This window comes from Giraffa tippelskirchi, chromosome 6 (genome assembly GCF_054371585.1).
Source record: "Giraffa tippelskirchi isolate mGirTip1 chromosome 6, T2T-mGirTip1v1.2.pri, whole genome shotgun sequence".
NCBI classification, from domain to species: Eukaryota; Metazoa; Chordata; class Mammalia; order Artiodactyla; family Giraffidae; genus Giraffa; species Giraffa tippelskirchi.
In genome coordinates this window covers 6460686-6532774 of record NC_137280.1, presented here as the reverse complement: position 1 = coordinate 6532774, position 72089 = coordinate 6460686, and the positions used below count along the sequence as shown (strand labels likewise).

At 36.6% G+C, this 72089-nt stretch overlaps 1 pseudogene across 1 annotated transcript; it reads left to right on the top strand.

Annotated features, from left to right (window-relative positions):
- Positions 1-38028: 38028 nt before the first annotated feature.
- Positions 38029-65381, top strand: LOC145509426 (nucleolar RNA helicase 2-like; annotated as a pseudogene). The gene is made up of 7 exons (XR_014056078.1): positions 38029-38491; positions 50535-52645; positions 53175-53365; positions 61484-62559; positions 63848-64253; positions 64417-65110; positions 65310-65381. The product of XR_014056078.1 is annotated as a nucleolar RNA helicase 2-like (transcript).
- The last annotated feature ends 6708 nt before the right edge of the window (positions 65382-72089 follow it).

Genomic DNA, 72089 nt, shown 5'->3' with positions numbered 1-72089 from the left:
TCAACAAAGGGTTGCTAAATTTTTACTTTGCAAAGTGAAGGTATTAACACCAAGTAAAACACAAGTAACAGACCATTCACCACAATCATATAATTTCAGTTAAAACAAAACAAAACATTTTAACACCAAAAAGGAAGAATGTGATTAAACACAGTACAAATAATAAATTAGCCTTTTGGAATTATCAGCCTATGTTTCTTGTTTATCTCATTTTCTTCTGGACTCATAAAACTTCACTAGGCAGAGTCTATTCTACAAAGCACTATTTTAGAAAATTTCCTTGTCAGAGTGAAATAGGGCCAATTGTTTTTGACTTTAGGTGATAGTTATAATTAGTGCTCTTTACTGTAGGTATTTTCTTTATGCTGTTTCCAGTCCTTTCTAGAATGTAAATTATTAATGACATGAACCAAGTTTTATTCATCCTAGTATCATCTGCACCTAGAAGAAGGCCTAGCATGTAATGTGAGCACAATGTTAGCTGAATGAATGGAAGATTTAATAAATGAAGATGATACAACCCATGCTGGACAGTTTTTGGTATTGGAAGCTTTCTTATGTTAAATTAAAATTCCTCTCTAAGTCTCCCAGATCTGTTGCAAAGAATAACTCTATTCCTACTCCCAAATACCAAACTTTCAAGTATTCAAGTTGATAGTTTCTTTTTAGGCCATAATCTTCAATTCCTTAAGATATTCCTGGTAGGGAAATGTTCAGACACTTTTCAATTCACTGTTCCTGCTTTATCAGCTCAACCAGGCTTGTTTTCATCCTTTTCAAATGATGGAAATACTTTGGAGACATCGTGTAAATAGATTTGAATCAAGAAATATCTTGTTTCTAGTCCTTAGCCATTAACTAGTTGGAAGTAATCTGAAACGATTAATTAAAATATTATGAAATATGAGGAACAAGATGGTGGAGGAGTAGGTGGACATGGGATACATCTCTCTCCACAGATACATCAGGAATACGCCTTCAGACAGGAAAGTGCATACAGAACACCAGCTGAGAGCAGACAGGAGGACCTGAGCAGTGGAAAAGAATACACAGACGCATGCAAAACTCGGTAAGATGAAGGAACTAGGAAGAAAAACCGGAGTATTAGTAGGACTGGACTTGCCCTCTGCAGGTGAGGGAACTGAAGCAGGGGTCCGATCCCCACATCGGGGCAATTGTCTGAGTCAGAGGAGAAGCATTTAAGGCTGAGAGAGAAACAGCTGATCTGTGGTAGCCTAAATGGAATGAGAATCTGACAGTCCTTGCCGCAGCCATACATATGCTAGATGGCGCAGTTGGGAGTTTAGGGATTGTGGAGCAATCCCAGGATGAGGGGATTGCTGTTGACTGAGGCTCATTTTCGGTTATGTGTTTTAATCTCACCTAATGCCATAACAAACCACTTGTGGAATCTTCGTTCCGACCAGAGATCAAGCCCTGAGCCTTTGGAATGGGAGCACTGACTCCAAGACCCTAGACTGCCAGAGAACTAACCCTAAGGAGTATCAAATAGTGAGAACTCACACAAACGAAACCACTGAAATACAAGACCTGGCATCACCCAACCACCAGTAGCCCCCTGTGCAGGACGCCTCATCCAAACAACAAACAAAAATACAAACCCAGTCATCAGCAGACAGGATTACTGCCTCACTCAGCCTTGCCCATCAGAGGAAAAACAAATAAACAAAAACTCAGCACAAATCTCACCCTATAAGAAATCTACACAAACCACTTGACCAACCACAGAGGCCAGAAACCAAAAGGAAGAAAGAATTCAACCTGGAGGCCTGGGAAAAGGAGACTTCAAACACAATAAGTTAAAAAAATAATAATAATGAAAAGGCTGAGAAATGCTACACAAATGAAGGAACAAACTAGAAGCACAGAAGTTCGAATAAATGAAGAGGAAATAGGCAAACTACCTGAAAAAGAATTCAGAATAATGTTAGCATGTTTAATGCTGCCCTCTCTCTGCCTTTTAATGTTGCCCTCCTCTCCTTCCACCTTCAATCTTTCCCAGCATCAGGGGCTTTTCCAATGAGTCAGTTCTTCGCATCAGGTGGCCAGAGTATTGGAGTTTCAGCTTCAGCATCAGTCCTTCTAAAGAATATTTAGGGTTGATTTCCTCTAGGATGGACTGGTTTGATCTCCTTGCTTTCCAAGGGACTCTCAAGAGTCTTCTCCAGCACTACAGTTCAAAAGTATCAATTCTTCAGCATTCTGCTTTCTTTACTGTCCAGCTCTAACATCCATACATGATTATTGGAAAGACCATAGCCTTGACTATGTGGACCTTTGTGGGCAAAGTGATGTTTTTGCTTTTTAACACACTGTCTAGGTTTGTCATAGCTTTCCTGAAAATAAACAATTGTCTTCTAATTTCATGACTGCAGGTCACCATTCACAGTGATTTTAAAGCCCAAGAATAGGAAATCTGACACTGCTTGAACTTTTTCCCCTTTTATTTGTCATGAAGTGATGTGACTGGATGCCATGATCTTAGTTTTTTGAATGTTGAGTTTTAAGCTGGTTCTTTCACTCTCTTCCTTCACCTTCATCAAGAGGCTCTGTAGTTCCTCTTCACTTTCTGCCATTAGAGTGGTATCATCTGCATTACTGAGGCTGTTGATATTTCTCCTGACAATGTTGGTTCCATCTTGTGACTCATCCAGCCAAGCATTTTGCATGATGTGCTCTGCATAGAAGTTAAATAAACAGAGTGACAATAAACAGCCTTGCTGTACTCGTTTCTCAATCCTGAACCAGTCAGTTGTTCCATACAGGGTTCTAACTGTTGCTTCTTGACCCACATACAGGTTCTCAGGAGACAAGTAAGATGGCCTGATATTCCTATCTCTTTAGACTTTTCCACAGTTTGTTGTGATTCACACAGTCAAAGACTTTAGCACAGTCAGTGAAACAGAGGTAGATGTTTTTCTGGAATTCCCTGGCTTTTCCTAAAAGCCAGCAAATGTTGACAGTCTGATCTCTGGTTCTTCTGCCTTTTTTAAACCCAGCTGGAACATCTGGTAATTCTTGATTCATATAATACTGAAGCCTAGCTTGGAGGTTTTTTAGCATAACCTTACTAGCATGGGGTGTGGGGGCGGTGAGGGCAATTGTTTGGTGGTTTGAACAATCTTTATTACTGCCCTTTTTGGGAATTGGGATGAGGATTGACCTTTTCCAGTCCTGCAACCACTGCTGGGTTTTCCAAATTTGGTGACATATTGGGTGCAGCACTTTGATACCATTATCTTTTTAAACATCTCTGCTGGAATTCCATCACCTCCACTAGCTTTATTGACAGCAGTGCTTCCTCAGGCCCACTTGACTTCAAACCTCAAAATATCTGGCTCTGAGGGAGAGACCACACCATTGTGGTTATCTGAGTTATCTGGCAAGATTTTATTTTATTTTTTCACAGTTCTTCTGTGTATTCTTTCCATCTCTTCCATCTCTTCTGTATCCTCTTCTGCTTCCATCAGGGCTTTAGAGTTTTTGTCCTTTATTGTGCCCATCTTTGGATGAAATTTTCCTTTGATATCTCCAATTTTCTTGAAGAAGTCTCTAGCTTTCTCATTCTATTGCTTTCCTCTATTTTTAAGCCTTGTTCGTTGATGAAGGCCTTCTTGTCTCTCCTTGCTATTCTCTGGAACTTTGTATATAGTTGGGAGTACCTTTCCCTTTCTCTGTCGCTTTTCACTTCTTTTCTCTCTTTTGCTATTTGTAAAGCCTCATTGGACAACTGTTTTGCCTCTCTGCATTTCTTTTTCCCTGGGATGGGTTTGTTTCCTGCCTCCTGTATAATATTACAGACCTCTGTCCATAGCTCTTCAGGCACTCTGTTTAATAGCGCTAATCCTTTGAGTCTCTTCATCACCTCTGCTGTGTAGTCACAGAGGATTTGATTTAAGTCATACCTGACTGGCCTGGTGGTTTTCCCTGCTTTCTTTAAGCTTGAATTTTGCTATGAGGAGCTGATGATCTGATCCACAGTCAGCTCCAGGTCTTGCTCTTGCTGACTGCATACGGCTCTCCATCTTCAGCTACAAAGAACGCCCAGTTTACCTGGATTCATGGACCTAATATTCCAGGTTCCTATGCAGTACTGTTCTTTACAGCTTTTACTGTTTATCCCAGACACAGAGTTTACTTTTATCCCAGACACATTCGCAATTGAGCGCTGTTTCCACTTTGTTCCAGCTCCTTCATTCTTTCTGGATCTCCCAGTAGGTGTCCCCTCGTTCCCAGTAGCATATTGGACACCCTCTGACCTGTGGGGCTCATCTTTCGGTGTCATATCTTTTTGCCTTTTTATACAGCTCTTGATGTTCTCAAAGCTAGTATACTGCAGTGGTTTGCCATTTCCTCCTTCAGTATAATTGTGAGATAATAAATTTATGTCATTTTCAACCTGGATGATTGTATTGGATGGTAGGTGGGATGGAGGTTCAAAAGCCAGGGGATATTTATATATACCTATGGTTGATTCTTGTTGATGTATGGCAGAAATTAACACAATATTGCAAAACAACTATGCTTCAATTAAAAAATTGTGTCATTTCTAACCACTAGATTTATGGCAATTTCTTACAGAGGCAATAGGGAAATAATACAAGCATGATGAAAGGATCAGGATTCAAATAAGATATTGACAAGTAAGTATAAGAATGATTAAGATCTTATAGCTATTAAGGTCTTCCCAGGTGGTGCTAGTGGTAAAGACCTGCCTGCCAATGCAGGAGACATAAGAGACACAGATTGGGAATTTAATTTAACACAGTCTGGTTCTAAAACTTCTATTCTTAGTATGCTATTCTTAAAGAGGAAATCCATTTATTCTGTGTGATTTCAAAGGAAAAACTGGTATCTGAGAGGTGGAAATTACAGTGATTTACATTAGAGCTGTCAATATTTAAGTTAGTTGAGACTTGCAAAGTGATTTGGTTGAGAAATGGTAGGGACGTGCTTGAGCAAAGGCAGAGATTTATTGCTAGAGAAAGAATCAACTGTGTCCTGCATGAGAAAATCAGGTGAAAATAAAGACATTAAGTAGTTGCTTAATTCCCTTAAGGAAGTAGAAATGTAATAGGGAAGGATCTGCGACAACGTAGTTCCTGGTGTTGGCCACAAAATAACACAGTATCCCAGACCTGGGAGAACTTAATCACGTGCAGGAAGATGGAAAGGGAAAAAGCTGTACAGAACTGGTTACTAGCATAAACATACACATATTACCCATATTAACTCAAGGAATAATTCCATCATAGATTCTAAATTGAAGGCTTCCCTGGTGGCTCAGCAGTAAAGAATCTGCCTGCAATGCAGAAGATGCAGGAGATGAGGGTTCCATCCGTGAGTTGGGAAGATCCCCTGGAGAGGAAGTGGCAACCCATTCCAATATTCTTTTTTTTTTAAATTAATTAATTTATTTTAATTAGAGGCTAATTCCTTTACAATATTGTGGTGGTTTTTGCCGTACATTGACATGAATCAGCCATGGGTGTACATGTGACCCCCACCCTGAACCCCCCCCACCTCCCTTCCCATCCCATCCTTCAGGGTCATCCCAGTATTCTTGCCTGGAGAAATCCATGGACAGAAGAGACTTGCAGGTTACCGTCCATAAGGTCACAAATAGTCAGACATGACTGAAGCGACTTAGCAGCAGTATATTCTAAATTGAAACATGAAGATAAATGAAGTTGCATATATGTATAGGACAAATACTTAGTTTACACTAATCTTCATCCTGAAAGTAGCTTTAGGCCAAAGGAGCTGATTTTTATCTTGAATGCTTAATATCGATCCTGTAATTTGCAGTACTTATATCTGAAAATGCAGCTGTAAATAGAGAATAAGAAATGATCCTTTAAACAACAAAATCGATTACTTCCATCCTATAACATTTATAGGCTACATGAAACATAGACAAATCTTACTGACATTAGAAATTAGAAATTGGCATCTTCCTGGATTTAGAGCTAAGCAAATGATCTTTCTGTTTCAGAATCTTCTTTCATTTTGATTAGAATATCCGCTAAGATTTCCTTTCTCTTTATTTGAAAACCCTAGAAGGGCTAACTATTACGCAAGAGTAATATTTTCTGTCACATGCAATCCAAATGCTATATTGACCATATTTACAAGATTTTACTTTTTTGTTCTTGCATCAAGTAATAAATTTTCTCAATAGTAGTTGGCTCAATATTCTGGTTAAAATATTATTTCACTTGGAGAATTATCCACACGTTTAAAAATATTTTCTATCTAAAACCAAACAGCCAAATGCAGGGCCTGTGGAACACGGAAGAAAGATCTGTTTCTTTAAAATAAAGGGACAAAATGTGAAACTAATTTTACATGCGGCTACAAATGATCTGGACTTTTCCCTTTAGTTTGTTTTTAAGAACTTGCATTATTTTTTTAATCAGTCTTTGAAAAGTCTTAAGACATATTGACATCTATTTATCACATCTTTGAAGACACTGGGTAGGTGTGTGTAAGTGGTAAGGAAGGTACAAGATGTGGGCGATTGACCGGGGAAAGAGAAGTAATAAACCTTCTTAACTAAAATTTGTCTTAGTGCCTTGAGTTGCTAAATTCTGTACTAAAATATGGATTGTAGAATTAGCTCTGAGACTGTTGGGACCAATAGATTTTTACCTATATGTAAATCAGTCTTCCGAGAAGGATTGTCTTTTCGCTCTCACTATTACTAGTTCAATAACTTGAAAGTTAAATGAAAAAGAAATGAAAGTCACATATGTTTTATAATTGATCTCCCCCTCCTTCCGCATCTACTGTACGTGGGTTCCCTCTTTGCTCAAATGGCACCTTCTGAGATTTCCCCCGTAGCCAGTATTCAAAGTCCACTGTCTGTATGTTAAGTCTATCCTTGAGATAAGAATCTTTTCTTTTTTCCCAGGAGGGCAAACAGGGCTCAGCGGTGGCCCACAGGCTGTGCTTTGTGCTTCGGTATGTATGAGGCCAGTGCAGGCCAGACTGCAGAGCTGCAGCGGGCGGTCAGGATGCACTGAGCACGGGGACAGCTCAGAAGATCGGGTCCGGTGGCGCTGCCCTGAGCGCTCTTCGCAGGGGGAGCCAGATCTCATGAGATCTCAGTTCTACTGGGGCCAGCGGGGGAGTCTCAGGAAGAGAAACACCTGGGTGCCCCCGGGCTCAGACTTGACCAGGAAGAGTTTGGCACATGTCACCTATCACACAAACCCCAGTCCTGATGAACACCTCACGCTGTCCCCCACAGCTGAGAGTCACAATTCAGTTCAGCTGCTCAGTCGTGTCCGACTCTTTGAGACCCCATGGACTGCAGCACACCAGGCCTCCCTGTCCATCACCAACTCCTGGAGCTTGCTCAGACTCATGTCCATTGAGTCGGTGATGCCATCCAACCATCTCATCCTCTGTTGTCCCCTTCTTCTCCCTCCTTCAACCTTTCCCAGCATCAGGGTCTTTTCCAATGAGTCAGCTCTTTGCATCAGGTGCCAAAGTACTGAGAGTCACAGTACACCCAGTGAAATGGCACCTCCCCCAGGGACCTTGTCAGGAGTGACTTTGTGATTAAGAATGGCCTTAATCATGTAAACCCATCATGTAACATATATCTGGAACATGAAGGATGCTCAATAAATGCTTATTAAATGAAGGCGAGAAAAAATTGATTTTTGTAAGCTAATCTGCAGTCTCATTGTCTGTAAGGGCATTTCCAGTGACCTTATTATCTATCAAGCAATGCTTTCTGATAGAATTTTAGATTTAGTTTTATCATTGAATGGTTGATTTTCTGTGCTATTTCTACTATTTTTGCTATTACATATAGTTAGTAGCTAGTCTCTGAAGATGACCTTTAACAATTTCTTCCCTCCTTTTATGTATATATCTCTGCTTACATCAAAAAGTAGAACTTAACCTTCCCACTTCCCCTAATCCCCTTTCGACCTTTGCTTTGGGAAGGCCTTGTGATTGGTTTTAACCAAAGAATGTGCAGAAATGATGTTCTGGGATTTCTGAGTGAAGGCTTGAAGAGAATTACTATCAGCTTTATTTTCCTGACTCTTGGAACCTGACTGCTTGGAACCTAGCTTGCGTGCTGGGAGGAGCCCACACATGTGAAGTGGTCCTTGGAGAATATTAAGTCTCTGATGAGCAGCCTCCATCTTGACATACCAATATAGTTGAGTCTCCAAATCACTGCAGCCTCTGAAAACATCATATGGAACAGAACTGCCCAGGTAAGTTCGGGATGCTCACAGTATTATAAGAGATAATAAAACAGTTGTTATTTTAATTTACTACATTTGGGGATCATTTGTGACAAAGCAGAAGATAACTGAAACAATAGAATCTTTTTTTTTTCTAGCATATAAACACAGCTTCATTTTCTAGTAACATATGACTTATAGCTCAGAAAAGATCTTTGAGCTCAAGCATGGCTCTGCAAAAATAATAGTATTAAGTTGTCTAATTAGTATAATATGCAGTAACTGATTTCCTGCAATTATATGCACAGATGTTTTCTCCATTTTTGGTGCTATATAGTCACAGCATTTATATATACTTTTTTCTATATGTACATGCCATACCTTGTATTAGAGATCACCCTTTGCCCTGAAATATTTGATCTCCTCTGATTTCATAATGATAGAACACCTGATTTTTGTCTGGATATACAGCAGCTCAGGATGGAGACTGCATTTCTGACTTGCTGAGCAGCTGGTCAAAGAGATAGAAGCAGGAACATGCTGTGCAAGCTCGTGGAGACCGCGTGCCTCTTCATCTCTTCTTCCTGTGAATGGAAGATGGATAATATAGTTAAAACATATCTTAGATGAAGAGTGAAAGATCATACTGATGAAAAGGGACCTAAGTCTAACAGTGTGAGGTATCTGATTCACCTTGGGCTTCTCCCATGGTTGAGAAACCACTTCTTATTTATTTAACCCATTATTATCAGCATTCGCTGATACTTGTAGCCAAACCTTATCCTCCGTAAACTGGCAAGCAAATCAGGTTATAGGCTGAAGTCATTTGCTAGTGGTCCATATTCTATATCTTTCAAACTATAGATTGCTACAGAACATTTTATTCCTTTGCAATTCAGTTTCCTTTATATATATACATATATATATGTATATATATATAAAATCATAACCAACTGCAACTAATTTTCTTCTTAAAATGACATTAGGAAGTATGAAGACCATTTAAGTATCAAATTAACCCAGAATCTTTCTATTAACAAAACATTTCAACAGTATTTAATCTATAGTAATACATTTGATGCAAAGCATAAACTATAAGAAAAGAAAAGAAATTGGTTGGGGGAAAGAAGATGTACATTGATGTAAGTTATGCCAAATGAAGCTTTCAGAGTAGAATGTGGGCAAGTTGAATGATAATGTACCATATATATCCACTAATAATGTACCATATATATCCACTAATACAGAAGTTTTATTTAAAGGGTGGGCCTGATAGGGCAGCCCTAATTAATTAATCGTCACAGCAGTTAGTTTAGCATTAGGATGCCTGTGGAGGATGTTACTTTAAGGTACTAGTGTAGCGTTTTAATATATAATTAAAGTCGTGTTGTTAGTGGCAGTGTTTGATAGTGTGTTTCTAGCAAAAAATGACAGAGCCATAGGAGAGAATTAGAGTTAATATTATCTTTCAGTTCAGTTCAGTTGCTCAGTCGTGTCTGACTCTTTGTGACCCCATGGACTGCAGCACGCCAGGAATTAGTGAAAATCATGTTAGTTTTCATTCTCCTTAAGAGTAGGTAAAGCATGAGAAGTCTACGGGAGTGTTTTGGCACCAATGCTCAAGATCCCAATGGAATTGCCACCCCCCGCTTTCTTTACCCATGTCTCTACTGGGAAATACCTTTTCCAACTATAATCTTCCAAATACCATTATCTCATCTGTTATTAAGCTTTGTTTGAGTGATGACTGATAAATACTTGTTTCCTGGATTGTTAACTGTGTCCCAAAGCCATGATGATAGTCAGGAAGAAAATACAGAAAGGTACATTTTACATTATTTTTTAATATCCAAGGATACTTTTTTATCACAAAATCCACGAAAAATTAAATTACCATAATATTCTCTACAAACACACAGATAGATGTACACATACACACATGTGTGCCTGTGTGTGCTCAGTCATGTCCAACTCTTTGTGACCCCACAGGCTATAGCCTGCCAGGCTCCTCTGTCCATGGGATTATCCCAGCAAGAATACTTGAGTGGGTTGCCATTTTGTGCTTTACGGCTGAGCCACCAGGGAAGCCCATACACACACACACACACACACACACACACACACACACACACACAAATTATATTCTATGAATTATATTCTATAAAATACCCAGCAGTGCTCTTCATAAAATGAAGAGGAATGTCTCCCTCATGAACACGTTAACTTTATTTCACAGAGCACAAGCCTACATATTTTTGGTCACCTTTGTCTATTTAATGTTCTAACAAATGCCACCTGTATTTATATATTTATGTAAAATCTTTTTAATTTTTCAAAAATCTTATTGATTTCCTGTAGAAATGAATTTCAGGGTTTGATTATATGCTGCTAAGTCGCTTCAGTCGTGTCCGACTCTGTGCGACCCCATAGACGGCAGCCCAGCAGGCTCCCCCGTCCCTGGGATTCTCCAGGCAAGAACACTGGAGTGGGTTGCCATTTCCTTCTCCAATGAAGGAAAGTGAAAAGTGAAAGTGAAGTTGCTCAGTCATGTCCGACTCTTAGCGACCCCATGGACTGCAGCCCACCAGGCCCCTCCGTCCATGGGATTTTCCAGGCAAGAGGACTGGAGTGGGGTGCCGTTGCCTTCTGAGACATGCAGTTTGGGATTTCCTCTTTTGTTGTGTATCAGTAAGTTTCCTGCTCCCCAACTCCCACTCTGATATTAGCTGATGTCTGAGTTCCTTTAAAAATGACAAGCTAATGAGGATGCCTTTATAGTTCCACTGTTCTTTTTTTTTTTTAACAGTCATAAATTTTACCGCTAAGACAATTTTGTATGCGGAAGGGAGTCTATAAAAGTTTTATATGTGAATAAGGCAGAAGTATCAGAAGGTTTATAACTCTACCAGCACCCTGATTGAAATCTGAACTTGGTTCTATGTTCCAATCTTGTTTTCATAAGCTCACATCTTGATCTGTTTCCCTGCTACAGGGCACCAAAGTAAGAGCAAGACTAGCCTGCAAAGTGAGAATTTGTAAATTTATTTCTTTCAAAGAAACCACAGAAAATATCTTTCATGCAGTTAATTATTTAAGTCATTCCAGTGGCAAGAAGGTTTTTCAGAAATAACTGCGATGTTAGTACTGGATTTCTCTGTAAAAATAACATAAGCAAAACTTTTCATCAAAAAAAAAGTATCATAATAGTCAGATTCACTTCATAGTACCTGTTGATTAGCAATGAGGAAAAAATGGAGCCGTTTCCATGGTCATCCCCTTGTTTAGTGATGCCAACTGATGGTTTTCTTTTGAGAACTTTCCGCCAGGTTGGAATTTTTCACTAGCACTCTTGTTTCCTGGCAGGTTTTGGCCTCCACAGTGCCAAACTGAAAAAGATTCATTATTCTCCTGGGCATTACTAATTCAAGCAGCAGGCAACAATGCCAGAAATCTCATGAGCAAAATACAATCAATCTCATATGGTATTTCTAAAATCTGGTTTCCAGACTCTAGAGATTTAGATAAACAATGTAATTTTGAGGTTTGCCCCCTCTAAACTGAATCCAATTTAAACTCAGAAATTTTGAAGCAAAATTTTCCCCTTGTTTTGTGTATGTATTTTAAATTTTAAAATTAAATTTTGTCTGCTCTTATGTAGCTTAAAATGATTGCCTATTTTCTTCCTTTAAGCTTTTGTCAGTATAGTGAGAGACAAAGTGGTATTTGAGTAATAACATGTTTTAATTCATGAAATAGATGGGCCAGAACGGATAACTCACATTGACAAGTGCAGTTTTGGGTTTCAGATGGAATAGAATCAAGCAATATGGGTGTGCATGTCTGAAGGCATTTGAGGCACTTGGGCACCGGTGCAGTTTCCCTTTTACATGTGGGGATACGTGGGAAGGGGCAGGACAGGGTGAGCAGAAAGAAAGACTTCACTTTACCAGAGTCCTTAGGTTAGTTCCGTTTATAGTGAAGAAACAAAATTTATTTGCTGGCCTCCTGAAAGGTGTATCCCTTTTATTGTGGAAATTAGTTCTTTGATAACTAAAATGTATACAACTTGAACATATTCTTGAGTGTGGTCGTGTATTTTGGATTCATAAAGACCATCAACAGTTAAGTATCACCTGGAATCCCTATAGTAATTCAGTGTATTGAGTACAGTATACCTTTTCTGTGAACCTGCAGGATAGAAAAAACTTAGCCCTTATTTTCCATTGAACTGATAGCACTTTGAAGGATAATGAACTATAAAAGAAGTAGATAGCTACTATAGGCTTTATTTAGGTAGCTTGGACTGGATTGTTGTTATTGTATAAAAAATACAGTGTTGTAAATCCTACTGTAAAAAAAACCAACACACTGATTTCTGATAAATAAAAAGAATGGACTCAAACATTATTATAACACAAACAATAGAACTATCACTGATTCATATACTTCTAGTCTTTCCTAGAAACTCCAAAACCTGTTTTCTATTATTTGCATTCTGTCATTTCCCAGTTCCTCAATGAACTTTATATAAAACTTAATTTGGACTACAGATTTTATAGCAAATATGTATATATGTACATTTATGTATTTTCTAAAGTTGAAGTCATTTATCTGGACAGATGGTCATGCTAGATGAACACAGTGTGCATAAATGCTATGTAGTATGGCCAAAGTATAGAATGTTCTCTTTTATTAAAAGAGTTTTGTTAAGGAAAAGTCACCACATATTATGGAGAAAAAAAAAGCATCCTTTGCCCATGTGTTACTAATTTTTCAAAAAATTATTGAACACATATCAGTGCGATAATGATCTTTTTTCTTTGACTACAAGACGAATCATTATACATAGTTGAATTTCAGTTAGCATTTTATTTTAGTAATTTTTCACTCAAATTTGCAAGTAGGGAAATACTATTTATTGAATCCGCATTTATGTTAGGAATCTGACGTGCTAAATCATTTTAACCTCATCTCTTTCATAGAGTTATGATATTTTACAGTTGAGGAAGCAGTCTCAGAGGCATAAAATGCTTTGCACAAAGATGGTGAGTGGGAAGGCTGGTGTAGTGATCATTCTTAAAGTACACCACCCACAGAGTTCTTCTTAGAACCTTTGGTGGCACCTCATTATGCACAGAATAAAATGCAGATCTCTAGGAGATATCTCCGTAAATGGATTTCATTCTATGTTTTTCTTTACATTATAGCCTCTAAATTTGGTGCTGCAGCTGCACACTGGACAACTCGGCTTTCTCTGAAAATATTCTGAGATTTTCTATCTTTGTTCTTGGTTCACGCACCCCCCCACCCCACCCCACCACCCATATGGAATGCTCCTTTTCTTTATCTCTCCAAGTGTGGAATAATTATTATACCCTCTTAAGATCACAAAACAATGTACCTTTACTACTAAAAACCCTTTATTCAGTATATCAGTTATGTATATGTCTGCTTCATTGCTTCTAATGTTATAAATCCTTTGAGAGAAAAGTTGCATTTTATTTAAAAGCATCCTTTGTTTTACCCATTACAATATCTTGCATAAATAGTAAACATCCAATAAATAGGTTTAAATGGCTTTCTAGTTGGAAAAAAAATTATAAATTAGCCTTTGCGTACTCAGACAGTGTACATTAGTTCAGTTCAGTCTTTCAGTCATGTCCAACTCTTTGCGACCCCATGGACTGCAGCACACCAGGCCTCCCTGTCCATCACCAACGCCCAGAGTTTACTCAAGCTCGTGTCCATTGAGTCGGTGATACCATCCAACCATCTCATCTTCTGTTGATCCCTTCTTCTCCCACCTTCAATCTTTCCCAGCATTAGGGTCTTTTCCAATGAGTCAACTCTTCACATGAGGTGGTCAAAGTATTGGAGTTTCAGCTTCAGCATCAGTCCTTCCAATGAATATTCAGGACTGATTTCTTTAAGATGGACTGGTTGGATCTCTTTGCAGTTCAAGGGACTCTCAAGAGTCTTCTCCAACACCACAGTTCAAAGCATCAATTCATCGGCGCTCAGATTTCTTTATAGTCCAACTCTCACATCCATACATGACTACTGGAAAAACCATAGCTTTGACTAGATGGATCTTTGACTAGACGGACAAATGACTGATGAATTTAATAAGGGTAACCTAGTGGTATATAATGCACATATTCTAGAGACATCTCTAAATATTCATTGGAAGGACTGATGCTGAGGCTGAAACTCTGATACTTTGGCCACCTGATGCTAAAAACAGACTCATTGGAAAAGACCCTGATTCTGGGAAAGATTGAAGGTGAGAGGAGAAGGGGACGACAGAGGATGAGGTGATTGGATGGCATCAATGACTCAGTGGACATAAGTTTGAGTAAACTCCGGGAGTTGGTGATGGACAGGGAGGCCTGGTGTGCTGCAGTCCATGGGGTTGCAAAGTCAGATATGACTGAGCAACTGAACTGAAAATATTCAGCATGTATTTAACAATTTTCTATAATCTATTTTATAATATTTTTATTAATTTCTAGAAAGCTGTTCCTCACTCAATATCAGTTACAAATGCTGAAAAAATTAATATTATGAACGAAACTTTTAAAATTTATACTAAGGAACTATAATCTATCTTTTGTTCTTTATGTCATTCTTGTAAAACTAGCAAAATTACTAATTTTTGTTATCCCAGATGTACCTTTGACATTTTAACCCTAATGTTTAATCATTTAGTCATAGTAACAACTGCCAGATATGGAAATAATTTTTATTATCACTACTGGTGATGATTTAGTGTTTCAAGGATTTATTAGATCAGATCTACATCTGGCTCAGAATTTTTGTTTTATTTAGAGAAGCAGATGATTCATCTCAATTTATATGAAAAATGTATCTACTTGTTCCACCACTCTGTTACAACTTTCTCCCTATTCTTGAATACAGCATTGTGATTTCTTAAAATGTTAATGGCCACTGAAATCACCCCACTAAATCTACAATCAGTCTCAGAGGGATGAAAAGACAAAACATATGTCACTGACATGCTGAAATCAGAGCCCTGTTCTTCCAAATTTATGCACAGCAATTTTCCTGGACATCATGCTAACTGGAGTCATACCAGATTCATAACAGAATGATAAACACAGAAAATGATATATTAAGTGATGAAAATAATAATCAAGCTTGACACTCATTTTCATTTGTCTTTTTAATAACTAAATTAATTCCAGAAACAGAATGTAGCCCAATATATGTAGTAAAAAATAACATATGTTTAGCCTTTTTTTCTGTTTATTTATTTCAAGTTGTAAGTTTTCTCTGAAGTAGAAGCTCAGCATTTTGTGACAAGTCTCTAAAGTACAGAGGGAATTGAGAGTCTGCCCAAACACCTCTGATGAAGCAAGCAATCATTTGAACTGTTTTTCTGTGTAGGTGAAAAATAAATGATTATAATTTTGATTTGAACAAAATTCAGCATGTTTCATTGTTTTACTTTCTAGTGATGCATTCTTTACAATACAGAAAACAAAGAGCAAAGTCAAAACAGAGAAATAATAAACCAAAACTGGTGTGGTAAATGTTAAGAACCTTACTTATGTTCTGCATTAAAAGGTGGAAATATTTGCTGCTGATCCATAGTAAGGTTACAATACATTTTAGCAATTAAAATACTAAACCAATACCTGTTACTTTATTCTATTATTATTATAGCAAACTAGAGCTAACATTCAGATTAAAAATCTGATTTCTATGTATATATATATTATAAAATGAATACTATATAATATATACAATAACAATGTATAATATAATATATGATTGGATAATGCCTAATTGCATTAACATATAATTAATTATATGTGCATATCCATGATCATGTATATATGATGATATGTATATATCATAAACATGTAAGGATATATAATATAATTAAAATATATTATTTTAATTCATTATGTATAATATATTTATATGTATGTGTATAGTTATATGTATACATCTATGATATATATCATGGATATATAATATAACCATAACATAAATTAGATCATATATAATGGATATATAATATAACCATAGCATAAATTAGATCATATATATGTCATATAATTATATGAAATATGATAATTATATTATATTAATATTATATTTGTTAATATGTATTTAGAGTTATATTACAAATATAATTAATATAATATATGGGCTTCCCTGTTGGCCCAGATGGCAAAGAATCTGCCTGAAATACAGGAGACCCAGGTTTGATCCCTCGGTTGGGAAGATCCCCTGGAGAAGGGAATGTCTGCTTACTTCAGTTTTCTTGCCTGGGGAATTTCCATGGACAGAGGAGCCAGGCAGGCTACAGTTCTTGAAGGCACAAAGAGCTGGACACGACTGAGCCACTTTCATCTTTTTCATACATAATATATAATTACGTATGTGTAGTTATATGTGACATCTATGATATATATATAATGATAAAAATATATAATATACCATATTATAGTAATATACAATATAATTCATTATAGATGTGTATACGTGTAGCTAATATATATGATTTCATACCTGTATATGTGTGTAGAGATACGTATATATACACACACCACAGCTTCCTTATCTATTCGTCTGCTGGTGGACACTTAGATTGCTTCCGTGTCTTGGCAGTTGCAAATAATGCTGCCATGAATACATGCATTGCAGTACATGTATTCTTTGGAATTAGTGGTTTTGATTTTTTGGGATATATCGCCATGAGTGGACCTGCTATTTCACATAGCAACTCTTTTTTTTTAGTTTTTTGAGGAAACTCCATACCGTTTTCCATAGTGATTGCATCAATTTACTTTCGAATTAACAAATTAGGAGAGTTCCCTTATCCCCATATCCTTGCCAAAATTTTTATCAATGTTCTTTTTGATGATAGTCATTGTGACATGTGTAAGTTTTGATTTCCACTTACCTGACGATTTTCACTTACCTGATCATTTCAGATGATGAGCATTTTTGTCATGTGCTTTTTGGCCATCTGCATTTCCTCTTTGGAAACATATCTATTCAGTTTTCCTGCACATTTTTTAATCAAGTTGTTTGCTTCATGTTGAGTTGTATGAGCTGTTTCTATATATTGGACATTAAGCCCTTATTGGTCATATTATGTGCAAATATTTTCTCTCATTCAGTTGGTTGTCTAATCATTTTGTCCATGGTTCCTTTGCTATCCAAAAGCTTTGAAGTTTAATTAGGCCCTATAAATAAATTCAAAATTTATATGGAAGTAGAAAAGCCCTCAAGTAGCCAAAACAATTTAGAAAGGACAGAGGAAAATGCTCTCTGACTTTATGCTATAGTACAAAGCTATAGTAATCAAAACTTGGACAAATCAAAGTTTAGTACCATTACAAAAACAGGTACATAGATCAATGGAACAGAAAGGAAAGTCTAAGAATAAACCCACACACTTATGGTCAATTAATCTGTGACAAAGGAGGCAAGAATATATAATAAAATAATTATTGTATATTTATTTATTTAATGGCAAACAGATGGGGAAAAAATGTAAACATTTATAGACTGTATCTTCTTAGGCTCCAAAATCACTGCAGATGGTGACTGCAGCCATGAAATTAAAAGACACTTGCTTCTTGGAAGAAAAGCTATGACCAACCTGGACAGTATATTAAAAAGCAGAGACATTATTTTATCAACAAGGGTCAATCTAGTCAAAGCTTTTTTTTTCCAGTAGTCATGCATGGATGTGATGGTTGGGCCATAAGAAAGGCTGAGCACTGAAGAAGTGATGCTTTTGAACGACTCTTGAGGGTTGGAAACGACTCTTGAGAGTTCCTTGAACTGCAAGGAGATTAAACCAGTCAATCCTAAAGGAAATCACCCTGAATATTCATTGGAAGGACTGATGCTGAGGCTGAAGCTCCAATACTTTAGCCACCTAATGCAAAGACCTGATTCATTTGAAGAGACCCTGGTGCTGGGAAGGATTGAAGGTGGGAGGAGAAAGGGACAACAGAGGATGAGATGGTTGGATGGCATCACCAACTCAGTGGACATGAGTTTCAGCAAGCACCGGGAGTTGGTGATGGACAGGGAAGCCTGGCATGCTGCAGTCCATGGGGTCACAAAGAGTTGGGAATGACTGAGAAACTGAACTGAACTGATTTATTTAAAAAATACAGTCTCTTCAATAAGTGATGCTGGGAAAACTGGACAGCCTCTTATAAAAGAATGAAACTAAAACACTCTTTAACACCATAGGCAAAATAAACTCAAAATGGATCAAAGACCTAAATGTAAGATCAGTTACTATAAAGATGTAAGATGTCAGACACTGCCTTTAGATCATATCTCACTCTCTATCTTGGGTATAAACATTAAGTTGAAAAAATAAATTAATAATGAATATAAAAATGTATTAATTACTTCATAAATAAATAATCAGGAGCAAAATTTATATACTTCTGATAAAACATTGACTGACACATCAAAATGCCTAGTATTTTAAAAGCTATTATTAAGAAGAGAAAATGTCATGTAGTTTTGATTCTCATATTGGGAATAGAGTATTTATATCTCCATGAAATTGTTTTATGGAAAGTGTTTGCAAGTGGCAGTTTAGAACCTTCCACATCACCTCATCATTTAGAATCAAATCACAAAAAATTTTAAATTAAGCTTTCTGTACTTGAAAACTACAAAATATGAATTTTAAATATTAGCTAAAGAAAAAAAAGTTTTTTTTCTATTTGACTAACATGAATTTTAATTTCAATACATACTTTGCTACATTACTATATATACCTTTGGCTTCTACACCAAATACAAATATTATATTTAAAAAGTTACCAACCAATTATGTGTGTACATACATAATTAATTCAAAGCAAATAATATTCACCACCTTTAAAATGAGAAATGTTAAATTTTGTCTTATAGTATCAGTTCAGTTCAATTCAGTTGCTCCATTGTGTCTGACACTTTGAGACCCTATGGACTGCAGCATGCCAGACTTCCCTGTTCATCACCAACTCCCAGAGCTTGCTCAAACTCACGTCCATTGAGTCAGTGATGCCATCCAGCCATCTCATTCTCTGTCGTCCCCTTCTCCTCCCACCTTCAATCCTTCCCAACGTCAGGATCATTTCCAGTGAGTCAGTTCTTTGCATCAGGTGGCCAAAGGATTTGAGCTTCAGCTTCAGCATCAGTCCTTCCAATGAATATTCAGGACTGATTTCCTTTAGGATGGACTGGTTGGTTCTGATTGCAGACCAAGGGATTCTCAAGAGTCTTCTCCAACACCACAGTTCAAAAGCATCAATTCTTCAACACTCAGCTTTCTTTATGGTTTAACTCTCACATCCATACATGACTACTGGAAAACCATAGCCTTGACTAGATGGATGTTTGTAGGCAAAGTAATGTCTCTGCTTTTTAATATGCTGTCTAGGTTCATCATAGCTTTTCTTCCAAGAAGCAAGTGTCTTAATTTCATGGCTGCAGTCACCATCTGCAGTGATTTTGGAGCCCAAGAAAACAAAGTCTGTTACTGCTTCCATTGTTTCCCCATCTATTTGCCATGAAGTGATGGGACCGGATGCCATGATTTTACTTTTGGAATACTGAGTTTTAAGCCAGCTTTTTCACTCTCCTCCTTCACTTTCATCTAGAGGCTCTTTGCTTTCTGCCATAAGTGTGGTGTCATCTGCGTATCTGAGGTTATTGATATTTCTCCCGGCAATCTTGATTCCAGCTTGTCTTTCATCAAGCCCAGCATTTCGCATGATGTACTCTGCATATAAGTTAAATAAGCAGGATGACAATATACAGCCTCATACTATTTACAATATACAGTCTTATACTAGGGATTTTAGTAATTAATTTAAAAATATAACTGTAAGAAAGTATTAATTTGAATATTTAAACTTTTAATTACATTTGTCAAATGCACTATTAAAATGATAAAATTATATTTTAAATTCCTGTTTGTGTTCAGTGACTCTGCAGAAAAAATCTTGGCATGCATACAAAACTGAGAAAAGACAAGTGTATATGGAGCATAGTGGTTGAATATGAATGCTTTTAAACAAAACACTAACCCTGAATATGACAACAATTTTGACTACAAAATACCTTATCTTCAACTATTATTAAATTAAATCCTTTGTATGGTGGGCTGGGTGTGTTTTGTTTGTCCCTCAGAAGCGCACTTCCTCTTTCTTTTCATGCTTTCTGCCCTAGGCAACTGTCCTATGTGATGACATCCTAAATGCTATTCAGTGATGTTAGTTTCAGCCATGTTGAGACTGTTTACCCCATGGAAACTCAAATATGCCATGATTCAGAGGTTTCCCACTCCCCCCTTTTAGCCCAAAAGCTGTGGTTAGACAATTATTAGCAAAAAGCACTTATACCTATGATCAAGGCTCTTAATTATATCAGTTCAGGTCAGTCACTGAGTCATGTCTGCGTCTCTGTGACCCCATGGACTGCAGAACGCCAGGCTTCCCTGTCCATCACCAACTCCCAGAGTGAACTCAAACTCCTGTCCATCTAATCGGTGGTGCCATCCAACCATCTCATCCTCTGCCATCCCTTTCTCCTCCTGCCTTTAGTATTTCCCAGCATTCAGGGTATTTTCCAATGAGTCAGTTCTTTGCATAAGGTGGCCAATAATTATATAAATCATCATAATTAATATAATCAAAATAATCATCATAATTATATAAACCATCATAAATTTAAGCTGAGAATCAGCATTTTAAGTGTGTGTGTGTATAGAAAATTAAAAGGGAGTCATGGGAATTATCTGCTAATGGTAATTCTTACCACTCTTCTCTGAATGGGAAAAACACAAGTTAGATTGGATAGAATTTATGATGAGGCTCAATAAAATGGGAGTTTTCTCTAAAAAATGAGATAACTTATTGTTATCTGGTAGTCTATTAACTCAAGTGAATTATAGGACAATCTAAACACTGTTTAAAGGAAGGAAATTTTACTTAATTTTTACAATAGGAAAAATATAACATGATATTCATGTCATCCTTACTATTTTATCAAAATTTAGTTATTCAAATCCAGTTTCCTCTCCCTTTTGGAATTGAATAGTTAGAGCACAATTATTTGAAGGACTATGTACAGTTATTGAACTGTTGGACAAGAAAACAAATATTAATCAAAACTCTTAGTACTAATGCTTACTGCTGAAAACAACTCATTCATAGAACAAAAAGGGTAGGCGATTCCTTGTTTTACCACATTAACACTGAAGCTTTTTTATTTAAAATAGTACCCTTGAGGATAAATAATACCCTCAAGCATATAACAAATAAACGATAACTCCAAGATTTCTTGAACTTGCAACAATGTTCTTATCAAAGAAAGGAATAACTCCGGTTAAATACTTTTCTCTTGGTAGCAAGAGCTGTAGTGAAGATATATCACTAACAGATGGTGCAGAGGATGTGAACCGGCTGGATGATGGGAGGACAGTATTGCTATACCAGAATAAATTCCCGCTTGCGCCTGAGGATGGAACTGCTCAGAGACATAGATAAGCCCCCAGACTGGCGTTAGAAACACAGAGATGCCTGCAATGGATCTCAAAATATTAGAAAAGACTGAAGGTGAATTTGAGGTTGAGGTGCAAGTTTTGGCTAAAAGAGGTAGTGAGTCACATTCTTGCTGTGATTGTAATGGGATGGCAATCCCCAGGAGATTTGTAGAACCACAAAACCCTTCGAAGCTTAAATAAATGCACATCTACAAATTCCACCAAGCACTCCACACAAGTTTCTGCAAGCCAAGATTACTTAACATATGGCATGTGGGCTTGCAGACCCTTTTATATGTGTAGATCTATACGCAAAAAGGAGGAGGGATATGGAATTGAAATGTGATAATTGTCTCTTTGTACTTGTTCTTTTGAGTGTGTCTGTGTGCAGTAAGTACTGATGTGGATGAAAAAGGGAGTAAGGAGGCAGGAGGCCTCGCTCACTACAGTCATCTGCCTGCTGACTACAGTCGTGAAGAATCAGATACTTGTGTGCATTAATCTTTTCCTTTCTGAAGTGTAAGGCTAAAGACAGGCAAATAATGTTTACTTGTGTGCAAGTTTAAGTAGCACAGTATCAGTACAGTTTTAGGTGGATTAAGTGGGGGAGATATACATTTTTTTGCATGATTTGGCATACAACTTAATTTTTTGAATTAAAACTTTAAAGAATGGAAATTTGAGGTTTATTTCACCATGAATTCAACTGAATATAACATAAAATGGTTTATATATTTTTATGTTAAAATATTTTGGACTTAAAGCATCAACAAATATGGCTTCATTAAAAAACAATAGGCTATAACAGCTTCCCTTAGATTAGTTTATCCTCCCACTGACAACTATATCTTAAATTATGTTATGATTCTATTCATCAAGTCTCTGATTTTAAAAAACAGTACCTTAGTGGACATAAAAATGTTTTATAACAACTTTGTTCATATTTGAAAATGAAAGATACTGTTAAGTTAGTATTTAGAGAGAGTTGAAGAGGAAAATTTCAAGAGGCAGAGTCTGACAAAATGAATCATAAAACAATCTGTTTTTAAATAAAAGATAATTAAAAAAGCCTGAAGACTGGTAAGCAGTGCCATGCAAAAGTGTTAATTGACTACAGTAAACATTATGTGTAAGGCATGGAGCAGTTGATGGTGGGAGTGTCAGGAACCTTTTTTTTTTTTTAATTAGCATTTTTATTGAAGTACAGCATACATATGGAAAATGGTCAAATCATAATTACACAGCTTGGTAAATTTTTTTTTAAATTGGAAAAACCCACATAACCAGCACTTGGATCAAAAACCAGAATACTTCTAGTCCTCAAACATTTTATCTTATACATTACTCAGTCATGACATCCACTCTCAGGAATAACCTGTACCCTGAATTCTGATACCATTGGTTAGTTTTGCCTGAAACATGGTCCTTTTAAACTATCTTTGTGCTCATCATAATACCATTTATACAGCCCTTACCATATGACAAGAGACTACATACATTAAGTTATGCAGTCCTTAAAACAACACTATAAAGCAGGTATCATTACTATTATCTAGATTTTATAGATTAAGAAGTTGAGGCTCAGCGTATTTAACACATCCTGTACTAAAGGCAGAAAAGGACAGAGCTTGGACCTCATCGCTAAAACTTTAGGACATCACTCTAAGAGAACCCACCTTGATTTTTATTGACTTACATGAATATTTTTTGATCCTACAAAGCTTTAATTCCTTGAGAAAAATGTTTCTCAATGCAAAGTGCAGAGGCTAAAATATTTCTTGTCACAGTATTTGCCTTTGTATAAGTACATGTACATATTGTATAAGTATGTATATATACACATACATACACATATATGTATATATTTGTAAATATAAATCTCATTGCAGAGTTTAAGAACATGGGAGAATGCCTTGTTGAAGTAAAATTTACATAAATCTTCTATTGAGAATCACTGCAAGTCACTGTTACTGATGGGAATCTATAATATGCTGAGGCACAGAAAAATGGTTGAGAAAGATTAATCTTATAGAGGAGAATGTAATTCCCTTTCCCTTCTCCAGGGGATCTTCGAACCCAGGTCTCCTGCACTGCAGGTGGATTCTTTCCCAGCTGAGCCACAAGGGAAGCCCAAGAATCCTGGAGTGGGTAGCCTATCCCTTCTCCAGTGGATCTTCCCAACCCAGGAATCGAACTGGCGTCTTCTGCGTTGCGGGTGGATTCTTTACCAACTAAGCTATCAGGGAAACCCAAAATAAATTTCATTGCAGAGTTTAGGGACATTGGAGAATGCATTGTTGGAGAAGAATTTACGTAAATCTTTTATTGAGAATCACTGCAGCACCAAGTCACTATTACTGGCAGGAAGCTATATATGCTGAGGCATAGAAGAATGGTTGAGAAAGATTCATCTTACAAAGAGAATGACACATTAGAATCACTTTAGTTACAACTCAGACTCTGAATTCTATGATAGGATATAACAGAAGTATAATATAGCTCAGTGAAGTGAGCATTAGTTCTGTTGGGGTGATTGTGGATAGATTCAGGAAGTTTTCAAAGAAACATAAATTTCTTTATGCTAGCCCTGGAAAAAGATAATAGTGTTAAACTAGAAAGACCGTGACACAGAGTGATTAGTACACTCAGGCACATAGGACCACTAAATGCGGTGCTATGACCAACATGTATGCTTTTTTTAAAAAATGAATTGGAAAATATAGAAAATATCTCTAGTGAGGGTTTGGCCTTTCAGACCATATACTGCAAACAAGTGGCTTTTTTTGTTTTGTTTTTTTAACTAAAAAAGGGTCTTGTCTAATTTCAATGTAGCTTCCCGAATCAAATCTTGGAACTGAAAAGAGACCTGAGTGAAAAAGTCAAGTAATACTGGGGCTTAGGTCATACTAATTTACACATTTTAATCTCTTAGTTTTGACAAATATACTATAGTATTATAAGATGTTAACATTAGGGATGAAGGGTAAATGAAGGATACAAGGAACATTCTGCATATATATTACTCATGCAAATTTTCTATAAACCTAAATTTATTCAAAAACAAAAGTATGTTAAAAACTGAAAAGAAAAGCTAAAGATAGATGTCAAGGAGAGAGTTTCCCTGTTTTGCCCCTTCTTCCCCCATTCCTCGGCACACACCGGTTTGCTGAGTGGCCACTTGCAGGAGGGAAACAGCAGACGGGCTTCTCTTCTATCTCCTTACTGGGAGGAGACAGCAGGCAGACTTGATGTAGCTGTTGAATCCTAGTTAACTTGTTCTTTCTCACCTTCTTCATCACCCTTTCCCAGGGGGAGCACATCTTGAAAAGGGGAATGTGTCTCAATCAGCTCTGGTTGCTATAACAAAACATCACAGACTGGGTGACTTAAACAACAGGGACTGATTTCTCACGGTTCTGCAGACTGGAAGCTCAAGACTGAGGGGCTGTGTGTTGAGGGTCTCTCCGTGGGTTACAGATGTCCTCCCACAGGCCATCTGCCTTCCCTCAGTGTGCATGGGTAGAGAGAGAGCACACTCGCTAGTATCTTTTTAAAAGGATGTTAACCTCATCGTGAGGACCTCATCCCTCGTTACCTCATCCTAATCATCTCCCAAACACTCCATCTCCAAATGCTATCAAATTGGAGGTTAAGGCTTCAATATATGAATTTAGGAGAAACGCCGTTCAGTCCATAACACTGTCAGGGGGAAGCTTACTTGGCAAATGGAGATGGTTAAGCTGATGGTAAGGAGCATTCCCACACACGCCGAACTTGCAAAAGGAGCCATAGCTGATACATAAAATATTCTTTCTTCTGATCAAGTATCTAGTTTGGGCAACAAGAATGCACAGCAAATATACAAAGATATCCGAAGAGTAAAACCAGAAGAAACAGAATTAATGAACTAGAAAAATATAATCATTTTTATATTGAGTGACTCTGTGATTGATAAGGTAAATAAGATACAGATGAGCTGGTCTCAAGCATACACCCATGCCAGTCTATTGCAAAATTGCCTAGGCTCATGTATAGAAAAAAAAAAAGACTTAAGGGTACTGTTAGGTTTCCACAAAGACTGGTGTGATGCTCTCTGTCAGATATTATCTTCAGTAACTCCCCAGTGGTGATCTGGCAAGGCAACCCACTCCAGTATTCCTGCCTGGAGAATCCCATGGACAGAGGAGGCTGGCGGGCTACAGTCCATAGGGTCGCAAAGAGTCGGATATGACTGAAGTAACTTAGCAGGCAGGCAAGTTCATATATTCCTGTGCTTCCCGGGTGGCATTAGTGATAAAGAACCCGCCTGCCAATGCAGGAGATGTAAGAGATGCAGGTTTGATTTCTGGGGCGGGAAGATTCCATAGATTAGGAAATGGCAGCCTGCTCCAGTTTTCTTACTGGAAAATTCCATGGGCAGAGGAGACTGGTGGGCTACAGGCTATGGGGCCTCTAAGAGTCGGACACGATTGACCAGGTGCACACACATACACATTCAGTTACAGATTTCTGTGTCAAGTGTCCTGACTATATTCAACTCATTTTGAAACCCATAGATAAGTAAATGCTATTAGTATATCCAGGAACTGCTTATTTCTAATGCTTCTATCAATATAAACCTATCAGTAACATTTGTTATTATAATGACCATGGAGATAAAATATTTAAATGCAACTGATAAGTTGAAACAGATACATAGGAGTTTACTTATAATAAATGCAAAATCACTTCTCTGAAGGAAAATATGGAACAGTCAAAAAAATCAAACTAAACTACAAAGGAGTCCTTAATAATATGTTCTTTGAAGACAATGTAGTAAAATATTAAACTGAGAAAAAAGCTAAAACTTCTTTCTGCTTAGAAACTAAAAATATATACCATTATTTAAAAGCATAAGGCAAGCTAGCAAATATTTAAAATGAAAAAAAAAACAACACATGAGAAACTATATATCAAAATAAGCATAAAGGAGAAACTAGTGAAATAAGGAACAATAGCCATGCAAGAAAAAACAAACAGCTAAGAAAATTGGAAGATAGTTTTTGAAAATGTTAATAAGATTTTGCATCTTCAGCAAAGCTGATCAAGGAAAGAATAAAATAAAACAGAAATAAAAAGGAGAATGAGTGAGTGGATATTAATTCAGAGAGAACAATTATCAAAAGCCTAAAGATATATTGAATAACTCCATAATGCTATATTTGGAAACTTATATAAAAGGAGTAACTGTGGGAAACTATGTAATTTCAATATTGATATAAGAATTTAAAAAACAATAGATCAGGAACAATGGATTTCCCAATTCAAGAGTATTCAAGAAATAGAAATAGCCAATGTTTGTATAACATTTATACATGCCAAGCACTGTTTCAAGTCCTTATATTATCACATTCCTTCCCAATAATTATAAGCGTTAGACATTACAATTGTTTCCATTTTACGGATAGGAAACTGGACACACTAATTTGTAAGTAAGTTTCTCAAGGTCATAAAATGAACACTAGGCAAAACATGATTTTATGACTTCCGGTCATTTCAGAGTCATTTTCTCAAATGGTCTATAATCCTGCATCTCTAAATTGAAATACATTACTTTATTGATTTTACAATGCATTTTTTCACCTTCTATTATCTTCAAAATCAGGATACATCTTTTACTGAGACACTTCCTGTTGGCCACACATTTTTTTTTTTAATACATCACAGATTTAGATGCTGTTCCCAGTGTCATAAACAGAAAAAGATTATAACTGTCAACATTTCAGTTAACAAGTCATTTGAAGCAGAAATATGAGTCCTGGCTGTTTATTGAAAAACTTTGGTTGAGACTTTATAATAAACTTATAAGTTGTTAGCCTCAAAATTTACAAAATGGACATTAATGTCTTAGAAGAAATCATAAAGGTGATAATGCTACATCAATGCTTTTGTTACTACAAAGGACAATGTTGTGTAGGAAAAATGGGTATTGATGACTCAGTCAAGGCTAAATTATATGTATCTCTACATAAGTTTAAAAGAATATTTTTAAAAGATACACAATAAAATACAAAGGGATAACCTGAAGAAGGAAATGGCAACCCACTCCAGTATTCTTGTCTGGAGAATCCCAAGGACAGAGGAGCCTGGTGGGCTACAGTCCATGGGATCGCAAAGAGTCTGATGCAAGTGAGCGACTAAATAACAATAAACAGCAAGAAAGTCATTGTGTCATGGCTCACTTAACAGTATTTTTATTTTTACTTGTGTCGTGCTACATAAATTAATTGTACATTTTATAATTGTTGGCATCTTGGATGTAATGAAATGTGGTAATATGCAAAGACTTCAATCCACATGGCAGACACTTCAACCAAATATCTATTACCCTTTTCCTTTAATAACTGGACTGCTCTTCTTTGCTCCTCCCCTCTCTGCTTCCTTCGATTTTAATCTGAGTATGCCAAAACTAACTAAACACTATAGTCCCTAGCATCCCTAGAAGTTAAATGAGCCCATATGACCACATTCAGGCTAATGTTTATAATGAAAGTGATAATGCAACTTCTAGATTGTTCCCCTAAGGGGAAGGATCACCTCTCTAATTTCCTTTTTCCACGTTGATGGTAGCCTCTCAAGCAGTCACTTGAGATGGAAGCCACATTTTGAGATTGTGGAACCCCAGATAGAAGGAGCTAACTCTGAGTCTTATGATTAATGCAGCAAATAGGCACTAAATCATACCCAACCAAAGACTCCTGAGATTTTTAATGAAGATAAAGTGAACTTGTATTTTTTTCCTAGAAGGTTAGATCTTATCTAAAGTTTATTTGTTAATTAGTATTGATGTATTATGAAATTATTATCAAAAGCACAAGAAATCAGTAAATATATTTTCAATGGAGAGATATTTTCTGAAAAACAAAATTTTTCATTTTGATTATACAGAAAACAGACTAAGGTTGAAATCACAGCTACTGAATTGTTATACTGATAGAAGCATAATAGTTTTCCTTTATCGCTTCCTCCTCCCTGGTGGCTCAGCTAGTAAAGAGTCCTCCAGCAATGCAAGAGACCTGGGTTCAATCCCTGGGTTGGGAAGATCCCCTAGGGGAAAGGCTATCCACCCCAGGATTCTGGCCTGGAGAATTCCATGGACTGTATAGTCCATGGGGTCGCAAAGAGTTTGACACAACTGAACGACTTTCAATTTCACTTCACAGACTAAATTTTGAAAACCAGAAAATCTGATGCCTTGTGATGCATTATTTTTGATATATAGGAGGAAGAATCTCTTTGAAACGAAAGTTTTTTCCCAGTGTTGTAAATTATAGATGTGATTATTAAATTTGCCAAATGTGTATAGTGTGTATGTACACAAATGTACATGTGGGTGAGTGGTAGAGATAGCCATATTTTTATAATAGTTTTTAGAAGTAGAACATTTTTATCTTGCACTCCACCAAAAAATGCATGCTGTTTTATAACATACCTTTAGGAAATAAGATTTTACTAAAGAGGTTATCTTGACAAAATTAGTGTTGGGTCACTTCCAAGTTCTCACTTGCAATGTAATACGTTCTCAAAAGAGATGACATTTTCATCTGGAGTCAGCTATTTGGCTAATATGAGAAGTCAGTGGGTAAAGAGTTACATCAAAAACATATAAAGCTTAATAGGCAAAACTCTTACCAAGCCATTATGACATGCCAGTGAATTACTTTGCTTCTTAAATTAATTATTGCAGAAAAGAAACTCATTTTGTTTGTCTCAAAAAGTGAATATTTTAGAGCAGAATTGCAACACTATTATATAAAAGCATAACCATATTTCTAGCAATATAACTGTTTTTAGGGATCATATTACTATTAACTAAGGTGATATTATTATTCATCATGATACTTCCAGTGTGCTGGGACTGGTGATAAGGACTTTGCATACATTTACATTTATCTTTTTATCTAACAATGAATATGTGTGTGTGTTAACTTGCTTCAGTCTTGGGACTCTTTGAGGCCCCGTGGACTGTAGCCTGCCAGGCTCCTCTGTCCATGGGATTCTCTAGGCAAGAATACTGGAGTGGGTTGCCATGCCCTCCTCTAGGGGATCTTCCTGACCCAGAAATCAAATTCCTGTCTCTTATGTCTCCTGCACTGGCAGACAGATTCTTTACCAGTTGTGCCACCTGGGAGGCGTGAATAACAATGAACGAGGTATCACAATTCCTTTTTCAAGAAGAGAAAACAGAGGTACATAGAAATTAATTTGCCCGGGATCATTCCAATAGTAAGTAATAGAGATAGAATTCAAAATCTAGTCTGATTTCAAATCAAATCTTTTTCTTCTATATCAGAGATTCATGTTTTGGCCAAAAGTCAAATACACAAGATATGAAGAATTTTAGTATATTTTAAATGATAAAAGGAATTCTAGATTGAGTAAAATAGTTGAAAATTATTTAGCTCGTATACAAAACATATCCATACAAGAATATTTATATTGGGAATAAACTTCCCAATGCTATCTAAATATTATCTCAGTCTAACTTTTCTGTACATTTAACTGTACATATTATGTTGCCGGGAGAAATATCAATAACCTCAGATATGCAGATGACACCACCCTTATGGCAGAAAGGGAAGAAGAACTAAAGAGCCTCTTGATGAAGGTGAAAGAGGAGAGTGAAAAAGTTGGCTTAAAGCTCAACGTTCAGAAAACTAAGATCATGGCATCTGGTCCCATCACTTCATGGGAAATAGATGGGGAAACAGTGGAAACAGTGTCAGACTTTATTTTTTTGGGCTCCAAAATCACTGCTGATGGTGATTGCAGCCATGAAATTAAAAGACGCTTACTCCTTGGAAGGAAGGTTATGGCCAACCTAGATAGCATATTTAAAAGCAGAGACATTACTTTGCCAACAAAAGTACATCTAGTCAAGGCTATGGTTTTTCCAGTGGTCATGTATGGATGTGAGAGTTGGATGGTGAGGAAAGCTGAGCGCGGAAGAATTGATGCTTTTGAACTGTGGTGTTGGAGAAGACTCTTGAGAGTTTCTTGGACTGCAAGGAGATCCAATCAATCCATCCTAAAAGAGATCAATCCTGGGTGTTCACTGGAAGGTCTGATGTTGAAGCTGAAACTCCAATACTTTGGGCACCTCATGCGAAGGGTTGACTCATTGGAAAAGACCCTAATGCTGGGTAGGATTGGGGGCGGGAGAAGAAGGGGACGACAGAGGATGAGATGGTTGGATGGCATCACCGACTCGATGGACATGGGTTTGTGTAGACTCCGGGAGTTGGTGATGGACAGAGAGGCCTGGCGTGCTGCAATTCATGGGGTCGCAAAGAGTCGGACACGACTGAGCGACTGAACTGAACTGAACTGAACTGATTATGTTTTCTGGCTATGTGAAGGCAATCACTCACATATAGGCAGATAGGGTTTCATACTTGTTTTAGTAATTATCTTTCTTTCTTATGACTTTAGGTGAAAGCTATATTAATGTTTTTATTAAGTGTTTACACAGGCAGACTTGTAGATATTAAAATAATAGATGAGGCTATTCAGTTTCTAGAATTTTATCAAAAGAAAGTACATTATATAAGAATGAGTAATTAGCATTAGTGTAGACTTAGTTTTACTGAAAAAGAACATTTCTTCAAAGATAGTTTGAACTATGTGGGAATAGAGGACACAGCTGAAAGCTAATATATCTATATTATAACAGGACAGCCCATTAAAAGCAATTTGACGCTCACTAAGTACATGCAAATGACTTTTAAGATTATGAAACCTGCCTTGTCTTGCCAAGGAAAAATGAATGGCCTGCTACTCCGCCAACTGTGTTGTTTCATGTAAGAATTAACATCCATCCTCCTAAATCATTAGTTTATAAAATTAAAGACAAATTTTGGCAGAAATTACCTGAGGTTCCAGGTGGTGTCTCTGTATTTTTATTGACACTACAATTAAAACTACCACTAGTAATCAGAACACTACATTAAAAAATAAATGTCATAGTTAGGTAAATACCTAGGGTTTAAAAGGTCTATATTTTTCTGCTTATAATAATAGTAGAAAATTTTTATCAGGGAATTCTTACATTCATTGATAATATTTTCAAATATCAATGGCTCTGCTGTTCATAATTTTTCAGGAAAATTGTTAGCCTTCTATACTCCATTGACATTTTACATTTAATACAAAGATAACAACAACAACAAAAAAATCGTCACTTCCCTCAGTAGTAGACTTAATTTCTTAGAGCATTTTTATATTCACAGAAAACAGTACCTGAAACTTACTGTGTATCCCCAGGCGCCACACACACAGCCTCCACCACATCAAGACCGTCCCAGCACAGCTGCAAATTTGGTACAACTGATGAACAGACAGTGAAACATCCTTATTACCCAAATTCACAGTTTATATTACGGGTCCTCTTTGGTGTTGCATGTTCTAAGGGTTTTGACAAAAGTGTAATGATATGCATCACCTTTATATAGTATCACATGGAATAGTTTCACTGTCCTAAAAATCCTTCCTGCTCTGCCTGTTCATCCCCCTTTCATGCTTAACTTCTGGAAACCATTGATCTTTTACAACTTCTATAGTTTTGCCTTTTCCGAAATGTCATATAGTTGAATCATACAGTACGTAGCTTTTTCAGATTATCTTCTTTGATTTAGTAATATGGATTTAAGATTCCTCCTTTTTCATGACTTGACATCTCATATCTTTTTATCACTGAATAATATAACATTATGCAGATATATTACAGTCACCCACTGAAGGGCATCTTGGTTGTTTCCAAATTTCGAGTATGAATTAAGCTTATGTAAATACCCGTGTGCAAATTTTTGTGTGAACACAAATTTTTAACACACTTAGGTTAATACCAAAGAATGTGATGACTGAATCACTACATTAGGAGGATGTTTAGTTTTACAAGAAAATTCCCAACTGTCATCCAAGGTGACTATACCACCTTGCATTCTCACCAACAGTAAATGAGAGTTTCTGTGGCTCCATATCCTCAAAAGCATTTAGTGTAATAAGTGATTTGGATTTTGGCCATTTTAAAAGGTGTGTTGCGGTATCTTGGTTTGCTTTTTGAAGTCTCATTTCTTTCTTCAAATACTGCCACATTCAAAGTCTATCTTTCCTGATGATACAAACTGAAGGTAAAAGGCTGGCAGTTTTTATCAAAATTTTAAGTACAAGTTAAGGAATTGGGTGTCAAATTGTATCAAGTTTTTAGAGTACAGATAATTCCTTTCCAGTAAAATATCATGGTTAGAAGCACAGCATATGAAATTTATGGCCTATGTGTGAAAAGCACATGAACCAGGGGTACTCATGGGATTTTGGGCAATCAGTCTCTCTGAACTTCAGTTTTGTTCTCTGCAAAACAAAAATAACAAAGTATTGCTATCATAGAGTTGTAAATATAATTAAATGAGTTAATATAGGGAAAGTACTCAGAAGAACACCACAAATAGTATGCATGTGTTAATATTAAATATTAGATATTATTTTTATTGTTGTATATAATTTATCACAAAGCATAAAAATACTCAGTTACTGAACTTATGTTGCTAAGTGGTGAATTCTAATACTATAACTGATAAAGAAACAAAATAAGTCTATAGCAGAAAATTCAAAAGTAGAAGCTTCTTTAGACAGATAATTAAGAAATAATACCTAATTACTATTAAAGTGATTAAATTAATATTGATTAATATCGATATTGATTAATATATAATTCCAAGTCTTCCACTGTCATATAGTAGCTTCTTACCTTAAGAACTCAAAAATAATTAAATTTAAAAAATGCTAAACAAAAAAAAACAAACAAAAAAAACAAACAAACAAAAAAATGCTAAACAGAAAGAAAAAAATATACAATTTGTATGGAAACACAAAAGACTCTGATTAGCCAAAGCAAAGAAGGGCAATATCAAAAAATGTTCAAACTACCACACAGTTACACTCGTTTCACATGCTAGCAAAGTAATGCTCAAAATTCTCCAAGCCAGGCTCCAACAGTACGTGAACCAAGAACTTTCAGATGTTCAAGCTGCTTTCAGAAAAGACAGAGGAACCAGAGATCAAATTGCAAACATCTGTTGGATCATAGAAAAAGCAATAGAATTCTAGAAAAACATCTACTTCTGCTTCATTGACTATGACTTTGTGCAGATCACAACAAACTGTGGAAAATTCTTAAAGAGATGAGAATACCAGACCACCTGACATGCCTCCTGAGAAATCTGTATGCAGGTCAAGAAGCAACAGTTAGAACCGGATGTGGAAAAATGGACTTGTTCCAAAGTGGGAAAGGAGTAAGTCAAGGTTGTATATTGTCACCTTACTTATTTAACATACATGAAGAGTACATCATGTGAAATGCTGGGTTGGATGAAGCCCAAGCTGGAATCAAGATTTCTGGGAGAAATATCAATAACTTCAGATATGCAGATGACACCACCCTTATGGCATAGAACAAAGAGGAACTAAAGAGCCTCTTGATGAAGGTGAAAGAGGAAAGTGACAACGCTGGCTTAAAACCCAACATTCAAAAAACTAAGAACATGGTATCTGGTCCCATCACTTCATGGCAAATAGACAGGGAAACAAGGAAAACAGTGGCAGACATTATTTTCTTGGACTCTGACTGCAGCCATGAAATTAAAGGACACTTGTTCCTTGGAAGAAAAGCTATGACCAACCTAGACAGCACAGAAAAAACAGAGACCTTATTTTGCCAGCAAAGGTCTATATAGTCAAACCTATGGTTTTTCCACTAGTCATATATGGATGTGAGACTATAAAGAAGGCTAAGCACTGAAGAATTGGTGCTTTTGAACTGTGGTGTTGGAGAAGACTCTTGATAGTCCCTTGGACTGCAAGGGGCTCAAACCGGACAATCCTAAAAGAAATCAATCCTGAATATTCATTAGAAGGACTGATGCTGAAACTGAATGTCCACCTGATGTGAGGAGCTGTCTCACTAGAAAAGATCCTGATGCTGGGTAAGATTGAAGGCAGGAAGAGAAGGGGATGACAGAGGATGAGATGGTTGGATGGAATCACCGACTCAATGGACATGGGTTTGAGCAAGCTCCTGGAGTTAGTGATGGACAGGGAAGCCTGGCGTGCTGCAGTCCATGGGGTTGCAAAGAGTCGGACATGACTGAGCAACTGAACAACAACAGCCAAAGCAATCTTGAGCAAACAAAATGGAGCTGGAGGAATCAGGCTCCCTTACTTCAGATAATACTACAAAACTACAGTAATTGAAATAATTACTACTGGCACAAAAATTGACACTTGATCAGTGAAACAGGAGAGCAAGTCCAGAGATAACCCAAGCACCTATGTCAACTAATCTATGATGGAGGAGGCAAGAATATATAATGGAGAAAAGCAGTCTCCTCAAGTAATGGTGCTAGGAAAAATGGACAATTACAGGTTAAAGAAAGAAGTTAGAACACTCCCTAATACTATGCAAAATCATAATCTTGAAATAGACTAAAGACCTAAATGAAAGACTGGACAGTATGAAAATCTGAGAGGAAAGCACGGATAGTTTTATGTCTTGCTGACATAAGTCACAGCCGTATCTTTTTGGATCCACCTCCTAGAATAATGAAAATAAAAACATAAATAAACAAATGGGATCTAATTAAGCTTAAAAGCTTTTGCACAGCAAAGAGAACTAGAAACAAAATGAAAAGACAGCACACAGAATTGAAAATTATATTTGCAAGCAAAGCAACTAACAAAGAATTAATCTCCAAAATATACAACAGTTAATGCAGCTCAATGTTAAAAAAGCAAACAAACCAATCAAAAAATAAGCAGATGATCTAACTAGACATTTGTCCAAAGAAGACATACAGATGGCTAAAAAGCACCTGAAAATATGCTCAACAGCACTAATTATTAGAGAAATGCAAATCAAAACTAAGATGAGGTGTCACCTCACACCACTCAGAATGGCCTCCTCCCCCTTGGTACTCCTATGTGGCTCCCCTCGCCACAAGTGACCTTATGTTTGAGAAGACCTAAGCTGGTTGGGAAAGCCTTATCACCCTCCTCACTCTAAAGTTCTTCAAGATTGAGACCCTCTCCCTCTTAAAATTTTCTCTCCACTATGTAGCTTCTGTGTTGAGGACTGCATTGAACTGGAAGCCTCTCCCACATACCCAATACATTGGGTCTCGATGCACAGTTAATTGGAAAATATCTTTCAAGACAAAGCTACACATTGCACTAAAGCGGGCTGTCATCTGGGTACACATAACTGCCTTGGGAGTTCCACGCAACATTCCATATAAAAAAACTCTTTGCTCAGAATGTGCCTCTTCAGCATCAAAAAGTAAAGGTCAGGTCCCCTTCAAGACTTTCTTGCTATAATTGGAATCATGTCCACTTTGTCAGGAACTATCACAGACTGGGTGACTTAAGCTACAGAAATTTATTTACTCCCATTCTTGGGGTTGGAAGTTCAAGATCAAGGTGCTGGCAGTTTTGCTTTCTCCTGAGGCCTCTCTCCTTGGATTACAGGTGGCCACCTACATGCTATATATGCAGATGGGTCTTGTCTGTGTACATGTAACCCTTGTGTCTCGTCTTTTAAGAACAACAGGTTGGATTAGAATCTCACCTTTATGACCTTATTTAAACTTATACCTCTTTACAATCTTGATCTCCAAATTCAGAGCAGAGTAGAGCTTCAACATATGATATTTGTGTTCAGTCCATATGGACAATTCAGTCCCTAACAGGCACCAAGAACTCTCCCCAATGCCCTAGTCAGATCTTTTCTGGAACCTGGAAGACACAAGTCTTATGCATGACCCTGAAGTACTTATAAGGTCATAGGAATCAAGAAGCAGGAAAAATAATCACTGCTATACAGTTGTTGGTTTTTTATGATAGAATTTGGTTAATAAGTGGGAAGGGGAAAAAGTGATCTCATACACAATTGTGAGGAATATGACATTTTAATTCTCTTGTAAAGGTCCACTTCATAAGATGTAGCAAAATTTTAGAATTCTGCATACTTTTGAAATCAAAATAATTTTATTTCTAGGAATTTATTTTCTTAAAAAAAACACTGGACATGCATAGATATTTATTGAATTTTTGTTTTACTCCTTTTCTGTACATAACATGCAATTTGATAGGCAAGCTGTGTGTGGGAATCTATTTGATAAGCAAACTGATATAAGTTTCATATATATCATTCTGGCATATCATCATTTTAATTTGTCAATATAAAAACTTCAGGGGGAAATGTGTATAACCCTAGGAAGTATTGTAATGTGCTCCAAGATGTCTTAACATAAAGGAATGCATTTTAGAGAGGAAAACTATGTGTGCAGTGGAATGTCCATAATGAAGAACATTTTTTGTATGCAAGTGCATCGGTGTGCATTAGCTGCTCAGTCGTGTCTGACTCCGCAACCCCTGGACTGTAGCCCACCAGGGTCCTCTGCCCTTGGAATTCTCCAGGCAAGAATACTGGAGTGGGTTGCCATTTCCTTCTCCAAGTACATTGGTAATTATGGCCACTTTGAGTCTGTAGATCAACAAGTCAATTACTTTTAAAACAGACCTCCATTGTTTTAGAAAAATTATCAAGATAGTTGCCAAAAGTAATATAATTACTCTCCTAATTTAGGAAAACCAGCTTCAAGTGGAGATACTCTGGAGTGAGTCACAAAGTGTAATACAAGTGGGTTTACCTTCTATGCCTTAAAAATTTAGAGGATCTACACTCCTAGATATTTAGATGTTGCATTGCTTTTCTCCACAAGTTTTTATTTGATACAGAATGACACAAGGTTTCAGAAAATATATTGAAAACTACTAGAATAGCTTTGTCTATGCCAAAAAGGGGGGTTGTGGAGAGAAAGAACACGTCCTGATAGTGAGGCTGGGGGTTTCTCCTGAAGGCACTGACCGTTCCGCAGCTCCTTCCAGCTGTGGAGAAAATGAGTGTTTGTTTTTTTTTTTTCTTTTTTAATAGGAAGAGAAAAAACTCTTTCTACTTTCTAGGGCCAAAAGGTTGAGACTCTTTGTGGTGAATGTGTCCAAAGACTTTTCTTAGCAATGCGTGGGAGGAATAACTGGTTCTCTGACACATGAAAGTGATTAGGAAACTTGTAGTGGCCCTCAGTTAAGGTCAAGGTACTTTGAGTTCAAAGAGTTATCATTGCTTTGGCCAATGGAGTGTCTGCCTCTTCCTGATAATTAAGGCCAATTACTCCCAGGAGGATGGAGACTCCTTTCCTTCCCTGCCGTCGGTGGTGTGCTGGGAAATGTCGAGCCAACTTTGGGAGCAGGATTGTGAAGGCTAGATTTTTAATGCTTGCAATTTCCACCTTGCCTAATTTCAAGCTACTAATGCAAAACTGCATGTTGAGAAGGAAGGCACACAATTGACTCCAGAAGCCAGTATGAGCCTACGGGGCTCCTCACAGGAGAAGCCAGAAATGATAGAACAGCAACTGTAGCTTAACACTCAATGGGAACAACTCTGTGCTCCATTGTAGCTGTGTTTCCTGAGAACTATGGTTTCTGCACCCACAGGATTAAATTTCCAGGGACAAATTCTGGGATGATGGTAATCTGGGCTGTTCCTACTTCTAATCCTTCTAATCCTTGGTTCCTGAGCCTATACACTCTAATTTGGGACGCAGCACCGTATGACGTTTATTGATTTAAGGTATGTATGTCATCCTAGAAGATGCTCCCCTATTCCTGAAGGATCTTATTTTTAAGTCTGTACTTTAAGGGTTTTATCAAAAGGTTATTCCATTGATGTAGCCCGCTGTCAGTTTATTTGATAGAATCACTATATACCTTGTTCAAATGCCCACTGCTTCATCTCCTTTGCCATAAATTGGTGTTGAAGAGAGCCTTAATATTCCTCTCAGCTTGACTAAATTTTAGATAGACTTCAACCCCTAGTGGCTCGATGGTAAAGGATCTGCCTGCAATGTGGGAGACCTGGGTTCGATCCCTGGATTGGGAAGATCCCCTGGGGAAGGGAATGGGCTGTCCACTCCAATATTCTGGCGTGGAGAATTCCATGGACAGAGGAGCCTGGTGGGCTACATGGGGTCTCAAAGAGTTGGACATGACTGAGCGACTTTCACTTCACTTCACTTCCAGATCCTAATTTCCCTTTTCTTAGAGAATTTACCTTAGAAAATTTATAATCTGTCCCTTTGACATGTATATTTTTTTGACAGCCTCTTACCAATTTTACAGCCCCAGAAAGTCATTTTCAAATACTCAGAGTCATTCCTTTGAAGCGTATGGGACCCCCATCTCCCAGATTCTGTGGGAAGGTAGAATCCTAACTTATATGCATGCCAGTTAACAAACACAGATGACTAATCAGAGAAAATCTTTTGTGAATTCAGGAATAACTCAGTGTGTTCAACACCTCCCATTGATCCATCTAAATGCCCAACCCCATTAATACCCTCCAATGCTTTTCCACTAACTCATCCCAGCACTTAAAAATCCCTCCTGTCTTCTGTTTTGACAGAGAATTAAGGCCAAGCTTTGGCTTCTCTCCTCATTGTAATATCCTTGATGAAGTCTTTCTTGACTCTTTAACTTTGTTCAGTTCAATTTTTGCTATTGCAGTGGGTCTCTTTGTTCTAGGTGATAGTCTCTGAAATGTGGAGGTGGCTCTAATGCTTTAAACTTTTGTATATTGGGGCTAGCTGAGGCCCTGGACACAGGAAAGGCAGATAGTACATGCACTGAGGTAAATCCTTTCTCCTTCCAGGATAGAGCGGATTGGATGGAAGTCAGTTTACCACCAGTGATCTGGTACTTGCCTTGAGCGTTGATACTCTAGTTGGGTTTCAGCTTTTGTCTCTGTGATGAGCACATTAGATGCAGTTGTAGGACTTATCTTGGCTTTATGGATATTGACTCCACACTTTGCCTTCATCACAGCCAGCATGGTTACATAACCGCATTAGGACAGTACGGGAGAAGTTGACAGCAACGTCATGTTGAGTTCAGGTGGTTGGGTCATTTTGTCTATGCAGTGGTTTAACGTCCTTTAGCAACATTAAGCTAGTGGGTGCACTCTCGTGGGCATTAACATATGATCCTAAGGCCCTTGTACTTGGTTCTCCCTCAGATAGATACATTTGCAGCTATTTCTTCCACCAATTTTTCCTCTAGGTATCTGACTCACCAACAAAGCCCTTTTCCAGGGCTAATGAATCTGTATTTATTCTTACCCCAGGATACTCCTCTTTCCATACAAAATAGATAACTAGGAGCAGTGACTCTCTTTCACATATATACACATACATATTTCATAAATTCTGTGAAGATTTTGAGAGCATTTAATTCCTTATTTCTCACTTTGCATATATATATAACATATATATAGAAAACATATATATAGAGAGAACACTATATGTATATTATACAACACTTTGCATATACATATAGAAAGGATAGATAGGTAGGTAGAGAAAAAGAGAAAGATTTATTCTGAGGTATTGATTCCTGTAATTGTGGTGACTGGTAGGTCCAAAATCCACAGAACAGACAAAAAGTCAAGTCACACTCTCGAGTCTGAAATCCAGAGGTGAAGCCAGCAATCTGGGAAATTAGATAGGATTTCTACATTACAATTTTGAGGCAGAACCTTTTTTCTCTGAAAAACCTGTTTTTTCTCTTAAGGGCTTCAACTCTTTGGATGAGTCACATACACATTATGGAAAATGCCCTTTTCTTAAAGGCAGTTATTTTAAATGTAAAATAGTTTCATAGCAACATCTAGAATAATGTTTAGCCAAACAACTTGGCACCAGAGCATAGCCAAGTTGACACATAAGATTAACCATCATGGTATTTATCTCTCTGTAGTGGAAGAAAGGATTCTATTTATTTTTAAAACTTTTATACTTTTAATTTTTGTGTTTTCCAGAGTTTCTAAAATGTACATGCAATAACTTCTAATTTTAAAAGCTCAATAAGCATTGTTTTTAAAATATGGATGTATGTACCATCTTAAATATCCTAAAGCAGAAGAAAATATGTAGAAATGAATAAAATATCAAAATTTGTAGAAAAACAAGGAAACCTGGAATCAACTAATTTTAAATAGAAATAGTATTTTAATAAATACCAGAAACCAAGCTTATTCCCACGATTTTCAGTAGTAAATCATGTATGATGTGATGTTCTTCAAGTTGTTGTCTAGCATTATGAACAGTATTTCTCTCTTTGAAAGGCTGATAACGATTATATTGTGTACTCAATAGAAAGCAGTATAATGAAGCAGATTATTTTTAGACTATTTCTATAATAATGGAATTATAATCTGTTCCATTTTTCACCCATTCTAAAATGATGTGCTAGTTTTCTCCAAAATGAGTTGTTAAAAAAATCAGAAACAGATTAAAGTCTGGGAAGCTCTCATCCCCACCAACTCATTTCCCATTGGTTTTATTATGGAGAAATTTAGCCCATGAAGGGTGTGTCAAAGTGTTTCATGGAAGAACTCTAAAATTCTATTAGGTCATTATTTTGTTGCCATTTTCAGAGTCATAAAAATATGGCTTATAATAAAAGGAAATCTTGTAAGAATGACAGCTTTTAAACACCTTGTAACTATCAGTTTCAGTACAAGCTTTACTATCATCTTCAGAGCATATGTAACTTGTAGTTCGGTGTGCTAGAGTGTTCTTTTAGCTACTTGCCCAACTAATAAATTTTTATGCTCTTCTTCTACTCTGTTATAATCCTTTCAGGTAGATTTGTTTGTTCTTTGGAGTATAGTCTTCATGTCTTTGGATAACACTCAGTCTTAACAGCTGGATCCTCTTTTTAACAATGAATGACAAACTCCTTACATGTAACAGCAGTTGTCCTGAAAAGGAATGTTCCAGAGATCTTTCCATATTCCCTTCTTTGTCTTTTTTTTTTTTTTCCAATTTTCTTAGGTAATATGGTTTCTGGGATAGATCAAGTGAAAAAATGAATTTTTAAGTACAAAATCTTACTTCCACAAAGAAGAATGGAGACACTGATGAATTAAATGAAAAAGCTTTCTTTGAAATGTTTTTTAAGACAAGTTAGCTGAAAACAAGCTGATCTCTTGAACTTGATGAACTTATACTCAAAGTTCCCTGTATTGCCTTACCATTAAATTGAAAATGTTGGCTATTTATATCTTCTTAAAATCACAATTTTGGGAAATTTACTTGATGTGAAAAATGACTTTGCTGATCTTAATTAGTGAAAAAAAACAAAAACAAAAAAGTGAAGTTGCTCAGTCGTGTCCGACCCTTTGCGACCCCATAGACTGTAGCTTACCAGGCTCCTCCATCCATGGGATTTTCCAAGCAAGAATACTGGAGTGGGTTGCCATTTCCTTCTCCAGGAGATCTCCCTGACCCAGGGTTTGAACCCCGGTCTCCTGCATTGTAGTCAGACACTTTACTGTCTGAACCACCAGGGAAGTCTCTTATTTACGCATATATATATATATATATATATATATATATATATATATATATATATATATACACACTCTTCCTTCATTTGTCTGTGCTGGGGTGGGCTAGTTAAAACTGTAGGCTCTTAGAATACAGAAACCATAATGTAAAAAAATTTTCTCAATGTCACAGTGGTCTTGCAGAATTGTTAATAATTCTAGAAGTCTAGGATCTTATGATGAAAGTCAAATACAAATTAGCTGGAGCTACAATAAGGCCTCTGGAGTTAGAAAACTTATCACTTTAAACCAGTACACACAGTTTTTATCTTCAGTATATACAAAGGCAATTGGGTATTATAAGCAGGTTTACAGTGTTTATATGTTGCAACCACCATTTTATGTTATATTAGACTTCATAAAGTCTGTGACTATTTTGAGATCATTTAATTCCTTGGATCTCAACAACAATACAAAACTTTGTGTGTGTCACAGTAAATTTGTAGTTCTCAAAAAAATTACTTTCTTATGCACTAGATTAGATTCAAAATTATCATTGGAACAGTGGTATTATCACATATTATGCCAGATGTGAGCATAAAAGAACAAAACACAATGACAGGTAGCATTTCAGGAATTTCATTTAACCTTGTATAAAGTATATTAAAAAAAAAGTTGAGGGAGGGAGAATTAACTGTTGAATGTGTTATAGTTAGGCAAGAGGTGGGATCAAGATAGCAGAGTAGTAGCTCATACTGTAAAGAATCTTCCTGCAATGCAGGAGTTCTGTGATCTAAACCCAAATTGGGAAGATCCCCAGAAGAAGGGAATGGCTACCCACTTCAGTATTATCGCCTGGAGGATTCCTTGGTGGTCTACAGTTCATGGGGTTTCAAAGAGTCACACACGACTGAGTGACTAACACAACTAATACCTTGAACTCACCTCCATCCATGAACACAAACAAAACTACAACTACATATAGAACAACTTGCTCCAAGAATGACACGAAGACCAGCAGAATTAATCTACAATAAAACATATAAAGAAAGAACCAGCAGGAGTCTGGTAGGACAGGAGGTAGGACAAGCAATTTAGTTGACACCCACACACTTAGTGGGAGACTCAGAAGAGAAAGTGGATGCCACAGGCTCAGGAATCATCTCTGGAGAATAAAGTTTAAACCCTACACGGGGAGCCCCAGCCCTGGGATTCAGCATTGAGAAGATGAGCCCCCTTGTCTGGTCTGAAAGTCAGTGGGGCTAACTGAAGGGCTATAGGACACTGAGACTTTCCTCTTGAAGAGCACAGGCATGGATTTGCTGGTTCCCAGTCCCAGCACAGAGTCGGAAGACTGGGAACTGTCTGGGGCTCCTGCTGTTCTACCAGTACTGTTCTACCATGGCTCCCAGCCTACCCCAGGTTCTGACTCCAGCTTCTCCAGCTCCAGACCTACACCTTGCCAGGGTAGCAACTGCCACTGCAATAGCAAGAACCCAAGGCTTACACCAGGCTCCTGCTTCAGACCCTCTAGCTCCGGTCCTGTCTCTGGCCGAGTCAGTGACTGCCACCACACCACGGAGAAGCTGGACTGTGTGACTCCAGCCCCTCAGGCCCTGGACTCACACCCCCAACCAAAGTGGCAGCCACCACTGATCCAGGGAGAGGCCACAGTTCACTGTGATGACAAAGGAGCACTCTGGACTAGAGCTCCACCCTCTCCAGCATTAATCCCAGCCTTGACCAAGGCAGTGACCTCCATTGCACTGGGGAGAAGCCTCAGGTCACACCAGCTTTGGATCTAGTCCCTCCAGCTCCAGCCCTACCACCTGCCAGGCAATGGTCCCACTGCCTCTAAGGAGAAGATATGGTCCATGCTTGCTTCAGGTACAGCTCCCTAGTCAAAGTCACTGGGCACACACATACTGCATGGGGATGCTCTCAGAGAAAGACACACCTTCTAGACTGAAACAGTTACTGTTTCACCTAATTTCATAGATACAGAGAAAGTCAAACAAAAAGAGGGAACAGAGGAATGTGTTCCAAATGACAGAAAAAAAAAAAGGATATAACCGCCCCCCCCAAAAAAAGAAACTGAAATAAGAAATTAACCTGATAAAGAATTTTTTAAAAATGCTCATAAAATGCTAACTGAACTAAAGTAAAACAATAAAGGAACACAATTAGAGATTCAACAAAGAACTAGAAAATATAAAAAAGAACCAATCAAAGCTGAGTAATACAATAACTGAAATGACTCAATGAATTTAACAGCAGATTAGATGATACAGAAGAATTTATAAGAGACTTAGAATAGTGGAAATCATCTAATCAGACTAATGAAATTAAAAAAAAATAAGAATAGTTTAAAGGACCTCTGAGACAGTGTCAAGTGTGCTAACTTTTGGCTCATAAGGATCTCATGAAGAAAAGAGTAAGGGGCAAAAGATATATTTGAAGAAATAATGGTTGAAATTTTTCCTAACCTGAAGGAAATATATGCAGGTCCAGGAAGCACAAAGTGTTCCAAGCAAGATAAACCCAAAGAGACTGATACCAAGACATATCATAATTAAAAAGACAAAAGTTAAAAGATAAAAAGACAGTTTTAAATGTCCCAAAATAAGAACAAAAAATCACATCCAAGGGAAACTCCAAAAGTTTATCAGCTGATTTTTCAGCAGAAACTTTGCAAACCAGATGGAGTGGGATGATCTATTTAAAGTGCTGAGAGGAAAGGAAAAAACAAACAAACAAATTTAAAAAAAAAACTGGAAACAAGTATATTCTACCTAACAAGATTAGTATTCAGAATAGAAGTCATAGGGTTTCCCATACAAGAAAAAACTTAAAGAGCTTATCATCATTAAACTGACGTTACAAGAAATGTTAAAGTGTCATCTTTAAGGAAAAAAAAATAAGACTATAAAAAGAAATAATAAAATATGTAAAAGAAAAAATGTTCACTGTTTAAAGTAAATGCACAATAAAGACGGAGGGTCAACCAGTTAAGCTAGTACAAAGATTAAAAGATAAAAGAGACAAAAAAAATCAACTTTTACTACAGTAAAGAGTTAAGGGATAAACATAAAGCTATAAAATGTGACAATATAGAAAATGTGTTGGAGGGAGAGTAAAAAATGTAGAACTTCAAGAATGTGGTTGAACTTAAATGACTATCAGTTTAAAACAAGTAGATATAATAGGTTGATATCAATAAACTTTATGGAAACCAAAAAACAAAAGCTCTAATAGATGCATAGAAAGAAAGAAAGAATAAAACATATTGTTAAGGAAAATCACCAACCACAGGGGAAAGGTTAAAAGAAGTAGACAGAAATAGAAAAGAACTTTAAAAGCAATTAAAAAACAAGCAACAAAATGGAAACAGTACATACCTTTCAAAAATTTTTAAATTTAATACCTTTTGAATATACTTTAGATATACATGGGCTAAATTCTCCAATCAAAAGATGGTCCAATCAAAATATGGTTAAAGGGATTTTAAAAATATATATGTATATTTATATATAATATATATAATAATATGTAATATTATATTATATATATGTAAATATATATTTTAAAATATATTAAAATATATATTATATATAATATATAAATACTATAATAATAATATTAAAATAATATAACAATATATATTATATATAAATATATAATTATATTATATAATAATATAATATATAATAATATGCAATGTTATATTATATAATATTTATAATATAAATATTTAAAAATATATATGTAATATATAATATATTATTTTTAATAATATAATTATAATTAATTATATAATATACACTAATATATTAGAATTAATTATATAATATAATTATGAATAATTATGATTATGTGTTATTAATATGAATATACATATTAATAATTCATAATTATAATTATAGTATAAAAAAAGAAAAAACCACTCATTTTCTCCACATTAGGAAGGAGCTGTGGGAATGGTCAGTTCCTTCAGGGGAAACCCCCACCCTCACTATCAGGATGTCTTTCTCCCCACCCTCCCTTTTTTGGAATAGACAAAGCTATTCTAATAGTTTTCAATATATTTTCTGAAACCTTGTGTCATTCTGTATCAAATAAAAACTTGTGGCAAAAAACAATGCAACATCTAAATATTTGGCAGTGTAGATCCTCCAATTCTTTACTTAATAATTATATTATGTTATATTTTTATATAACATATATAATATAATATAATATATTATATAATATAATATTTTTAATTTTAATGAAGTCCAGCATACCAATTACTTCTTTCATGGAGTACATCTTTGGTGTTGTATCTAAAAAAAACTCACCATGCCTTAGGAGTTTTATAGTTTTGCAGTTTATTTTTAGTTCTGTATTCCACTTTGAGTTATCTTTTGTGAAAGGATATGAAGTCTGTGTCTAGATTCATATTTTTTGCATGTGTATGTCCAGTTATTCTACACTATTTGTTAAGAGACTCCATTGTATTTGTTAAGAGACTCCATCGAATTGTCTTTGCTCCCTTGCAAAGCATCAGTTAACCATATACAAGGGTCAGTTTCTGGGATCCCTACTTTTCATCGATCTTTTTGTCTGTTCTTCCACCCAAAGTACAGTCTTTATTACTGTATCTTTACAGTAACTCTTAGATGTTATCATTCTTCCAACTGTGCTCTTAACCTTAAATATTACATTGATTATTCCACGTCTTTCAACTCAAAAATTTTTAAATGCTATTTCTTTTAAACACAATTAATGTAATGAAAAATCCCCTTCACTACCTAAAACACAGCTCTTAGATGTCATCAAGAATATAATGGATGTTCTGCTATTTTAAGTGGAGATTCAAATTTTATCTGTATTTGGTGGGGTCCTGCTTGCTAATTAGAAAATTTCTTTTTTTTAAACACACAATTCATTATTAACATTTCTAGCTTCATTACTGGGAAAGGCACGTTTTTGCAGTAGTGGATGGAGTGGCAATAGGATTAACATTTTAGCTTTTATTTTGTAAGTCAAATCCTGAAATTCCTAGGTCTGATGAGCAAGTAGGGCCTTGCATATATATTTGAGGACAGAAATCGATTCCATATGCCTAGGATATAAATGATCAAATTTGAATGCAAAGAACTTCAAGTGAAGTCTTCAAAAGGTGTATTTAAAGAGCATTTTTAGCTTCCTAATTACCTTATTGAACCTTTGACTTCCTTTTTAAGTAAAGATCTTTTCACGTTACAAATGGCTTTCATTAAGACGCATGCCTTTTTTTTTTTTTTTCCTGTACTTGGGAAAAAACAGTATTCTGAGTAAACTGCCAGGAAAGAGAATCTGGAAAAATATTCTGTTGATGGATGAGTCAAGACCTTGGCTTTATGTAGCTGATTTACCTAAATACTTGAAAACTGTACAAAAACCTTTAATAATCTGTTTAACTTGTCATTAATTACTGAAATTCCACTTTTGCTCATCTGTGTTTTTTCTAGTTCATAATCTCTACATTCCAGTATCTTGTTTCTTTTGGCTTACTGCTAATTTTAACTTTTCGTATATTCTTATATCCTTAAAGAAAAAAATTTCAATTTGCCGTGTGTTTCCATGGCAAGTCCCTTACACTAAAGAATAAACAAGAGTATTAAGAAACATGATTGTTAGTTAGTGTAAAATTGATGTAATACTAGGTATCTCTTTAGATCAAACAAAAATTGCCTAAATAGACTTACTGGAATGAGTCCAGCCCTTTATTGAGCCCATCTTTGCATGAAATGTCCCCTTGGTATCTCTAATTTTCTTGAAGAGATCTCTAGTCTTTCTCATTCTATTGTTTTCCTCTGTTTCTTTGCACTGATCACGGAGAGAAGGGTATTAACAAAATTTTGAATTTAGGCAGCTTCTTCTATGCACACTCCAACCTTGATCATTCTTTACCGATCTTTAGTTCTCTCTACCCTTGCATGCATATACTATTGGTGTCAAAACCCTGTAGTTAGTCAATGCTGTCCTTACACTGGCAATAATTAGCCTCCTTACATTAATTAATGTATCTGTTAATGCTCCCTGGGAGCTCCAAACCCTTTGGTGAGTCATGTTTCACAGCAGCAGCTCCTGGTGGGTTGTAACGGTCTTCCATTAGTATGATCACTCTACATGTTAAGCAAAATGCTCTGTCCTGGGTCACATTCTGTGCTCTCCTAATTTCATCAACAAATATATGCTAATTAAAATATGTCCTTCCTTCTTAAAGCATTTCAAAAATTTCCCTCTCTTGTTAAAAATTAAAAATTTGTACAAACTTTGCTGAGCCTGCCTAATTAGGGTCCCAACCTCCTCTCTAAATTTATCTTGTACTGCTTGTTCCTTCATCACTTTATTGAGATGTAACTGACATAAAATAGATGCATGGATTTAAAACTCAATTTGATAGGCTTTATGTACTTAATACACCTGTGGGGCTATCAATATCATTAAGATAATAAACATCTATCATTTTCTAAAGTTATTTTAACTTTCTTTGGCAATCCCTCTCTCTATGGGAAAACAGTTATCAGCTATCACTGCAGGGTAGTTTGTACGTTCTAGAGTTTTATAAAAGTGCAATAATACAGTGTATAATATTTTTATCTAACTTCTTTAGCATAATTATTTTGATACCCACCCATCCAAGTTGTATATCAATAGCTCACTTTTTATCATTGCCGAATAGAATTTCATTGCATAAATATGCTGTAATTTATCTGTGCACCTATTGAGGAACAATTTTGCTGATTCTAGATTTTGTCTATTTCAAATAAAATTGCTATTAATATTTGTGCACAAGACTTTGTATAGACATATCTTTCTTCTTGGTAGAATACAAAGGAGAAATATAATGGGGGTATGCTTAATATGTTACCCTGACAAACTGTTTTCCAGAGTGGTTATATCATTCTGAATCTGTACCAGCTGTGTGTGAGAGTTCAATTTTCTTCACAATCTCACCAACACTTGATATAGTCAGTGTTTCAAATTTAGACACTGTAATAGTTACATAGCAGTATCTTACAGTTTTCTTTTCTTTATATTTTCCTTTCCTTTACACTCATGTTGTTGAGTACTTTTTCATGTGCTTGTTTGAAATCCAGTATTCTTTGACACTGTGTCTGCTCAAACGTTGGGTCATTTTTTAGGTTTTGTTGTCATCATTTTTGTTTGATTTTGAATGTTCTCTATTTAATCTGAATACAATTCTTTATCATATCTATGCTTTGAAAAGTTTTTTCCCAGTTGTGTTCATTCTCCTATGAGTGTCTTTCAAAGATAAGATGTTTTTAACTTTAATGAAATCTAGGTTATTATTTGTCTTGTATAGGTTTTTGTTTTCAACATATCTAAGAATTCTTCACCTAATCCAAGGTCATGAACTTTTTTCATACTTTCTTCTGAAAGTTTCATTATTTTAGCTTTTGTGCTTTTTGTGCTCAGTCATGTCTGATTTTTTGTGACCCTTTGAACTGTAGCCCATCAGGCTCCTCTGTCCATGGGATTCTCCAGGCAAGAAGGCTGGAGTGGGTGCCATTTCCTCTTCCAAGGGCTCTTCCCTACCCATGTCTCCGGTGTCTCCTGTGTTGCAGACAGATTCTTTACCGGCTGAGCCATTGGGAAAGCCGTCAGGTTTTTAAGCTTAGGTATATAATCAGTTTTAAGTTAATTTGTGTATCTGGTGCAAGATATTGGTCAAAATTTACCTTTTCCATATGGAATTCAATTATTTTGGTATAGTATACTGAAAGGCTTTCTTTATCTACAGAATTGCTTTTTATTTTGTCAAAACCCATTTGTCTTTATACATGTGAACATATTTTGGACTCCACACTTAATTCCATTGATCTATTTCTCCATCTTGATGCAAAATATTGTGTTGTATTGTTACTTTAATTTGTTTTATCTTAAAATCATTTAGTATTAGTTTTCAGACTTTCTTCTTTCTCAAAGTTTTTTTTTTTTCCCTCTTACTTTAGGTCCTATGAATTTTACTGTGAATTTTAGAATCAAGCTTGGAAATTGCTAAAAAAAAAAAAAAAAAATTCTGTCATTTTAAAGAGTTTTTTTGAGTAAAAATTTGCACACCATAAAGTTCACACTTTATGTGTGTGTGATTGAAATATTTTAAATAAATTTATAGAGTTGGGGAACCATCAAAATTCAGTTTTAGAATATGTTCCTCACTTCCAAAATATTCCTCTTATCTGTTTGCAGTCCATCCCTAATCCATCCCTAACAAACACTATTTTTCTGTTTTTTCTAGGTTTGCCTTTTCTGGATGTTTCGTAGAAATGAAATCACGCGATGTATGGCTTACACCAAACTTCATTTCCTTAGCATAATGTTTTTGAAGTTCTCTCATGAAGTAGCATGTATCAGTATTTCCTTCCTTTTTATTGGTTAATTATTTTAATTCAGTGGATAATCAGATTCAGTTTATCCGGTAACATGTTGATGAACATTTAGATTGTTTCCATTTTTAGCGTCTATGAATGTTGCTGTTATGAGCATTGGGAAGCCAATCTTTGTGAATGTGTGCTTTAATATCTTAGGAACATAACTAGGAGTGGACTTGGGTGTTACACTAAGTATGTGTTTAACTTTTAAAAAATAGATTTTATTTTTAGAGCAGTTTCAGGTTGACAGAAAAATTGAGCAAAAAGTATAGTGAACGATAGGATGAATCCCTTATCCTCACAAATGTACACCACCAATATTCCTTACTACAATGATACATTTGTTACAATCAATGAGCCTACGTTGACACATCATTGTCACACAAAGTTCATCGTTTATATTGGGTTCCTTCTAAGTGCTGTGCATTCTGTGGGTTGTGAGGGATGCATAATGACATGTATTTACCATTGTATAAACATACAGAGAGCCAATATTTTCAGTGCCCTAAAACTTTCCCAATCTGTTTATCCCTCCTTCTCTCCAATCTCTGGCAAACACTGATCTTTCATTGTCTCCATGATTATTATCTTTCAGAACTTCATATAGTTGGAATCATACAGTATCCATTTTTTGGTCTTCTTTCATTTAGTTATATGCAGCTAAATTTTCTCCATATCTTTTCACAACTTCATAAATTATTTTCTTTTATCACCAAATAATATGTGTGTCTGCATTTAACACAGTTTGTTAAATCATTTACCTACTAAAGAACATCTTTATTGCTTCCAAGCTTTGGCATTTCATAAGTAGAGCTTCTACAAACACCTGCATGCAGAACTTTTTGTGGACGTTTCCAGCCCATTTGGATAAATACCAAGGACTGTAGTAGCTAGATTGTATGCTAAAATGGGTTTAATTTTGTATACAGCTACCAAACTGTCTTGGTACAAGTGGCTGTACCATTTTTCATTGCTGTCAGCAGTGAATGAGTTTCTTTTACTCCACACTTTTACCAGGATTTGGTGTTTCTGTCTTCAGCTTTATAATGATAACTTCTGTTTTAATTTCCAACTCACTAATAACAAATCATGCGGAATATCCTTTCATATGCTTAAATGCCTTTTGGTAAGTTGTCTGCTTAGGATTTTGACCATTTTTAACCTATTTTTATTCATTCTGATTTCACAGGGTCGCAGCTGGAGAAGAATTTTACCTCAGGAAGAACTGCATCTTAAATCTCATTCAGACTGAATCTAGATAATATTTAGATGACATTTTATATGAATTTATACAGGAACGTGTTAAGACTTTGCTTGCTGTGGGGATGGGATGAATGCGAGAGGCATGTATTTGGTGGGGGAGGAGAGAGATGGAACAGCATGCACTGCATTAAGTCTCTCAAAGTGCATATCTTGAAGCCCTAAGACCCAATGTGTTATTATTTGCAGACAAGGCCTTTAGGAGATAATTAACGTTAGATTGGGTCATGAACTGGGCTCCTATGATAGGATGAGTGCCCTTATAAGGGATACCAGAAAGCTTACTGTCTTTCTTGCCCTCCATGAGCACACCCTCAGGAATGCCCATGTGAGCACGTAGCAAGTTGGCACCAGTCTACAAGTCAGGAAAGGAGTACACGTAAGAACACAAACCCATTGGTGCCCTGATCTCAAACTTCTAACCTCCAGAATTATGGGAAAGTAAACTTCTATCGTTTAAGCCATCTATTGCGTGGGATTTTGTTTTGGCAGCCCAAGCTAAGGCACCATCCATTTGTGAGGCATTATCTTCCCATAAGCAAAGACAAGACGGGTTGATTAAGATCACAGTCCACCATCGCTCTGCTTCTGTTTGCATTAATGAAGACCCTCTTGGTTTCTACAGATGGAATTTCAATGCAAATAACACAAACAAACAAGCCAAAAACACTTTAATGAAGTAGAAGGATCTTTTAATGCAATAAAAGAATTGGTTCAGGTAATTGAGAAGTCTAAGGGATGACTGAATCTTGAGGTTAAAAATATTCCTAGAATTCCATCTCAGATCTGTATGACTGTAATGACCTCTCCTTGGAGATGGTTTTCCTTTATGTAGAAGCCAGATGTCTACAGGACAAGGCTCATTCCAGATTTCCTGTTGTGACGCAGTATCATCCTTGCTGCCTTCCTTAGCCTCCTCTAGTTCACAAGCAAGGGGTTTGAGAACTATATTTTCCGGAGCTTCTTGTTAGCAGAACTTCCTCTTAGATTCTAACGAGTAGCACATTTTCAGGATGTTTGAAAATCCTAAGAGAAGGAGAAGCCATTATTCTCCAGCTTGTAGGCAGGTGTGTGGGCAGAGAGAGTTTACACACGTGGGTTTTCCCATTACCTTCCCAACATCCTGTTATAATGGAATCTCCCACATTGTTTCCGCAGCATCTGAAATGACTGAAATGATTTCCTGTAAATCCTGTGCTTCTGATTTTCTCAAAATCTAACAGTGGTCTCTCATGTTTACTTTCCAGGCCTTCAAAAGCTGTGTAAGCCTCTAATAACCTGTATTGGAATCTTTACTGCTTGAAATGCCTAGGAAAGCTTCTGTTTTCCTATCAGAATACTGATGGGTAAATAAGCACAGTGCATCCCTTACAGCTGTTGTTCTGAAAGAACAGAAAAAAAAGGATCATTTTGCAATATCCGTTCTCAATATTTCCAGGTAAACATCAATTTTTTCATTAGATTATTTGCCCACATCTGAAAAAAAACCAACTGTGTTTAAACTCAGCCTTAGGAAGTACCCCCATAATTACAGCATAGATTGGTCCCCTTGTCTATCACAAGGGTTCCAAACAATGGAAAAGTGGAAGTTTTTGAAAGAAAGGAATAAAAAGTATGTTAGAAGAGTAAGACATCTACAACAGAAGAACTGTGCTAGTATTTTTATTTTTACTGTTTGTAAAAAGTGGAATAAATTGCATTGTCCAATGGAAGTACGTTTACTTGTTGGAGACATATTTCAAAGCTTTATTAGCATTTATCTTTAACAAAGAGCAGTCATGTTCAGTTTAACTCACTGAATTATATCTGTCTATCAAATTGCTGAGAGATTAATGAAGGAGAGAAACAGCATATGACTTAGAAATAAGAACTCATCTTTCTAACAGAGTTAATTGCTTTTTTTACCTTAGCAACTAATTAATAAAAATTTTAATCACTTACATAATTGTATATAAAAATTATGTACATATTACAAACATAATATTTTCTTATGTGTTCCTTTGATAAATTTTGATTCTTAAGGCCATTTTTAAATATAGTAAATTACAAGAAAATTAGAAATAATAGAATACCCCATGTGCTACACTTTTGTCATTTCATATTATAGAATAGTTTAGACTTAGAAAATATATAGACATTATTTTAGTCAGAGTGAAACATAAAGAAATGTTGTATAGACACTCAAACAACTGATATAAATGATAGAAGTTTGGGTATCCCTCTTCTATTACTATTACTATTATTACTATTACTATTACAAAGGAGCTGTTGCAAATTGGCAGATAGTTCTACTTAGATCCACTCAGAAGGTCCTAAAATTCCTGTTTTTGTCTCCACCATGTTTGAAGCTGGACCAATGGCATGTGTTGGTTGAAGCCATTGTAAAAGAAAGGAGATGTGGATCATGGATAGTGCATACCTTCTCTGTTAATGGTTTGACCTGGAAATCATTTTATTGACTATTGACTTTAGTCATATAGCTACAGCTTACTCTTGGAATTTGGCAGATGTAGTCTCCATATAACCCTGGCTGAAATTTTACTCTGTGAAGGAAAAGATTAGATTTTTGTGGAAACTGGCCACATCCAACACTGATATTAATTTGATAAGCACTTGGGAACCAGTCAGAAAATTAAATCCCCTCTCTGCACTTCTCTTTAACTCTTAACTTTTGCTTTCCTCTACCTCACTCTACTGAACTTGAATTTCTTTATACTTTTACTACATATGATCATATTTATAAATGATCCATAGGCCAGCTTTTCATGTGCTTGCACCTTATATTGTGTCATACAGTGTGTTTTCATCTATAATTTGCTTTATTTCTCACTTAAATTTGGAGAACACTTACATAGTCACATATAGCTCTAATTCACATATAGCTCTAATTCAAACATATTTATTGCTTTATAAGATGCTGTTGTCTCACGTATCCATTTGTTTAAATATTTTTTCACTTACAAATGTTATCATGAGTATTCTTTTATGATTCCTAATCACATATGAAGAGTTTTTTAGGCCCTATGAACAACTGTGTGTGTATATGTGTGTTTGTAAGTGTGTGACTGTAAGTATGTGTACATGTAGATTCTAAGCTGTAAGGTCTAAACACGTTCAACCTAACTAAGTACATGTCTTATCTGAAATTGTTAGGTGCAGGTGTAATTGAGAATTTAACTTTTATTTTTGACTTTAGAATGATAATTTGATATATTTTATACCTCAGTATCAGGGAGATACAGGACAATTAATAATAAACCTGTAGGCACATATGCACACAAAACCAGACAAGTATGTCTTAACATATCTATTTTCTAAGATGATAGAAGTTTTCTCTAAAGTTCTTTTTCTTTCTAAGCTTTTACAAGAATTACCTCTATTATCAATATTTATACAAACAGTCTTCAAGACAGTCTAGATTTTATATTATATGTCTCAAAACTCTTCCGGCCTCTACCCATTACACAATTTCATAGTCACTTATACATTTTTAAGTATTTGTTTCAGCTTCTGAAATGATGATCATCTTATATGAATATCAGTCATTTTGGTTTAAAGACCTTCTCTATTCCAGTATGATATCATATCAATTTAATCAATTATGTATTCAACAATGCTATTTACAAATAAGACCCTATTCTGAGGTGCTGAGTGTTAGCGCTTTAACATCTCTTTAGAGAAGAATGATGTTTAAATGCTAAAAATATGTAACAGTGAGCTTGTATCCAGATTATATAAAGGATATATGCAACACAATAAGAAAAGATAAATAGCTCAATTAAAAATGGGTGAAGAACAAACATTTCTTCCAAGCTGATAAAAATGGACAATAAGAGTATAAAAATATATTCAGCATAATTAGTTAATAGCAAAATGCAAATCAAAACCACAATAAGATATCACTACATAACCTATTAGAATGGCCATGATAATAAAAAGTAATACATTTAGGTGGAGCTGAGGAAAGCTCTGACCTTGGTGGTGGAATGTAAAATTATGTTTCTTTGGCAAATATAGTCGAAATTCCTCAAAACGTTAAGCAGAATTACCATAGGACCAGAAATCTCATCCTTAGGTATATACCAGTTCAGTTCAGTTCAGTCGCTCAGTCGTGTCCGACTCTCTGCGACCCCATGAACTGCAGCACGCCAGGCCTCCCTGTCCATCACCAACTCCCGGAGTCCACCCAAACCCATGTCCATCGAGTCAGTGATGCCATTCAACCATCTCATCCTCTGTCGTCCCCTTCTCCTCCTGCCCCCAATCCTACCCAGCATTAGGGTCTTTTCCAATGAGTCAACTCTTCGCACGAGGTGGCCAAAGTATTGGAGTTTCAGCTTCAGCATCAGTCCTTCCAATGAACACCCAGGATTGATCTCTCTTAGGATGGATTGATTGGATCTCCTTGCAGTCCAAGGGACTCTCAAGAGTCTTCTCCAACACCACAGTTCAAAAGCATCAAGTCTGCGGCACTCAGCTTTCTTCACCGTCCAACTCTCATATCCATACATGACCACTGGAAAAACCATAGCCTTGACTAGACGGACTTTTGTTGGCAAAGTAATGTCTCTGCTTTTAAATATGCTATCTAGGTTGGCCGTAATATAGCCAAGAGAAAAAACGATATATCTCTATACAAAAGCTTGAACAATGTTCATAGCAAAATTATTAATAACACCAAGAGGTAATCCAAATATCCACCAACTGATGACTGGATAAATAAAATATGGTATATCCATACAATGGAGTATTATTTTATCATGAAAGGAAATGAAATTTCAAAACATGCTACAACATGGACGGTCCTTAAAAACATAATGCTAAGTGAAGCATTATGATAAGCTATTCATAAAACATCACATATTTTATGATTTTATCTATATAAAATATCCAGAATAGACAAACCTTAAGAGAAAGTAGATAATGGGTGCTTGGAACTGACATGTGGATGAGAATGAGGAACAACCACCCATCATTTTATGGTGATGAAAATGTTCTAAAATTATGAAGTAGTGATGGCTGCAGTACAATTTGCAAACATTAAAAATCCTGAACTATGCAATTTATATGGGTGACTTTTATGAAACATTAATCACATTGAAATAAAGAAGTGAAGGAATTAAGTACAAAAAAATAAATGTATTCTTTAACTCTTAGTAAAGATCCTGATCCTGGGAAAGATTGAAGGAGGCAGGAGAAGGGGATGACAGAGGATGAGATGGTTGGATGGCATTGCCAACTCAATGGACCTGAGTTTGAGGAAGCTCTGGGAGGTGGTTATGGACAGGGAGGCCTGGTGTGCTGTGGTCCATGGGATTGCAGAGATGGACATGACTGAGGGATTGAACTGAACTGAACTCAACTGAGAGATTTTCAATAAACATTTTAAAAGCATTTAAGTTACAAATACAGGATAAAATGCCACAGTTGTTTGACTCTAATGAAATATTTTTTTTAATTGCAATATATTTGGTTAACAATGTTGCATGCATTAGTTTCTGGTGTAGAGCACAGTGATTCAGCTATCCATATGTATACATATTATTTTTCACTATGGTTAGCAGAATACTGATCATAGTTCTTTGAGCTATACAGTTGGACTTTGTTGTTTATTTTATATATAGTAGTTTGTATTTGCTAATCTCAGACTCATAATTTATTCCTTTTCCACCCCATTTCCATTTTGGTAGCCATGTTTATTTTTCATGTCTGTGACTCCGTTTTTGTTTTGTAAATAAGTTTATTTGTGTCATGTTTTAGTTTCCACATATAAATGATGCCATATAGTAGATGTCTTTGTCTGACTTACTTCACTTAGGTTCACCCATGTCAGTATTTCATTATTTTTTACGTCTGAGTAGTATTCCATCTCGTACATGTACCACATCTTTGTACATCCATCTGCCGATAGACATATAGGTTGCTTCCATACCTTTGCTATTGTAAATAGTGCTACTATGATCATTAGGGTGCATGTATTTTTTTGAATTATAGCTTCCTCCAGATATATGTCCAAGAGTGAGATTGTTAGATCACATGGCAACTCTGTTAAAAGTTTTATAAGGAACATTCATATGGTTTTCCACAGTGGCTGTACCAATTTACATCCCTACCAACAATATTGGAGGGTTCCCTTTTCTCCACAGCCTCTCCAGTATTTGCTATTTGTGGAATTTTTAATGATGGCCATCCTAACTAGTGTGAGACAGTACTCCATTGTGGTTTTGATTTGCACTTTTCTAATAACTAGCAATGTTGAGCATCTTTTCATATGCCATCTCTCTGTCTTCTCTGGAAAATATGTCTATTTAGGTCTGCCCATGTTTTGATTGGATTGAGTGTTTTTCTGATATCAGAGCAGCATGAGCTGTTAGCATATTTTGGAAATTAAGTCCTTAGTCAGTTGTATTGCTTACAGATACTTCTTCCTAATCTATAAGGGGTCATTTTATTTTGTTTTTGGTTTTCTTTGCTGTGAAAAAGCTTTTAAGTTTGAATAAGTCCCACTTGTCTATTTTTGCTTTTATTTCTATTACCTTGGGAGTCTCACCTAAGAAAACATTGGCATGATTTATGTCAACAAATGTTTTTCTTATGCTCCCTTATAGAAGTTTTATGGTGTCATATCTTTTTAAAAAAATTTAAGCCATTTTGAGTTTATTTCTGTGTATGGCATGAGCATGTGTTCTAACTTCATTGATTCAGCACCACTTACTGAAGAGACTGCTTTTCTTCTACTGTTTTAATGTATTCTTGCCTCTTTTGTCAAAGATTAATTGACTGTAGGCTTACGGGTTTATTTCTAGCTTCTGTTTTCTGTTCCATTGATTGAGATGTCTCACTGATCCAGATGTCTGTCTTTATGCCAAAGCCATGATGTTTTGATTACTGTAGCTTTGCAGTATTGTCTGAAGTCTGGGGTGGTTATATATCAATTTTTTTTCTGTTTTCTTTAGGGTTGTTTTGGCAATTCTAGGCTTTTATGGTTCCATATACATTTTAGGATTATCTGTACTAATTTTGTGAAAAATGTCTTGGGTAATATGATAGATCACATGAAATCTGTATATTGCTTTGGGTAGTATTGCTATTATAACAATATTAATTTTATAATCCAAGAACATGGGATATCTTTTAATTTCTTTGAATCAGCTTCAGTTTTCTTTACTAGTGTTTTATAGTTCTCAGCATATAAGTCTTTCTCCTCCTTGGTCAACTTTATTACTAAATACTTGCATTTTTAAAAAATGTTATTTAAAAAAAAAAAATGTTATTTTATATTGGACTATAGTTGATTTATGAATAAAATGTTTTGTTAGTTTTAGGTGTACAGCAAAGTGATTCAGTTATACATATACATGAATTTTTTTCAAGTTCTTTCCCCATTAAGGAATTTTTAGTGTCTAAACTTAATATCTACAGGCTTAGCAAATTTTAAATCTATAATAAAGTATCATTAGCTATAAGTAGTATGCTGCAGAATAGATTTTTGGAATTTATTTATCTGGCATAACTGAAAATTTGTGCCATTTAACCATTATCTCTTCATTTCCTCCTCTTATCAGCCCCTGGTAACCACCCTTCTACTCTCTTCTTCCAGAAGTTTGACTTTTTTAGGTTCTGTACATAGGTGACATGATACAGTTTTTATTTTTCTGTGTCTTATTTCACTTAGCATATGCCCTCCAGTTCCATCCAAGTTGTCACAAGTCACAGAATTTTCTGTTTTTTAAGGCTGAGTAATATTCCATTGTGTGTATGTCTGTGTGTGTGTTATATATATATAACATTTTCTTTATCCATTTATTCACTGATGAATATTAGATTGTTTCCATATGTTGGCAATTGTGAATAGTCCTGGAATGAATATGATAGTACAGGTATCCTGATTTCAGTTTCTTTGGATAAATGCCCAGAAGTGGGCTTGATGGATCACATGGTAGTTCTGTTTTTCAGTATTTTGGAAAATCTCCATATGTTTTTCATAAAGCCTGTACCAGTTACATTCCCACCAACAGTGTACCAGGGCTCCTTATATTTCAACACGTGATTGCCAGACACTTGTTATCTTTTGTTTGTTTGATAATAATCATTCTTATAGTTATGAAGCAATAGGTCCTGTGGATTTGATTTGCATTTTCCTGATGATTAATGATATTAAGCACATTTTAATGTAACTGTTAACCTCTTCTTTTGAGAAATATCTATTCAGGGCCTCTTTCCATTTTTTAAATTGGATTATTTGTTTATTTGCTGTTGAATTATTGGAGTCCCTTATATATTTTGGATAAGATCAGTTATTAGACATGTGGTTTACAGATATTTTCTCCCATTCTGTACATTGTTTTATTGTTTTGCTGATTGCTGCCTTTGTCATGCAAAAGATTTTTAGTTTTTTTCTTTAATCCCGTTTGTTATTTTTTACTTTTGTTGCATGTGCCTTTGTGTGTCACATCCAAAAAGTCATTGCCAAGAACGGTGTCATGGAGCCCTTTCCTCATATTTCCCCACACCCCCCCCACCAGGAATTTTGTGGTTTCAGATGTTAGATTAGGTTTTAATCTGATTTTGGTTGGTTTTGTGTATCCAATTTCATTCTTCTGCATGTGGATATCAAATTTTCCCAACAATCTATTAAAGAGATTATCCTTTCCTCTCATTGTACTGTATTTTTGAGACCCTTGTAGAAGATTAGTTGACCACAGATGTGTGGGCTTCTGTCTAGGTCTTCTGTTTTGTCCCATTGACTTATGTGCCTGTTTTTATGAAATATACTTTTTTTGTTAGTTTTGTAACATAATTTGAAATCTGCAAGTATGGTGCTTCCTGCTTTGTTCTTGCTCAAGATCCCTTTACATGTTCAGAGCTTTTTTTGATTCCATGTAAATTTTAGGATTATTTTTTCTATTCAAGTGAAAAGTGCCTTTGGAATTTTATAGGAAATTCATTGAATGTATAGACTGCTTTGAATAGTATGGAAATTTTTGCAATATTAATTATTCAGTCTATGAGCAAGAAATATCTTTCCATTTATTTTTGTCTTCTTAAATTTTTTCATCAAGGTTTTATAGTTTTTAATACACAAATCTTTGCTAAATTTTAATCTTTTTGAAGCTATTATAGATGCAGTTGGCTAAAAGTGAGCTCCGAAAGGACTCATGCCAAACCTCACCTCCCAAGACTGTTTCTGCCAGTGCCCCTGTCCCTGCAGCAGGCCACTGCTGACCCACTCCTCTGCAGGAGACCCTCCAACACTCACAGGCAGGTCTGACTCTGTCTCCTGCAGGGTCACTGCTCCTTTGCCCCGGGTCCTGGTGCACACACAGTTTTGTTTGTGCCTTCCAAGAGTCTCTGTTTCCCCTAGTCCTGTGGAAGTTCTGTAATCAATCCCACTGTCCTTTGAAGTCAGATTCTCTGGGGACTCCCAGTCCCTTTGTGGGAGCAGATGATCAGGTTGGGAAGTCTGATGTGGGGCCTAGAACCTTCGCAACAGTGTGAGAATTCACTCTCATTCAAATTTTGTCTCTGTCTCATTCACATCCCTTTTCTGTTCTAGGATCAAGTCCAGGATTGTCATGGGCTTGGCTTTCTTCTTCTTTTACTCAAAAATGGTCACGTTTCTTCCTCATCATGCAATATAGACAAGACTGCTTGGCCTACACTTGTGCTGAGTGATGCCAGGGAAACTTTTTAGGGATGTGGATTTGGAGTCAGACACAGCCGTGGTAAAAGTGGAGATGCTGCAAAAGCTAAATAAGAGGAAAGGTAAAAAAGAGAAGCCAAAATCTTGTAAGACTGAAGAGGCAGCAGATGAAAAGGAAGAAATGATTTCCCCCAAAGTTAAAAAGGCTAAAAAGAAAGCAGGGCCTTCTGAGGTTGACATGAATTCTCCTAAATCCAAAAAGGCCAAAAAGAAAGAGGAGCCATCTCCAGATGATGTTATGTCTCCTAGAAAAAGTTCGAAAAACACGAAGGAGTCCCGTGAAAAGACAATTGCTTCTCCTAAAACCAGAAAAGTTATAAAAAATGAAGAGCCTTCTGAGGAAAAGTTGGTGCACCTAAGCCCAAAATGATGAAGAAAGAGAAGAAATAAATGTAGAAATTGGAGAGAAAAGCCCCAACTTCAAGAATGAGTTCCGTGATTCTGGACCTGACTCCAAATCCAAGGAAGCTGCCACTGAAGAAAACAGTGAGTTAGAGCAGGAAATGACTGTGGAGCAACAAGAAAGAGCTTTCTCTAATTTTCCCGTATCTGAAGAAACTATTAAACGCCTCAAAGACCTTCCTGTTTCCCATACAAGCAAAGACGTTTCACCATGTCTATGGTGGAAAGGAATTTATTTCACAGGCACGGACAGGAACTGGAAAGACATTCTCCCTTGATGTCCCTTTGGTTGAGAAACTTCAGGAAGAACTGCAAGCCCAGAAGAGAGGCTGTGCCCCTCAGGTACTGGTTCCTGCACCCACAGGGAGTGGGCAAGTCAAGTAAGCAGAGACTTCAGCGACATCACAAAAAAGCTGGCAACGGCTTGTTTTTATGGTGGAACATCCTACGGAGGGCAAATTGAACGCATGAGGAATGGGGTTGATATCCCGGCTGGGACACCAGGTCGTATCAAAGATCACCTGCATGTGTCTTTTTCAGCTTTGGTTTCCTCAGGGTGTAGACGTAGGAGTGGGACTGCTGGGTCATGTGGTAGTTTTATTCCCAGCCTTTTTTTTTTTTTAAGGAATCTCCATACTGTCTTCCATAGTGGTGATATCAATTTATATTCCCAGCAACAGTGAAAGAGGGTTCTCTTTCCTCCGTACTCTCTCCAGCATTTATTGTTTGTAGACTTTTTGATGATGGTCGTTCTGACTGGTGTGAGGTGATATCTCACTGTAGTTTTGATTTTCATTTCTCTAATAATGAGCGATGTTGAGCATCTTTTCAAGTGTTTGTTAGCCATCTGCATGTCTTCTTTGGAGAAATGTCTGTTTAGGTCTTTCTCCCACTTTTTCATTGGGTTGTTTGTTTTTCTAGTATTGAGTTGTATGAACTGCTTCTATATTTTGGAAATTAATCCTTTGTCAGTTTTTTTCATTTGCTATTATTTTCTCCCCTTCTGAGGGTTGTCTTTTTACCCTGTTTATAGTTTCCTTTGCTGTGCACAAGTGTTTAAGCTTAATTAGGTCCCATTTGTTTACTTTTGTTTTTACTTCCATTACTCTAGGAGGTGGGTCATAGAGGATCTTGCTTTGATTTATGTCATCGAGTGTTCTGCCTATGTTTTCCTCTAAGAGTTTTATAGTTTCTGGTCTTATTCAGCACTATTTACAACAGCTAGAATATAGAAGCAACCTAGATGTCCATTGACAGATGAATGGATAGAGAAATTGTATATACACACAATGAAATATTACTTAGCATTAAAAAAAGAACACATTTGAGTCAGTTCTAATGAGGTGGATGAATCTATAGCCTATTATACAAAATGAAGTAAGTCAGAAAGAGAAAGATAAATATCATACACTAACGCATATATATGGAATCTAGAAAGATGGTATTGATGAATTTATTTGCAGGGCACCAATGGAGAAACAGACAAACAGACATAGAGAACAGACTTATGGACATGGGGAGATAAGAGGAGAGGAGAGATGTTTGGAGAGAGTAACACAGAAACTTACATTACCTTATGTAAAATAGATAGCCAATGGGGATTTGCTATATGTCTCAGGAAACTCATACAGGGGCTCTGCATCAACCTAGAGGGGTGGGATGGAGAGGGAGATGGGAGGGAGGTTCAAGAGGAAGGGGATACATGTATACCAATGGCTGATTCTTGTTGATGTTTGAAAGAAAGCAACAAAATCCTGCAAAGCAATTATCCTTCAATTAAAAAATAAACAAACTTTGAAAAAAGACCACCTGCAGAATGGCAAGCTAGATCTCACCAAACTTAAGCATGTTGTCCTGGATGAGTTGACCAGATGTTGGACAAGGGCTTTGCTGATCAAGTGGAAGAGATTTTATCCATGGCATGCAAGAATGATTCAGAAGACAATCCCAAAACATTACTTTTTTCTGCAACTTGCCCCCATTGGGTGTGTAATGTTGCTAAGAAATACATGAAATCTACATGTGAGCAAATGGACATGATTGGTAAAAAGATACAGAAAATAGCAATAACTGTAGAGCATCTGTCTATCTAGTGCCACTGGACTCAGAAGGCAGCAGTTATTGGAGACAGTGGTTTTCAAGGGCGCACTATCATATTTTGTGAAATGAAGAAAGAAGCCCAGCAGTTGTCACAGAATATGGCCATAAGGCATGATGCCCAGTCATTACATGGAGACATTCCACAGGAGCAAAGGGAAATAACCCTGAAAGGTTTTAGAAACGGTGATTTTGCACTTTGGGTTGCAACCGATGTTGCTGCACATGGGTCAGACATCCCTGAGGTTCATCTGGTTGTTCAAAATTCTCTGCCAAAGGATGTGGAGTCCCTGTGTTCAAAGTTCTGGGCGAACAGGTAGAGTTGGAAGGACCGGGATTTGCATCTGCTTTTCTCAAGACAAAGAATACCAGTTAGCCCAAGTGGAGCAAAAAGTGGGAATTACATTTAAGCGAACAGGAGTTCGTTCTGCAACAGGGATAATAAAAGCTTCTAGCAAAGATGCCGTCAGGCTGTTGGACTGTGTGCTTCCCACTGCGCTTGGTCACTTCGAGCAGTCAGTCGAGAAGCTGATTGAGGAGAAGGGAGCCCTGGAAGCCCCGGCAGCAGCCCTGGCCCACTTCTCCGGTGCCACGTTGGTAGACCAGCGCTCCTTGATCAACTCAAATGCAGGATTTGTGACCCTGATCTGCAGTTCTCGATTGAAATGCCAGACGTTAGTTATGCTTGAAAAGAACTTACAGAGCTACTGGGTGAGGATATTGATTCCAAAGTGAAGGGAATGGTCGTTCTCAAAGGAAAGCAGGGTGTTTGCTTTGACATCCCTACTGCATCAGTAACAGAAGTACGGGCAGAGCGGCATAATTCACGCCGCTGGCAGTTTTCTGTGGCTACGGAGCAGTCGAAGCGAGAAGGACCAGGGGAAGGATATCGCAACTTCCAAGGGCAACCGAGGTGTTAGCGGACAGTGGGAAAGAAGTAGAAGCTTCAGAGGACAGCAATCAGGAGCTGGCAACAAAAGAGTGTGTTAGGCGCTCAGTCGTGTTCGACTCTTTACGACCCCATGGACTGTAGCCCATCAGGCTTCTCTGTGCATGGAATTCTCCAGGCAAGAATACTGGAGTGGGTTGCCATTTCCTTCTCCAGGGGACCATTCTGACGCAGGGACTGAATCCAGGTCTCCTGCATTGCGGGAAGATGCTTTACCATCTGAGCTGATAGGGAAGCAACAAAAGTAACAGATTCCGAAACAAAGGCCAGAGGCAGAGTTTTAATAAAGCATTTGGACAGTAATTTGAAGTAGAGGATTTATTTGGCAAAAACAGAACTATGTTCAGCAACATAGAACTGAACATTATTTTTCATGCAAAGTGAAAAGCACATTGTATTTCCATCCTGACCATTTACCCAGTCTCCATCTCTTCAAGAGAGAGAAGCTTCATCTAAATTATTTCATCTGATTGATGATTGTCATTTATAACTTCATTGCTACTTCTGTCTCGGGTATTCCTTTGGAAAAGGTGTATGTATGGATTTATTACATATTCCAATGTATTGTCTATAGATTATAAGATTAAGTCAAGCAAGTATCTGCTGATACTTTTTAAACTGACCTGTCTTTATACTTAGAATTGTCTCTTCATAGTAAGCTTCTCTGCTATTGGCTCAGTGGTAAAGAATCTGCCTGCAATGCTGGAGACCCGTATTCAATCCCCTGGGTTGGGAAGATCCCTTGGAGAACAAAATGGCAACCCACTCCAGTATTCTTGCCTGGAGAATTCCATGGACAAAGGAGCCTGGCAGGCTACAGTCCGTGGAGCTGCAAAAAGTCAGACACGACTGAGCGACTATCACTCACACTCACTCTTAATAGTGTCCTTCCTAAAATATCATGGGGAATGCAACAGTTTCTAGGGAGCACTTTGAGCATCCAAGACTTTGTTCTCTAACTGGGATTCCTCAGTCACTTGCCTACCAATTACTCCTATGGTCCTATGATGGATCTTCTGAAAATTAACAGTGAGCAATGTTTTGAAGCAAAGTTTCACACTTAACTGTGACAGAACACAGTTTATACCAGCATATGTTCTACATTTGGAGGATGGTGATATATTTGATAGGAGATGGTATTTAGATTAGCCATTGTTATATGTATTTTGATATATTTTTAGCTTATCAGTATAAGATGATTCACGCTTCAGTTAATTCTTCACAGATGGTAAAAATATATGTATGTGTACGTATAAATATTTTACTAGAAATTATTTTACATGGCTCCATAACTTTCTTCCTAAGTAAGGATGCTGAATGAATGGTGCTTGATGATAATGGACTCCACCTCCTAATGGAAGCTTAGCATGATTTACCAAGAAGAAACTAGGGGAGTAGGGGCATAGGGTTGCATTGCTGAAGAGTCAGAACATCACTGAAAATATTTTCTACATGCGAGAAGGAAACATTCATATGTACTGACAGCAAAGAAATGGGCAAGTGAAGGTGCATGATGCTTTTTTTTTAATGGCAAAAACTTAATTGTTCATTAATGTTTCTAGAGTTTAACTTCTAATGGGCAAGCTAGGGATTTTAGGTACAACGATCCAATTTAGTTTCTCAAAGCCTAACTCCTATACTACAGTATAGGATCTCTTTCTATTAGACTGTTACTCCTACTGCTAGCTGAAAGGTTGCAGCTACCTAGAGACTTCTTTTTAGAACAAATTATATTGTTATTTTTAGGTTGTTGCTTTGAGGGGACTGAAGAACCTAATATAGCCCCAGGATGGGTATTGCTCTGAGGTCTCAAGTGATATTTCTCTGGGAAACTTTGCACATGATACAGGAACTTGAGAGTAGCATTTTCTCCATGTCTTAATTCCTTTAAGTTCTGTACTGGGAACCTTGAGAAATAAATTATGATACGAGGAATTCAAACACATGGCCTGTCTTATTTTCATTTAATTATTTTGAACAACTGAAATCTTTCTAGACACTGGTTTCTCTGACTGGGTCTTTATAGCCAACTGCTTCTTATTCCATCACCTTTACAGTAAGGGGCTCAGATAGCCAACTCAACTCCTTGATTCTTGAGGCAGCGTTCTTTCTCTGTTTAGACTTCATTTCTGTCCTTGAATCCTGACTGCATGTCTCTCTGTTTGCACATTCTCTTCACTTTTATTCTTTCATCCACTTATCAGTGTTATTACTTGAACTCCTCATGGTTTCCCAACAAACCAGAGGGAGTTAGGCAATTGATGACCAACAATTCTTGCCTTGTGGATCACATTTTACTAAATTCTAATTTTGCTGAGATACTAAGCTTATTTAAATAGCAACCAAAGCATTTAAGTTTGCATAGGAATGGGTTGGCTTATCAAATAGATTGAAAGGGCAGTGTACCTGGCCTTTAGGAAGAAATAATCAGAGAATAAAGAAGAAGATTAATGGGAATTTCACTCTCCACAGCTTAGGACAACCTGACCATTTCAATAAATGAAGCCAAAGTTTCTCCTGGATCCCAGAATTCAAGCCATATTTATAAATGTATAATTCAACTACTGTATGGTTTAAACAGACTTGTTGGGCTAGCCTGGGAAATAATATCATTTTTAATATTTTCTACAGAGAAAATATTTTCCAATTTTGTATCAGACAACTCAATGAACTTTTAAAATGCAATCAATTTTTATGTTGGAACTATCAGTGCAGCAGTTTCCTTACAGTTGTACATAAAATGTTTTTACTGTAAAATTGAGTTAATATATAAAAATACAGCTTTATGCCATAATAGTTACTAGTACTTACCAAGAAAATGGCTGTGAATTCTTGGGCAAAATTAATGCCTGTATTCTGTCTTACTAGATGTAATTAACAATCAATAAAAATACATGTGAAATGTTTTCTGAAACTTCAAAGATAATGAAATTGTTCTTATTGCTCAAAGCTGGGCATACCAACCGTAGCTATTTGTTCAAATAAAAGTAAAAATAAAGCAAATAGAAGAGAACTATATTGTCAAGATGTTTTATTCTGCCTCAGGCCAAACTAACAGGGAGGGAGCACAGCCCAAACCATTAACAGAAAATTGGGTTAAAGATTTACTGAGCATGGCCCTGCCCACCAGAGCAAGACTTAGTTTTTCCCCAAAGCCAGTCCCTCCCTTCAGAAAACTAGGACAATCCTCCTATCCTCATTCATCAGAGAGCAGACAGAAGAAGCAAGAACTACAATCCTACAACCTCCAGGATGAAAATCACAATCACAGAAAGCTAACCAAAACGGTCACATGGATCACTGCCTGTGTAACTCAAAAATGCTATGAGCCAAGACGGAAAGGTCATGGTGTAGAGTTCTGACAAAATATGGTCCACTGAGAAGGGAGTGGCAAACCACTTTAGTATTCTTGCCTCAAGAAATCCCACAGTATGAAAAGGCAAAAAAAAAAAAAAAAAGACACTGGAAGATGAGTCCCCTGGGTCGGTAAATGTCTAATATGTGACTGGGGAAGAGCCGAGAAATAGCTTTAGAAAGAATGAGGAGGCTGGGCCAAGGTGGAAATGAAACTCACTCATGGATGTGTCTGTTGGCAAAGTGAAGTTTGATGCTCTAAATAACAATATTGCATTGAAACCTGGAATGTAAGGTCCATGAATCAAGGTAAATTGGATATGGTCAAGCAGGAGATGGCAAGGTTGAGCACCAACATTTTAGGGGCCAGTGAGCTAAAATGGACAGGAATGGGCAAATTCAATTCAGATGACTGTTATATCTACTACTGTGGGTCAGAATCCCTTAAAAGAAATGGAGTAGCCCTCATAGTCAACAAAAATCTGAAATGCAGTACTTGGATACAACCTCAAAAATGACAGAATGAACTCACTTTGTTTCCAAGGTGAACCATTCAATATCACGGTAATCCAAGTCTATGCCCTGACCAGTAATGCTGAAGAAGCTGAAGTTGAATGGTTCTATAAAGACCTACAGGACCTTCTAGAACTAACACCCAAAAAAGATGTCCTTTTCATTATAGGGGACTGGAATGTAAAAGTAGGAAGTCAGGAAACACCTGGAGTAACAGGCAAATCTGGCCTTGGAGTACAGAATGAAGTAGGGCAAAGGCTAATAGAGTTTGGCCAAGTGAACGCTTTTGTCATAGCAAGCACCCTCTTCCAACAACACAAGAGACAACTCTACACATGGATATCACCAGATGATCATTTATGATGTTAGATCAATTATATTATTTGAAGCCAAAGATGGAGAAACTATACAGTCAGCAAAAACAAGACCTGGAACTGACTGTGACTCAGATCATGAGCTCCTTACTGCAAAATCTGGGCTTAAATTGAAGAAAGTAGGGAAAACCACTGGTCTATTCATGTATGACCTAAATCAAATCCTTTCTGATTATACAGTGGAGGTGACAAAGAGATTCAAGGGATTAGATCTGGTTGACTAGTATCTGGAGATTTACAGACAAATGTTTGAAAGATTGTACAGGAGGTGGTGACTAAACCCATCCCAAAGGAAAAAAAAAAAATTCAAAAGGCAAAGTGGTCATCTGAAGAGGCTTTACAAATAGCTGAAAAAAGAAGAGAAGCAAAAGGTAAAGGGGAAAGGGAAGAATACACCCAACTGAGTGGAGATTTCATGAGAATAGCAAATAGAGATAAGAAGGCCTTCTGAAGTGAACAATGCAAAGAAATAGAGGAAAATAATAGAATGAGAAAGACTAGAGATCTAGTTAAGAAAATTGGCGATATCATGGGAACATTTCATACAAAGATGGGCACAATAAAGGCCAGAAATGGCAAGGATCTGACAGAAACAAAAGAGATTAAGAAGAGGTGGCAAGAATACACAGAAGAACTATATAAAAAAAGCCTTAATGGCCCAGATATCCATGATGGATAGTCACTCACTTAGACCCTTATATCCTGGAGTGTGAAGCCTAGTGGGCCTTAGGAAGCTTCACTATGAACAAAGCTAGTAGATGTGATGGAATTACAACTGAGCTATTTAAAATCTAAAAGATGATGCTGTCAAAGTGTTGTATTGAATGGTTTAAATAAGCAAGGAAGGCTTTATTCAAAACCCTTGCATAAGAGAAGACAGTCTGAATTTAACTTTGTTGAAACAGAAGGTCAGAGTGTTTTTAAACACTAGTGTGAGCTATACTAGACTAGTACTGGATGAAAATTTGGAGAAAAGTTGTCAGTTAGATTAGGCCATAGGTGTTTGCTAACTTATTGATCACAATTAGTTCCATACACTTTCACAGAGACTGGGAGATAGGGGCACTATCTTTCTTGATTATAACAATTAAATAGAATGACCCTCATTTCCTTGAAAAAGACGTTCCTGTGTTGTCAAACTGGCAAGAGTCTGGGAGATGATTAACATATCAAAGGGTAGAAAAATACAATTGCAAGTTTTCTAAAAATAAGCGCTCTAAGAAAATAGAAGTCAGGGGTTTACAATCAAGAAGAAAAAAACACACACACACATTACAGAAACTTAATAAAGATGAATAAAAAGCAGAAAGTTATGTCCCAAACGAAGGGAGAAGATACAACCCAGGAAAATAACTAAATTAAGTGGAGCTAGGCAGACTTCTAGAAATCGAATTCATAAAAATGATAGTGAAGATGATCCAGTGGAAAACAATGGAGAACATGCAAAATATGTTTGCCAAAGACCTACAAGGACTAAAGAACAAACAAGGAAAGATGAATAATACACTAGAAGGAATCAATAACAGAATAACTGAGGCAGAAGAATGGGTAAATGACCTGGAGGACAGGCATGGTGGAAATTCACTACCTCAGAACAGAATACAGAAAAAAGAATGGAAAGAAATCAAGACATCCTAAGAGACCACTTGGACAACATTAAATGCACCAACATTCACATTATAGGGGTCCCAGAAGGAGAAGAGAGATAGAAAGAACCTGAGAAAATATTTGAAGAGATAATAGTTGAAAACTTCCCAAACACGGAAAAAAAATATTCAACCACGTCCAGGAAGCACAGAGAGTCCAGGGCAGGATAAACCCCAGGAGGAACACATCGAGACACACGGTAATCAAACTAACAAAAATTAAAGACAGAGATAAAATATTAAAAGCAACAAGGGGAAAATGACAAACAATACACAAGGGAACTCCGATCAGGTTATCAGCAGATTTCTCGACAGAAACTCTACAAGCCAGAAGGGAATGGCATGATATATTTAAAGTGATGAAACAGAAGAACCCACAACCAAGAACACTCTACCCAGCAAGACTCTCATTCAGATTTGATGGAGAGATCAAAAGCATTCCAGACAAGCAAAAGTTAAGAGAATTCAGCACCACCAAACCAGTTTTACAACAAATGCTAAAGAACTTCTCTAGGCAGAAAACAAGAGAAGGAAAAGACCAACAGAAAATAAAACCAAAACAATTAAGAAAATGTTAATAGGATCACGTTGTTGCTGTTCAGTCGCTCAGTCATGTCTGACTCTTTTTGACCCCATGGACTGCAGCGTACCAGGCTTCTCTGTCCATCACCAGCTCCCAGAGCTTCCTGAAACTCATGCCCATTGAGTCGGTGATGCCATCCAACCAACTCATCCTCTGTCGTCCCCTTCTCCTCCCACTTTCAATCTTTCCCAGCATCAGGGTCTTTTCCAATGAGTCAGCTTTTCGCATCAAGTGGCCAAAGTATTAGAGCTTCAGTCTCAGCATCAGTCCCTCCAATGAATATTCATTATTGATTTCCTATATCCATAATTACCCTAAATGTAAATGGATTAAATACACCAATGAAAAAACATAGGCTGGCTAGGCAGATGAAAATGTGTACATTCGCACTTCAACTTACCACATCACTCTGCTTGATCTCTCAAATTGCATGTAATTATTTTGTATTGTTAGGTTAATCATGTTTTCATTATGGCTTGCAATTGTAATTATTTTTTATTTTTTATCTGGCTATTCATTGTGAAAACTGATAAACATCTTT